We start from the raw sequence: 72,089 nt of genomic DNA, 5'->3' as shown, positions 1-72,089 counted from the left end.
GAATAATAGTGGTGAGAGTGGGCAACTTTGTGTTGTTCCTGATCTTAGAGGCAATGGTTTCAGGTTTTCACAATTAATAATGATATTGGCTGTGGGTTTGGCACTTATGGCCTTTACTATGTTGAGGTAAGCTCCCTCTATGCCTACTTTCCGGAGAGTTTTTTTTATCATAAACGGTGCTGATGTTTGTCAAAAGTTTTTCTGCATCTATTGAGATTATCATAGGTTTTTTCTCCTTCAGTTGGTTAATGTGGTTTATCACATTGATTGATTTGCAATATTGAAGAGTCCTTGCATTCCTGGGATAAACCCCACTTGATCATGGTATATGATCCTTTTAATGTGCTGTTGGATTCTGTTTGCTGGTATTTTGTTGAGGATTTTTGCATCCATGTTCATCAGTGATAATGACCTGTTGTTTTCTTTCTTGGTGACATTTTTTTTTTTTCTTTTTTTCTTTTTTTTTTTCTTGGTGACATTTTTGTCTGGTTTGGTAACAGGGTGGTGGTGGCCTCATAGAATGAGTTTGGCAGTGTTCCTCCCTCTGCTATATTTTGGAAGATTTTGAGAAGGATACATGTTAGCTTTTCTCTAAAAGTTTGATAGAATTTGCCTGTGAAGCCCTCTTGTCCTGGGCTTTTGTTTGTTGAAAACTTTTTAATCACAGTTTCAATTTCAGTGCTTGTGATTGGTCTGTTTATATTTTCTATTTTTTCCTGGCTCAGTCTAGGAAGGTTGTGCTTTTCTAAGAATTTGTCCATTTCCTCCAGGTTGTGCATTTTATTGGCATATAGTTGCTTGTAGTAATCTCTCATGATCCTTTGTATTTCTGCAGTGTCAGTTGTTACTTTTCCTTTTTCATTTCCAATTTTATTGATTTGTGTCTTCTCCCTTTTCTTTTGTGATGAGTCTGGCAGGTGGTTTATCTTTTTTTTTTTTATCTTCTCAAAGAGCCAGCTTTTAGTTTTATTGATCTTTGTATGCTGTCCTTCATTTCCTTTTCATTTATTTCTGATCTGATCTTTATGGTTTCTTTCCTTCTGCTAACTTTGTTTTTTTTTTTTTGTTGTTGTTGTTCTTTATCTAATTGCTTTAGGTGTAAGATTAGGTTGTTTATTTGCGATGTTTCTTGCTTCTTTAGGTAAGATTCTATGCTATAAACTTCCCTCTTAAAACTGCTTTTGCTGCATCCCATAGGTTTTGGGTTGTCCTGTTTCATTGTCATTTGTTTCTAGGTATATTTTGATTCCCTCTTTGATTTCATCAATTTTCTCTTGTTTATTTAGTAGTGTACTGTTTAACTTCAATGTATTTGCAATGTTTACAGATTTTTTTCTGTAACTGAGATCTAGTCTCATAGCATTGTGGTCAGAAAACATACTTAATATGATTCCAGTTTTCTTAAGTTTACCAGGGCTTGATCTACCCTGGACAATCTTCCATGAGCCCTTCAGAAGAAAGTGTAATCTGTTTTTTTTGGATGGCATGTCCTATAAATATAAATTAAGTACCTCTTCTTAATGTATCATTTAAAGCTTGTTTTCCATTATTTATTTTTATTTTGTTTGATCTGTCCATTGCTGAAAGTGGGGTGTTAAAATTCCCTACTATGATTGTGTTACCATCGATTTCCTCTTTTAGGATTATTAGCATTTGCCTTATGTATTGAGGTGCTTCTATGTTGGGTGCATAAATATTTACAATTGTTATATCTTCTTCTTGGATTGATACCTTAATCATTATGTAGTGTCCTTCTTTGTCTCATGCAATAGTCTTTATTTTAAAGTCTACTTTGTCTGATACCAGAATTGCTACTCCAGCTTTCTTTTGATTTCCATTTGCATGGAATATCTTTTTCCATTCTTTCCTTTTCAGTCTGTATGTGTCCCTTGATCGGAAGTGGGTCTCTTGTAGACAGCATATGAATGGGTCTTGTTTTTGTATCCATTCAGCCAATCTATGTCTTTTGGTTGGAGCATTTAATCCATTTACAATTAGGGTAGCTATCATTGTGTATATTCCTATTACCATTTTCTTAATTGTCTTGGGTTTGTTATTGTAGGTCTTTTCCTTCTCTTGTGTTTCCTGCCTAGAGAAGTTCTTTTAGCATTTGTTTTAGAGCTGGTTTGGTGGTGATGAATTCTCTTAGTTTTTGCTTGTCTGTAAAGGTTTTAATTTCTCTGTCAAATCTGAATGAGATCCTAGCTGGGTAGAGTAACCTTGGTTTTAAGTTTTTCCGTTTCATCGCTTTAAATATGTCCTGCCACTACCTTATAGCTTGCAGTGTTTCTGCTGAAACATTAGCTGTTAAGCTTATGGGGATTCCCTTGTATGTTAATTGTTGCTTTTCCCTTGCTGCTTTTAATATTTTTTCTTTGCATTTAATTTTTGATAGTTAGATTAACATGTGTCTTGGGATATTTCTCATTGGGTTTACCCTGTATGGGATTCCCTGTGCTTCCTGGACTTGATTGACTATTGCCTTACTCGTATTAGGAAAGTTTTCAACTATAATCTTTTCAAATATTTTCTCAGTCCCTTTTTTTGTTTCTTCTTCTTCTGGTACCCCTGTAATTCATATATTGGTGTGTTTAATGTTGTCCCAGAGGTCTCTGAGATTGTCCTCAATTCTTTTTATTCATTTTTCTTTATTCTGCTCTGCATTGGTTATTTCCAATATTTTATCTTCCAGGTTACTTATTCGTTCTTCTGCCTAAGTTATTCTGCTATTGATTCCTTCTGGAGTAGTTTTAATTTCATTTATTGTGTTGTTTGTCATTGTTTGTTTGCTCTTCTGTTCTTCTAGGTCCTCGTTAAATGTTTCTTGTATTTTCTCCATTCTATTTCCAAGATTTTGGATCATCTTTACTATCATTACTCTAAATTCTTTTTCAGGTAGATTCCCTATTTCCTCTTCATTTTTTTGGTCTGGTGAGTGTTTACCTTGCTCCTTCATCTGCTGTGTATTTCTCTGACTTCTCATTTTGCTTAACTTACTGTGTTTGTGCTCTCCTTTTTGCGGTCTGCAGGGTCATAGTTCCCGTTGTTTTTTGTGTCTGCTCCCGGCAGACACAAAATGTTGGCTCAGTGGGTTGTGTAAGCTTCCCGGTGGAGGGGACTTGTGCCTGTGTTCTGTTGGATCAGGCTGGATCTTGTCTTTCTGGTGGGCAGGACCACGTCCAGTGGTGTGTTTTGGGGTGTCTGTGAGCTTATTATAATTTTAGGCAGCTATCTGCTAATAGCTGGGGTTGTGTTCCTGTCTTCCTAATTGTTTGGCATACGGTGTCCAGCACTGTCGCTTGCTGGTTGTTGAGTGGAGTTAGGTCTTAGCATTGAGTTGGAGATCTCTGGGAGAGCTTTTGCCATTTGATATTATGTGGGGCCAGGAGGTCTCTGGTGGACCAATATCCTGAACTCTGTTCTCCCACCTCATAGGCTCAGGTCCAACACCTGACCAGAGCACCATGACCCTGTCAGCCACATGGCTCAGAATAAAAGGGAGGAAGAAAAGGAAGAAAGAAAGAAAGAAAGAAATGAAGGAAGAAAGAAAGAAAGAAAATAATATAAAGTTATTAAAATAGAAAAAAAATTAAAAATATAAAAGTAATAAGAAAAAGATAGAGAGAAAGAAAGAAGACAGCAACCAAACCAAAAAAAAACAATCCACCAATGATAACAAGTGCTAAAAAATATACTAAAATAAAAGAAGCATACACATACACACTCACAAAAAGAGAAAATTTATATATATATATATATATATGAAGAGAGCAACTGAGTCAATAATCAAATCTACCAGTGATAATTAGCTCTAAATACTAAACAAAGATAAGCATAAAACCAGAAACAATTTAGATGTAGAAAGCAAACTCCAAGTCTACAGTTGCTCCCAAAGTCCACTGTCTCAATTTTGGGATAATTCGTTGTCTATTCAGGTATTCCAGAGATGCAGGGTACTTCAAGTTGATTGTGAAGATTTAATCCGCTGCTTCCGAGGCTGCTGTGAGAAATTTCCATTTCTCTTCTTTGTTCACACAGCTCCTGGTGTTTAGCTTTGGATTTGGCTCCACCTCTGCATGTAGGTCACCTGAGGGCCTCTGTTTCCAACCCAGACAGGATGGTTTAACAGAGCAGCTGATTAGGGGGCTCTGGCTCCCTCAGGCCAGGGGAGCTAAGGGTACGGAATGCAGGGCAAGCCTGCAGTGGCAGAGGCTGGTGTGACGCTACACCAGCCTGAGGTGCGCTGTGTGTTCTCCCAGGGAATTTGTCCCTGGATCATGGGACCCTGGCAGTGTCTGGCTGCATAGGCTCCTGGTGTGTGTGTGTGTGTGTGTGTGTGTGTGTGTGTGTGGATAGTGACCTGTGCTTTCACACAGGGTTCTTGGTGGCTGCAGCAGCAACCTTAGCGTCTCTTGCCCGTCTCTGGTGTCTGCGCTGATAGCCACGGCTCGTGCCCCTCTCTGGAGTTCACTTAGGTGGTTCTATGAATCCCCTCTCCTCAAGCACCCCGAAACAATTGTCTCTTGCCTCTTAGGCAGTTTCAGACTTTTTCCCAGACTCCCTCCCAAATAGTTTTGGTGCACTAGCCCCCTTCAGGCTGTGTTCACGCAGCCAACTCCAGTCCTCTCCCTGGGGTCTGACCCCCGAAGCCGAAGCCTGAGCTCCCAGCCCCCACCTGCCCTAGCAGGTGAGCAGACAAGCCTCTCAGGCTGGTGAGTGCTGGTCGACACCAATCGTTTGTGCAGGAATCTCCACTTTGCCATCTGCACCCCTGTTGTTGCGGTCTCCAACGAGGCTCTGAAGCTTCCCCCACACCCCCACTCCCCCTGTCTCCACCAGTGAAGGGGCTTCCTAGTGTGTGGAAACGCTTCCTCCTTCACAGCTCCCTCCCAGAGGTGCAGGTCACGTCCCTATTCTTTTGTCTCTGTTTTTCCTTTTTTCTTTTACCCTACCCAGGTACGTGGGGAGTTTCTTGCCTTTTGGGAAGTCTGAGGTCTTCTGTCAGCATTCTGTAGGTGTTCTGTAGGAGTTGTTCCACATGTAAATGTATTTCTGATGTATTTGTGGGGAGGAAGGTGATCTCCATGTCTTACTCCTTCGCCATCTTGAAGGTGCCTCACAGTTCCCCTATTTTAGAACCTCAGTTTTCTCATTAACAAGCAATTTCCTTAGTTTAAGAGGAAACAGCCTGCTTAAAACAATTCCCACTAAAACAAACATCACTGTGTGTGTTTGCCTGTTTCGTTGGTTCTTTAAACCAGTCTAACACATCCAGACATGGGCTTTAGGGGTCTTATTGCAGTTTCTTTGTTACCCCCTCATTTGTTCCAAATCTGCTCTTTTTCTAATCGAACCTCCACTAAACTTTGAAATCCTGCTTCATGACCCACATTGCAATTCAGCTCGAGGCAGTGTAGACTTGGCGTTCCACGTTCTTAACTTTTGATTCTGAGGTTTCCACCTGTTGAGGCTGGGCTTGGTGAACTCCAACTCTCCTCACATCAAGAAAACTTTTCTCAAGATAGAAACATGTCCTCTGCTGTGGACAGGCCACATCTGATAACCTCCTACAGAGTGTAAGAGGTCAGGAGAGGGAGGACAGAGGACTAGATTCATAGAATTGCCTTTAACTCTCCTGTGCTTATTATATTTGGAAGAAGTACTTTGGATTAAAGGTCTAGAGATCTGACTTCTAATTCAAAAATTGTAATTATTTTCTGTGTCTTTGGGTAAGTCAGCCAATCTTTTTAGCTCAAGATATTGTACCAGAATTAGATATCTTAGACTTTGAAATTATTAGAGGTTATTTAATAAAAATGCTCACTCCATGCAGGAATTTGGAAGCCAGATCCAAGATAAATTCCTGTCCAGATGAGAGTGTGTATTAGCACTCAGAAACTTCATGGCTTCAATTTTCTTGACTTTCAAGACACTCAGTCAATTCCCTCTTTGACAGATTTCTAGGCTAAGTAGGCAGGTAGCTAATATTTAGGAAGCATCTATTATTGTTCGTTTACTTGTATATACTGTTTTACTTTACCTAAGTGTAATCTGCTACAATAGATGTTATTTGTAGTTGGTGAAGCTGAGGCAGAGACTTAAATAACTTGCCCATGAGACTACAGAAGTGTAGATGGAATGTTTGACTCCCAGGCTGTGAGTCTGATCTCCCTCCTCACTCAGATGTGCCATACCAACTCTGGAACTTCCCCCTCTTTGCAGTTATGGAGTCTACAAAGAAATCTACACATGTCTTTATTGATACTTATTTGACAGTGTCAGTCATGAATTAAAGAATCAGAATTCCAACATTGTAAAGTCCTTTCAGTGCTATTTGGTTCAGCTTCCTTAGCAGAGTTGCATGTTTGCTCTAGTTATTCTTGTCTTTAAAAATAAGGGATGTCCTGTTTATCAGGCCACCTAGCCAATGTGAAATGAAGAGCATGCTGCTATCACGTCCCACAAACTGACAAAGAACCTCCTGCAAAAGGCTGTAGATTCTTTTCTAAAATTAAAGAATCATTAGAGATGGAAATAACAACTGTTAAAGAATAAATAGTTCTGAAATAATTGTTTCTACTTCACTATGGAGATACGTGCATAGGAGTAAAGCCAAATTGTAAAACAAAAAAGTTTGAGTTTTCTGATTTCCACTGCCCTGTAATCAGGTAGCTATGATATTATGACTTCTTCAGCATTCAGTTAAACCAGAGTGGAGAGATGAGACCCCAGTTCACTGCACTTTGGTTGGCTAAAACTAGTTTTCCAAACTCTTCACATACTTCAGCTTTGGCTGTTTTGAGTCACACCCAGGTTTTGGATGGCCATTTTAGGAGTTAGATGGGAGTCTCCCAGGCTCACCTCCAGTGGAGGACCACCTGAGTGTGCTTGTAATGACATTGCCTTATTTCTCAAGCTCATCAAGAGATCTGGTATATACTCTTTTATTCAAGGCCCAATTTCTTCTATATATTCCTTTCTGACCACACCTACACAGGCTGCTATATCTTACTTGTGAAATCTTAGTTAGACTCACATAACACTTAATTGCATTGTGTTAGTTCTCTGTTCTCTTGTTTTCCTTTTAATATGATATTCAAGGACAGCATCTGTGTGATGTGAGGGTTTATTGCCAAGGAAAATGATAGAAGGTACTCAGTAAGTTGTTGCCAAATAAAGACCACACATTTCATTTACATCTCTGTTATCTCTGAATGAAACTCAAAGAAAAATCTAAAATGGGGAGGCAAATTTGAATTAGACCAGAAGTTCTAACCACAAACCCACCTGCTTTGTTCAATGTGAGTGTATGCTGCATTTAATGAAATCTAGAAAAGCATTGCCCTGGTCTTTCAAAGCCTTGGGTGCACATCTCACCAATAAATGCCCAGGTCACTGAGAGAAATGAATCCGAAGTATTTGAGTGGTATATTTCTTCCTGGATCAGGCTGTCTATTTAATCACTTTCCAACAGCCTCCTCTATTCACATGTCCACTTGATCTACATTAATTATTTTAACTGACATCCTTGTTAAATGAAATTGTTTTTCCTAGCCAGACTATAAATAGCCTCCACCTTGTTCATCATTTATCTCTTTGGAGATCACACTGGCTGCATTTATAAAGAAAGAAAGTCATGACTTGGCCAAGATACAGGAAGCAGCCCTCTCTAGGGGCAAAGGAATTTCACAGTTATTGGAGAGACACAGCTTATTTTTTTTCCTGACAACACACCCAGGACAAGGCATCGGCTTTCTTTTAAGTGTGAAAGATTGTTTTTTGAAGTGTTCTTTCTCTGCTGTCCAAGGAGGAGGTGAAGGAGAAACACCAGTAATAAGGGAAAACAGCAGGAAAAACTAAAATGAATAAAGCCTCATCTTCTGTCACCTCTCTTCATCCACACAACCATACACATACATTACAAAGAAAGGGTTCCAAGGTTAAATTTTATTTTATACGAGAAGAACAAGAAAGGAATAAGTTTTCTATGACTATATGTAAAATGGTTAAGATTAGTTAATTTCTAGATTTTTCTAGACCATTCAAAGAACTGACTACTGAAAAAGAGATAACATTCAGTGTAGAATGTATCTAAGATATTCCAGCTCATATTACTGCTTTTCTGCTGAGATATTAGGACCCCCATATATCATTCAGGGATTGATTAAATTACACTAACAAACGACCCCATAATTTAAATGGCTCATAAAATCAAAACTTTATTTCTTACTCATGCTATGTCTCCATCTACGGTCAGCAGGCTTTTCTGTTCCATGTCATCTTCAATCAGGCACCAGTGGAGACTTCATGATTTTGAACATTACTAGTCATCTGCAAGGGTACAAGTAGATAGCAAGTCACACATAGATTGTAAAGGCTTTTGCCTGGAAGTAACATGTAACTTCTGCTAATATTTTATTAGCCAATGTAAGGCACATGGCCTGGCCTGGCTTTAGGGGTACAGGAAAGTGCAGACTTGCCATGTTTCTAGAAGGAGGATAGCAGACATATTGGTTAGATAGCATGGATGACTTCCATGAATCACCTTTCTCAGTATTAAATATGAATTGATAAGTTTTTCCTGCAAGCTTTTCTCTGATCCAGCTCAAAGTCTAGAATCTCTTGGAGATGCAGAGTAGTCTCTATACTAGGTTTGGTTTTGCCTACTCTTGACTCAGACATCTACAAATTAAAAAAAAAAAGTCACTTTGTATGGGCATCATATTGACTATTCAGAGGCTGACCAGCAAAAAATCAATTAGATTGTCACTTTCTCTGTTCAAAACAATTCTGCTCTCATGTTGGTTATTTCACTGATCTTAATTAACAATTAAATTCCATGGGCCATTCTATAGTCTACTCGGTTGTGTGGCAGTTAAATACTATGACCATTGGGAAGATGCAGTAAACAAAATAAAGAAAGGCAAAAGCACTTTATTTTGACCAAAATGATATTACAGACAATACCTATGTATTGTTCCATATTATTCCAATTTTTCTTCTGTTTTATTTGTTTGTTTGTTTTACATTAGCTTTAATATTTAATTTTATTATTTGCAAAGTAGGGTGGGTGGAAAATTAATAATTTCTAATCATATTTAAATTTATGGTGTGAGTTTTAGAAATTTGGAGTCTGTAGCTAGAATTACTGATTTGCTACTGCTATTCATCTCTTATCTCATTCCCACTTCTCTCTTATTTTCTCAATACTTCCTATTCTCTCATTGTTTATTCTTCAGTTCTTTTTACCTCTCTCCTATTTATTGCATTTAACATTGCAAAGTGAGACAGATCCTGGAATTTTCCCAATTATAAAAGCTCAGATTAACTATAATTTTAAAGAAATGAACGGTTCCATATTAGTCAAAATTCATTCAGTAGCAAGGAAGAGATTACTGATTCAAACTAAGTTATATTTTTTAAAGCATATGTATTGAGCTATTGGTCTAACAAACTACCCCCAAAACTCAGTGGCTTGAAGTAACAATCATTTATTTTCTTTCAAGAGTTAGTTGGTGAGCTGATCTCAATTTAACAGCTCAGCTTTAAGGTGCTGATATAGCTAGGGCTGGATTCTTGCTATGGGTCGTGTCCATTCCATGAACATAAATTATGAAGCTCAGGCTGAAGACAAGTAGCGCTTTTCATGGAGATGAAAGGGGCACTAGAGGATAAGCTCAGTGGGACAAATACATTTTAAGCCTCTGTTTAACATCACATTTTTTAGCATCCCATTGGCAAAGCAAGTCGTGGGGAAGAACTCAACATCAAAGTAGAGGGGAGTATACACCTCCCATGGAGGTGGTAACAAGGGAAGGAGTAACTTGAACAGTAATCTCATCCTCTACAATGAGCATTATATTGGTTTATGTATCTGGGAAGTCCAAGGGCAGTAATTAAACTGTGTGCATAGTCAGATCCAAATCAGGTCATTGCTTTTCTCCTTCTCTCTTGCTCTCACTTCCTCCATCTCCATCCCTGATGTCTCATTATGTTCATTTTATTCTCAGGCAGGTTTCCCAACATGACTAAAAATACAGCCTCTGGTACTTTGAGGTTTACATTCTTATGTGTTATTATCCAGATGGAAAAGGGACTTTTCCTCCCTCAGAATCGATACATCAAACCTCAGATAAGCTTCTGATTAGATTAACTGATTAGTTTAATATACCTAAAATCAGAGGAATAGTCTACGTGATTGATAAACCTAGATGAACCCATGTGTTAAGAAAGTGGGGCATGATAATTGACAGTCTCAGTAGAATCCTGTGGACTTAGGGTAAGATGGCACCACAAAGGAAAACTGGGTGGTTGTTAAAAGCAAAGAAGTGATTAATGCTGAACAGGATAAAACAAAATATGTCCATTACAGCAATACTGTATAATTAATATGCATACATATTGTACAAAATAGTAATTATATGATCCCACAAAAATAAATAGATATGGAATGGAATTTAATGGAGTTTACCCATTTACAAAAGTTCAGGTTAACCTTTTATCTGAGTGTTCAGAAAGGGAAACCACTCCCTCAGTTCCAGATTGCAAAGGTATCTTTTCACTTGACTTACATAAAAAGTGATTATTGTCACTTTACCTTTAAATATATAGTAAATAATATCTATATTTAATTGAAATGTTTATAATGAGATTCTGATAAAAAATTCTTGAGTGGCCAGGGAGCTTAGAGGTCCTATAATATAGCACACTAATTTAAAGATAAGGAGATAGAGGCATCAAGATAACAAGTGATTCTGTCAAAGCCATAGCTAGATATTGACAGGACCCAGCTGGATCAGACTATGTACGTTAAAATAAACAAGGAAAAAGACTAATTTGGGATTAGATTCAGCCAGACCTGTTGCTTAAAAACATCAAATTAACAGAGAAATGGGGAGTCTCCTCTTCATTCCTTAATTTATAGAAGCAAACCATCCCTATCTAGACCACATTTCAATTAGAGAAGACTAAAAGGTCTAGTTATACCAATTTTTCACAATTCAGAGATTGACAGGGATGTTGAAATGCATCCCCTACTGTCCCACACCCAGACTTGTAAACAATTACATCTCTTTCCAGCTTTCCAAATTTCATCACTGATTTCTAGCCAAAGCCGTGCACTTGGTTGCCCCTTGACAAAGTGAAATTCCATCTTTAATTTCCTGGTTTTGTTCCTATAGGATATTTTGGGATAGTAAATGAATGAGATGTGCAAAATAGAGGGTCAGCATGAAGAATAAAGGAGTTCAGTTGAAGAAGTAGTATATGTGTTTATGAGTGAGGAAATCACATTGGCAGCCATTACAATGATGTCTGTTTCTTCTTTGGGAGGGCAGGCATAACACCATATGTGTAGTGTACGTTTGCCCACCTGACAACTTTTAGAGGAGAAGAGGGAAAACAAAGACTTTTAGTTCAGTTAGAGTGTGAGCTGAATTGTGTTCTATTCTTTCTCACTTTGGCCAGAGCCAATTTAAACAGATCTTCATTTTCTTTTCATGCTCCATTTCCACCAAATGTCTTTTCAGTTCAGATGAAACCTCTCTCAGCCAGACTTTACTTCTGTCTTGCACTGGCATAATTACAGAAAATTGCACTGTTTGCTCAATTTCTGCAAATTGAGCTAATGCAAAACTATGTAAATTATTTACCAAAAGGAGCAAAATCAAACAAGTAAATGGGTTTGTGCTGCACATTAAGGGATCAGAGTGGCACAGCCAGCATCTTGGTTACAGAGCCAGCTTGATTAACTCAACCCAGAGCTGTATAGTGGGACTGTCCTTTTTTGGCTCCAGTGAGCATTAGAAGGGGTGCCCCTCACCGTACCCCCAAAACCCTAATCAGTTTTTTTCCAAGTTCTGAGTCAGCTTGAGGATTTGGAGAGGTCAATATTTCATAGTCTGATTAAGGCTCTTCTACTGCTTCTCATCTTCGTCATTCTTTCCTTTCCCTTCTTTGTCATCCCTTTTAAATTTTCCCTTACTTCTCTCCTCCTCCTTCATCAAAAAGAAGTTGGTATTCTGGAGTAATGATTAACTAACAGTGCAACTATTAATTCCATGTTTTTTCCTCCTTTGTCCATCTTCTTCTGTAGCATGCTCACCCATACTTCCTTGAGAGTTTGCATTCTCTATATTTTTTCTCTCCCCAAACACTTTCCCCAGACAATCTCATTGACTGTAACATCTTGAACTGTTACCGTCAAGGAAACAACTAACAAATCTTAGAATTTTTTACAATTTGACTAACTTTCTGCATCCCATCCCCACCTTTCAGTCTTCTTTCTGAGTTGAATATTACTGTCCAAATGCCCGACCCTCTGCAAAATTTTAAATAAGATTGTTCTTGCAGATATTTGTCTTTCTGTTTTCCACCTTTTCTTAATAGAGCACCATTCTCTTAGTTACCTGGGCTCGAAGTCCCAGAATTATATTCTATTCTTCCTTCTCTTTTGTCAAGTTAAATCAATGCTATTTAAAAATCTTCTTTATAATGTTTTTTGTTCTTACCCAATATTATTTGCTTCCCTTGCTGTGCTCCTACTTCAAACTCTGAGTATCCCTGTCTGCTGTTGACTTTGATATTCACTGTTTTGTGCTCATTGCCCATTCTTCCCTTTCCCCTTTTAAGGGACATTTATCTAACGTGAGACTCCACCTAAACCCTTGACCAGTGCTGATGATGTAAGAGATCAAGGTGGCTATGGCTGTTAGAAAGTTTATAATCAAATTTGGGAACACCTCTAACCAATTTAAGGAAATTACATCATGTGTTATGGACTGACCTCACATTTACCTTCATTTTATCTTTCTACTTTTACTTTCTTGTTTACACTACTTTTATTTTAAAATTTTATTATGTTCTATGATTTTTTGAAAATTGCTATAAATAAAGATATTCCAGCCATTGAATACCTCGTAACAGACCATGCCAAGCATTGTGACATTAAACCAAATCAGTCATTCATTATTATCTCTAACAGTTTTAAGGGGTGGCTGACTGAGATCAGTTAGGTAGTTCTTGCTTAGGGCATCTTATGCAGTTGTAATCAGTGGCTGGGGCTGGAGTCATCTCCACATCTTCTTCACTCACATGTTTGGTATCTGATATGGGAAGATTCAGATGCCTGGCAGAGGAACAGCCTGGGAGCCTCTGGCATCTCTTCTTATTGCTATGTGGTCTCTATAGCATGACAGATTCAGGGTATCTGGATCTCTTAAAGAGTGGCTCAGGGATCCAAAAGTGCAAATCCTGAGAAAGAGCTGGGTAGGACTTCTATCCTCTCTTAGGCCCTAAGAGAAGTCATATTAGGAAGTCATATGCCCTAATTTGTGTGGAATCCTATTGCTTGAGACAGCCACAAAAGTTGACTCAGGTTCAAGGGGAAGAGATGTAGTCTCCACCTTTTGGTGGGGGAGTGGTAAAGTTCTGGAAGACCATGTGCAATGTAAGATGTTATTGCATCCATTGTTGGAAAATACAATCTGTCATCCTGGGTTAATATATAACATAAGCAAAAATATTAAAAATATAATTTATCTTGCCACCTCCAGTGTTTGTCACCTACTAACACAACTTGCTAAAGACTAATGTCTCTACAACATGAGCACTTATCCTATAACCCTCTTCCAATCAATAGACAACCATTCCCACTTTTTTGATGTTACTTTGTGTCCTGTGATAAAAAGGTTTCTGTGATCAAAAATTGTTAAAACATTTACATAAGTATCTACACTACAGGATTGTAAGCATGCGTCACAAATCTTTAAGAAGGTTGTAAGTCATATACAATATTCTCACAACAGTTTATAGAAGCCTTTTGTTCAGAGTCCCTATTAACATTTTTCAGTACTTGTATTCTGTTGGATGCACTATGGAAAGTATTGATCTACATAACACTGTCACAGCTCCTTATGTACAAGATAATCATATATTCTGCTATCAAAACCAGGTACTTTTGGGGACTTCCCTGGCAGTCCAGTGGTTAAGACCACACACTTCCACTTCAGGGGGAATGAGTTCGATCCCTGGTGAGGGAACTAAGATCCCACATGTCACAGGGCATGGACAGAAAAAAAAAAAAAAAGGTACTTTTGAGAGGCTGAAGGTTGCTATTAATAATCAGAGTTGTTAAGTATTCTGGACATCCCAGGATAAGGGTCATTCTATTAATGTAGCACTGTAGACTCTCCATTCTTGGTCCTAAACCAGTCTCACAACTTCATACTTGTGTATTTATCAGCATAGCCACAATTTCCTGCACTCATAGGAGTTTTGGACATGATGCATTCTTTCCACTCTCTATACCTGTATATTTTTTCACCTAGAAAATGCTCCAATTCCCATCAGAAAACTTTTAAAGTCCTCCAGTGAAATGTACCACCCCCTTGAATGAAGTACTTGCCCAAGGCAAACTGCTAGCCTATACAGGTATTCCCCACTCTTCAAGAGTTTGCTTTATGCCACTTCACTTTTACAAAAGACCTACATTAATATCTGTTTTCACTGACTGACAGAAATCTGAAGAAGATTTTCTCTTATGAAAAAAAGGCAAAACACAAAAATTATTCAGCGTTTGTTTTTCCACATTATAGAGATAGTGGACACCCAAAGAGCACAGCCAAGCTCCTTCCCTGGGAACCACACTCAGCATCTCTCATCACGCAGCCATAGCTTTGAACTATCTCTGGTAGCATATGTGCTTAATCTCGATTTATTTTTTGCCTCCGTTAGCAAGATCTATCCTGAGGTAATTGATTCTCCACTTTAGGACATTTTGGCTTATGAAAGATTTCATAAGAACTTTAATTTTGGATAGCAGGGAAAACCTGTTATACAGCCACCTACATCCATGCCTCCCCTTTCCTTTACACTGTGAGATGTGTGAGTGTTGGGTTAATAATTTATTTTGTTTGAATTGACAGACATCAAACCATATCATATCTTGACTACAGACAGATAGGTATAACTTCCATATTAAAATGTTAGAGTGGAAGTAATTTTTACTCAAATATTATTAATTAAAAATGGTTTGGAGGACTAATGTATTAGCCTTTTCTAGTGCTGAGTATCAAAGGAGAAAGAAGACATTACCCCAAATTTTGAAGAGGGGGAGGGATTCACACATGTCATATGGTGAGTTCAAATACATACAAAGGTTCAAAGCAAAAAAGTACAATAAAAATCTATTGATTTTATGACCATTGACAAAAAAAATCTATAATAATATGTTGGCATTATTATAGTCTTGGTTTATCAAAACGGTAAGGGGATGTGATTGACTAGAACTTTCAAAAGTGGTGTAAGGAGGAGAGGTTGGGCTTCCCTTAAATAGCACTTTTTAATTGTCTTAACTATACTGCCTTCCATACAAATCTTAGTTGTGAGCTGGTTTTCAAATTGGAAAGGGGAAAACAGGGGTGAAAGATACTCTACACTTAAGGTAAATTATAAGAAAACTGGAGGGCAGGAACATTTTATGTTCACCTATTTTTATGTATTCCCACAATGCATTGAACTAACTAATCACTTTAGTTTGCATATTGCTCACATGTTTATCTTCAGAGCCTTGGGTGTAACTCTCAACCCCTGGAGGAAGATCTCACCTTTAAAAAAGAGCAATGAAAATGGGGAGATATGAGTTGTAGGAATGCCCAATGGATAAGATGTGAGAAGATGCAAGGAAGTGACAGAAGCTAGAAAAAGAAAGAAAAGAATGACCTACATCAGCGGTCCCCAAACTCTGGGCCGCTAACCAGTACTGCTCCATGGCCTGTTGGGAACTGGGCAGCACAGTAGGACATGAGCGGTGGGGAGCAAGCAAAGCTTCATCTGCTACTCCCCATCCTTTGCCATCCCTTGCATTACTGCTGAACCATCCCCTCCCCCAACCATCCGAAGAAAAATTGTCTTCCACGAAACTGGTCCCTGGTGCCAAAAAGGTTGGGGACCGCTGAATCACATAATTAAGTTGATTTGAAGGCAGCAAAGATAGTGTGGTAGTGAGGGGCCTAGATATCTGAGGGTAACAAATACACACATGAGCAAAGCAGGAAAGAGCTTTGAAGCCAAAGAAAAGATATTTACATTTTAAAAAGATACTAAGGGTTTAGCTTGAGGGGAAGAATGACCTGATTATTGGATAGCAGGGAGAGTTACCTTCTCAGAAACATTCTGAATTAGATGAAAACAAAAACTATGGAGAAAATTTGTCACTGAAGTCTTCATGTTAGGGACATTGAGCAACATTATGAATGATATCTTTACTAGCACTATTTACTGGCACAAAAGGTGTAAAATTAACACATATAATTGGTTACTATTTTGATCTTCAGATAAAAGTCAAGAAGTAATTATCAAAGTGTCAATCTATATATCTATAGGTATACAGATATATCTATAGTAAGAATAAATGACTATAGCTACTCGAAAATATATGTTCTCAAATTCTCATGCATCTTTTATCCAGTTTCCCAGTTCTTCATCTAGTTCAGTTTTAGGCTATCCTAGAAATTGAATCATCAATTTATTGGTGAGCACTGTCATTCATGGTACAAAAAATTTTTCAAACTTTGAAAACTGAGTCCTCTTCCCACTTCTCTTATCACTCAAGACTCCCTGTCTCAACAAGTTTATTCACTCCTACTTCTTGGGTTACCAATTATAAGAAGATAACTCACAAATACACACATTCAGGTGAGATAGCTCTGAAATTCACATGTGTTTAGCCATCTGCTCACCTGACATCTCCTCCTAAATATTTCAAATACTTAAATCTCGATACGTTTAAAATTAAATTTGATGTTATCCTCTTACATGTTTCTTATCTTTGCACAAGGTCCTATCATATATCTAATTTATGCAATCTGGAAACTAGGAATCACCCTGACACTAACTATGCATGTTTAATTCCAAGTGTTTCTCATATCACTGTCTAAATATCTTTTTATCCCATCTGTTTCTTTTCATATCCACATCTACAACTTTTATCCAGGTTGTCATCTTTTCTTTCTAGAATTTTGATGATAGCCACTGTACTGGTCCATCTTTATCTCTTCTCATCTCTTTTCCATATTGTAGCCAGTGTTATTTTCAAAATGCAAGTTTGAATCATATTTTGTTTCAGCTTAAAATCATTCAAATCTCATTGTTCTTAAATTCTACTTCATATTTCTTAACTTGGCCTTCAAGGTCGGATATGATCTGACTCCTACCTACCTCTTCAGCTTTATCTTATTGTTTAATCTACCCCACTGTTTCTGTTTCAGTCATTCTAATCTCTTCTCTTTGTTCCTTTCAGAGTCTGTGGTCAAACCTCCCTTGCATTTTGATAGTGTGGAGCTTTCTCTGCCTCCAACTTGAAATGTTTTTCACTATCATTACTCTGATAGTTCAATAGCCATTTCTTCAGGAAGAGGTCCCTAACTTCCCAGGCTGAATCAAATCCTACCAGTCATGGAACAATGTACTTCAACTTTAGAGCACTATAGCTGTTACAGTTTTACATTGGTTTGTGTAGTTGATAATGTTTGTCTGCCTTATTACAATGTGTTCTATGATATCAAGTGTTGCATTTTTTTTTATTATTGTATTCCCAGGATCTTGGACTGTACCTTGCACATATTAAGCATTAAATGAAGACGTTAGATGGGTACATTAACAATCAATGAATCAAAAGGTAAATGATAGCCCAGATTAATATAAGTATCATATCTTTTTGCTCTCACTAGATATATAATAGAGACTTGACTCCATATGAAAGATAAAAGAACAGAAAGTTAATTAATTATTGAGTTTATTTTACAGTAAACTCCAAAGTAGTGCATTATTCCAGTGAGAGATCTTCTTGATGGCCAAGGTTTGTATGTCAAAGTGCTTGGACTGTTTTTAGGTTGGTGTGAAAACTTAGAGTGAGGAGCAATAAAAGAAAGAAGTACAGCAGGCTAAAGTCAGTTGGCAGTAATGAGGGAAGGAGTGATTGCCAACAACTGCACTTTTCAGTGAGACAAGAATGTGATCAAAGCAATTAAAACGTCAGGGATCACGTATCAAGTCAGTGTACTTGCCAGCCAGCAATCAAATCTACATCCAATGTACCAGAAAATGCACTGGCAGGAAACCAGAGCCAATTTGTATATTGTTATGAAGTGTCTTAGTTTTTATCTTTAGGAGTGTGATAATTCATCTGCCTATTGTCCTAGAAAGGTTGTTCAACAGGAGTTCCAAGCAAAAGGTTCAATCATCAGTCCTGAGATTATTAAGCCAGTTATATGGATCAGGGACTACAGATCACAGACACTACAGAATTCTCTCATATGTCCCAGTTTTGTTTTAGGCACTGAACTATGTTCTGGGGTGCATGTGTCTGTGTGTGTATTTGAAGGGGACATTAAAGTCTTTGTCTTCAAAGAACTTATTTTAATTTAGCATTCAACTGTCTCAGCTTCCCTCTATAACCTGAAGTTGACCAATAAATTTACAAAAGGCTTACTGTGCCCCATGCATTGTTGTAGCTATCTCATGTGCCTTACTTAATTTAACCTTCATGACAAATCCATGCTATGGATTTCTATTATGATCTCCTTTGAGAAGATTAGGAAACTGAGACATAGGTATGTTACAAAACATGTCTGAGATGGGGATTGAACATAGGCTGTGTTACTGTAAAACCTGTGTGTTAATCACTGCAGGGTTTAGCTTCCAACCTCTTTGCCAACTCCAAAATACGCTGTACTATTTGTTTAGTTGAACACTCGGGGGATATAATCTTAAAGCAGCAGTATCTCAATGTATTAATTCAATGACATGGCCACAGAGAAGAAGGAGTCTAAACATTTGAGTCTTATGGGATTTGTCTATGCCAATTTCCAGAAACACTGGTAAAACAAATGCAAACACCTTAGCTATCCATGATATTTTGCCAATAATGGGACCTTAGGTAAAATTATTCACATAATTTCCACTTGGCAAACATACATGCAGTTTGAGTCTGTCCCTGAAGAAGAAACTAAACTACAGTGTAGTTGATAAGCCATGACCAGGCATGCCAGGTTAATCCCTCTTGGGCTTTTGTGATTTGAAAGAAAAAGGCAGCATGTGCCCATATTCTGGTCACCTGAACACACAGTTATGATGGGATTGGACTAGATGCTAGCCATTATTATATAATCTATCATAATACAGCAATATGGAGAAAGAGGAATAATAATAATGAAATTAACCCAGATCAGGATTCTGGATATATGCTTTTCATCCAGAGAAATTTGGAAGATCTATTAGTTTGCTGTAATTTCTGGGGAATAAGGTTATGGTATCAAAAGTCTAGATCAGCTTATTGCCACTAGCCTCTGCATGTAGAGTCTCCTTTGAGGAACTAGAAGAGACCAGGAAAACCAAACACACCTAATCATCATCATCATCATCATCATCATCATCATCATTATCATCATCCTGCTTTATATAACTTATTATCCTTTGCTAAACATGTCCTTTGGCTCAGTTAAGTAAACTGTAACTTATATAATATCTGTAGGGCTTGATTGCATGCCTAGCAGTCTGTTTACTTCTTTTGGTTCCCTTCATTAACGGTGTTCATTTTCTCACAAGCCTTAAATGCCTAGCTAAATAATACAGACAGTGAATAATAGTGTGTGATAGTGAACCAACAGAAGTGTAACTTAGTGGCTGTAGGTATGAAATTTAAAAGAATATTTTTGTCTCTCCCCACCTCACCCCACTTTAGCTGTGCCATTCCCATAATGGTGCATAGCCCACACTGCATTTTTCTTTAAGAAACAGAAGTAACACCCATGATTTATACTGATATCTGTATAATGAGGATTTAAGTCAGCATGCATCCCTGCCTGCAATGTTTGCATCTTATCGTTATGTTTCAGTTTCAGTACAAATTTTCCAGACTGTTAAAGGAACATCAGACAACTGTGAGGGCATAGATAGATAGTGTGTGGGTGGAGGTGAGGGGTGTGGAGGGTAATGAACGGGCTTCCAGTGTCGCTGAAATCACACAGCAGAAAGACCTACTTGTCCGCCAATGAGAGACTAGCTGGCACTGTGGAGGGGGGGACAGGCAGACAGATAAAGTGGCTCTTACTCGATGTACTTGTACCTAAGCCTCCAAATGGCAGCCACAGCATCCTTTCCATATAGCAGTCTCCCTTGACATTAGAGAAAATATCACTGATACCAGCCTGCCATATGGGCTTCTCCAGGCAGGGCATCTGCTGTGTGCTGTTGAGGCACATGGTGGCAACGAGAAAGGTTTAACATTTTTCATTAGTGTATGCCATAGACAGTTGAACTCCATTATAATGTCTGCAGGAAGAATCTGATCCATTCCATTATCACAGTGACAAAGAGAAAAGATGACTTGTGATTTCAGAAAGGTCACAGTGAACCTGTGTTCAGCTGTAAGCACTCAAGGTATGATGATAATAATGGGAGAAAGGGTTTAAGATGAAGTTTACAGTCAGACAAAAATTAACATTTAAAAAGAAACACTTATCTATGAGATATTCCCATTCTTCTCTATTTCTGTCTCCTAGAAATTGCTGGTTGTTAGTGTATTTATATATAAATACGTTCTTTCTCCTTCAAGAATTCATATCTGCTGTCTGATTATTCCCATACTGAAGTGATAGAAAGAAATGCCAGTTACTATGGGAGTGACTGTGATGTCACAAACAGAAGACAATTGTTTCATTGTGCTATTAAACAAAAGAAGGAAATGAATTGGGAAGGGGAAAGCTGATGGTTTATCTGCATTTCAGGCTATAGACGGCTAATTATTATTAGTTCTGTTGGCAATCTTGGAAATAACGTTAATCATTAGGGAATTCCTAGTGCACAAACGTGTTTGAGGTGTGGCATGTAACTGCACTAGAATCCACATTTTATGGTGACATGTCTAAAATAGTGACAAAACTTAACTATTAAAACATCATCTGCAGAACTGCTAATAATATCAGGCAACTGGCTGCCCCCTCCCGAAAGCCTCTCTAATCTCTCTAATTAATAAAAACCTCTCTGATAGTTGTTTATCTCCTACCCATCCATTTCTTTACTTGATACAGTGTCTATTATGCCAAAAAAGGGGAAAAAATCATATAAATTCATTAATTGTAAATAACTCTCCTTCATTACATGGATTGTAGTCAGTAAATGTTCAGAATTACTGAGACCAATTTTTTCCCCTCTCTTCACTCTGTCTCCCCAGTCCCTGGCTTTTGTTGTTGTTGTTTTTCATTCTTTTTAATATTCAGTAAATACTATCTGAATTGAATCTAGTGTTAGGTATTCCAGACTCTGCAGCTTTAAGATGACTCATTTACATATTTGTATATTTCAGCTTCTTCCCAATTAAAATCAACAAATACATGTTAGCATTGTTTGTTGCAATCAAATTAATTCTTTTTTTTTTAACATCTTTATTGGAGTATAATTGCTTTACAATGGTGTGTTAGTTTCTGCTTTATAACAAAGTGAATGTTATACATATACATATGTTCCCATATCTCTTCCCTCTTGCGTCTCCCTCCCTCCCACGCTCCCTATCCCAGCCCTCTAGGTGGTCACAAACCACCAAGCTGATTTCCCTGTACTATGCGGCTGCTTCCCAATAGCTATCTATTTTACATTTGGTAGTGTATATATGTCAAATTAATTCTTATATTGAATATTCAAGCCTAAATCTAACTCCAGTATCAGTCCTAATGCTACCAGCCTATCTGACCGGACCAAGTTTATTCTAGTTCACCATGACCAAGGCTGGCTTGCTAGACATGAGGATCTGATAGGCATAAATCTACTCCATCTTTTTGACTTTTGCCTCATGCATCTAATAAATTCTGGATCTTACAGTTCTTGCCATCCACTCCTATAGCCAGATGACATCCCAAATTATCTAATGCTACTTTAGCTCAAATAATTGCCCAGTCCCCGGATATTTCTTAGTACTTACTTCTCTGAGACAGTATTTGTTATTGTGGACAATTTCTCCCTTTTCAGTTTTTTTTTTTTTCCCCAATCCCTTGGATTTTGCATGCCAGTCTCTCCTTTACATTTCTAACAATCCCTTCATGTATTCTCTTAGCATTATTGTATTCTACTCAGTCTCAAAATGTATGCATGATTTTAATTCCTTCCTTGGCCTTTTTCTCTTCTCACTCTAGACATTTTTACCTAGGAAATGAAATTTATAGGTTGAGTATCCATGATTGATTCCCACTACTATGTATTTTTTTAAATCATGTAGATACTGAAATCAATGTCTGAAGTTCAAATCTCTTAACTAAACTGACTTTATATTAACCATCATTCCTTGAATGTCTCATAGGCAGTTCCTATGCAATTTAATACAAATTAATTAATTGAGTAACACATTTACCCTCCCCATGTACAAAACTTCCTTGCCTTAGGAATTTCCTGTTTCAGTCCATGGCCAAATTATGCAAAGATTTCCAACATCCAATTAATTTCAGAACCTGTGGATTGTGCTTCAGAAATATTTCTGAAATCCCTCCCCCCTTTCTTGATTCTCATAGCAATACTTTAATTCAGACTCTCACCATTGTCATGCTGTTTGGTTTTCTAACTGGAATTCTTGTTTCTAGCCTCTTCTCCTCTCAAACATCAACAGCTGTTCACACAACTGTGAGCTTCTTCTTTCTCAAACACAAATATAATCATTTTATTCATTCTTCACAAATCACCGGAAGCTTGACCAAGTTAAGCAATTTAGTAATATGTGTTAAAAGCCTTAAAATTTGTTCTGCAATTACACTTTTAGAAACATTCCATTAGGAAAAGTTGGACAAATTAGCAATTATTTACATGAGAAAATGTAAACCAAATTATTGTTAAAAATATCAAAAATTACTCATAAATCAAGACTGCTAAATAATGTATGCCAACTCCATATAATGGAATACAGTAGAAATCATTATTTTTTTTTAACAAATCTATGGGTTTTTTTCTAAAATAACATTGAAAATATATCTTTAAAAAGTTACTTATAGAAAATTTAGCTCTGGCCAAGACAGAGGAACAGGGAACATACTTATTCTCTTACGTGAAACAACTAAAAATTCAGACAAAGGATATGAAATTATGATTCTTAAGATATTGAATATTAGTCAAAGGACATTTATCCATGGGAAACAGGAAGCAAAAGATGTGAACCCTACAACTGTCCCAGCTCAGCCTGTATAAGTTTTCCAGGCTTGGGCGTAAGGTAAGTGATCCAAGTTGGACCTTTGAAGTTTTCCTAAAGTAGATGATACAAAGCTGGGAGTGTGGTGAAGCCAAGAGAGGTATATTTTACAGGACAGGGTACTAGAAAGAAGAAATATGCACAAAGAAAACTTTGGAGTTCTGCAGAGGATCCTTATCATGTTTTCAGCTGAGTACTGAATACCTCATACATGTAAGGAAAGGAAAGTAGACTGAGGAAAGAGATGCACAAAAAGACTTTAGCAAACAGTACTCAGAACTTTCACAGGACTGGAAATAGCTCGTATCACCACCAGCAGTGTAGAGAAACCTCATAATTCATCAGACAATAGTGGTGTAAGAGAAGGGATTTGTCTCAGTAGTGGGGAGAAAATAAGATCTAGAAACTTAAAAGTGAGGCTTAAAGGATCAATTAAATTGCTTAAAATCAGTGATAAAGAGAAAATCTTAAAAACAGCCAGAAGAAATGACACCTTATATACAAAAGAATAAAGAATACAAAGATAACAAACTTCTCCTTGGAAGTGACTGGAGCCAAAAAATAGGAGAGCAACATTTCAAGAGTACTGAATGAAAACCTGTTAGCCTAGGATTTTATACCCAATAAAATGTTTTTCAAAATTGATAGTGAAAGAGAGACTATTTCAGACATGAGAATGTTAGAGAATTCATCAGCAGCAGACCTGCATTTCAAAAAAATATTAAAGAAATTCCCTCAGAGGGAAATAGTACTAGAAAGAAATCTAGATATACCAAAAATAATAGAGTATTAAATAGTAACTATGTGATTAATTTTTTTAATTGCCTATCTAAAACAAAAGTAAAAATGCATTGTGTAATCTATAGCATAAGTAGAAATAAAATGTATAACAATAAGAATCCAAAGACTGGAAAAGGAGAAATTGGTGTATACTGTCTTGTTTCTTAAACTATATATGAAGAGGTATAATATTACTTGAAAAAGATAGACTGTGACAAGTTAAAGGTATACACTATAAACCCTAAAGCAACTACAAAAATTTATAGTGAATGAGCTAATAAAGGATATAACATGGAATTCTAAAATTTCTCAATCTGAAAGAAGGCAGAAAAAAAGAAAAAGGGAAGCAAAGAAAAAATAGACTACAACAAAAGCATATGGCAAGAGGACTGTTTTAAATGAAACGGTATCAGTAATAACATTAAATATAAATGGCTTAAACATCTAAATTAAATGGCTTGGATTGTAATATTGGATGTAAAATTGTAGATTCAATTCCAGACTACCTAGAAGAAAGAAACTTTATGTAAAATAACTAAAAAGTAAAAGAATAGTAGTAGATGCATCATGATAAGAATAACTAAAGGGAATCTGGAGAGGCAATATTAATAATTTATATTATATTTTATCTATATTTTATAAATAATCTTTAATATTTATGTTTATTTTTAATAAAATAAAAGATTTGCCTCATTGACATTATGCTCTGCTGGTCTCGAGGTCTTAGTACCAAAGGAAAGAATGTTTTTATCAGTGCACACAACAAAGATTCTGTTGAACTGAAAGCTGAGATGGCCGCCTGGTCACTTTGGGTTCCTCATGCCTCTGAATCAATAGGCTAAGAACTGGGTTACTGTACTGGCAGAGGTACTTGATCCTAAGTGGGAGAAACTGGGTTGCCACTTCAAAATACAGGTAAGGAAGAGTATGTTTGGAATATAGAAGATTCCTTGGAATGTCTTTTACTATTATGATATCCTATGATTAAAGACATAGGAAAACTATGATAACTAAATTAAGGCAGGACTTCTAATGGCCCAGATCCTTCAGGAATGAAGGTTTGGGTAACCCCAACCAGCCTATAACCACCTGACATTTTGCAAAAATAAGAACTATAATGGTTATGGGTATTTCTTCTTTATTTTTCTATAAATGTGAGTATATGTATTAAGCAAAAATTTTCCTCTGATTTCCTTATCATCTAACATATGGTATGTTAATAATAGTTTACATCAGAGTATTTAAGTTATGGGATATTGTGGAGAATAAGGAATGTTGCTGAAGGATTTTGCATCCTTTTCTGGGAAAAGGGTTAGTGTGTTTTCAATACATGTAGGGTAGTTGCCTCATGTTAGACAGAAATATGACTTCATTATTGTCTTTATTTGGAGTTTAAGTACAGTTTAAAAAGATATGTGTCAGTACCAAGTTGACAAGAAGTGGACTTTGAATAGTTAGTTTTATGTATCAACTTGGATAGACTATAGTCCTCAGTTATTCAATTAAACACTAAACTAGGTGTTGCTGCGAAGTTATCCTGTAGGTATGATTAACATTTACAATCAGTTGACTTTAAAGGAGATTAACCTAAATAACCTGGGTGGGCCTTATGCACAGAAATGAGGTTTCTCTGAAGAAGAAGAAATTCCATCTGTGAATTGCAGCTTCAGCTCATGCCCTAGAGTTCAAGCCTACCCTTTCTAATGACCTACCATATGGATTTTGGACTTGCCTATCCAGGCCTCATATTTGCATAATCCAAATTCTTGTGATGAATATCTTAATATATATATATATATATATATATATATATATATATATATATATATATATATATATATCTCCTACTGGTTCTATTTCTCTGGTAGAACCCTCACTGATACTGATACGTATGAAAATTTTACTGTTAGTTTTTTCTTGATGATTCAATTTTCAGTAGTGCTTTTTTATCATTTTGAATAAAAATTGCAAAATAAATATCTGTTTATTTTTAAAATGAAGAAATGAATATTATCTTCTTTAAGTATTTTTTTAAATTCCCTACTTCAATATTCTCTACACTTTCTTTTTTTTCTTTTTTTTTTCTCTACACTTTTTTAACTTTGTGCTTGTGCTATTGTTGCTTTTTTCACTGTGCATTGCAATTATTTGTGCCTATTTTTTCTCTCCTACTATTTTGTTTGCTGTCATGTAAGGGTGTGTCTAAAATGAATATGGGTCAGTTACTTAATATTTTATTGAATTGAAATTTTAGTAATAATATTATTGTACATGGTCCCCATTCTGATACCTGAGCTCTTGTCTGGAGATGACCATGCAATCTTGCAGTCAGAGCTATCACTTATTTCTTGAGTACTATTTTTGTTTATGGGGTCTTAATGTGCATGAGGTCTTATCTGGTCTATTTCATGCATGATAATTAAAGAGAAAACATGTGCCCCATAGCAGACTAAGGGCTGGGGGAAAATCTTGAGAAAGAAAGTGAGAGGTAGATAGAGTAAGTCAGGTTCAATTTTTTTCATAACCTGCTATACCTCATTTAGGCATGACCCAAACAAAGGCAGATGCTCCATCTCACTTCTGGAATTGCTGTACATCCGTACTTTGATATCAGGATATTCATTATTTACTACAACAGACAGAAGCATTGAGGATTGAGGACAACAATTAGATGGGGTGTTGGGAATAAGCAGTTTAATTATTATAGTGTGAGATGGGGGAGCTTGAAATCATAGCAGCACCTTGATGTATAAGGTTGTTGCCTGAATATCTCAAAGTGCAGCATTTGCCTACACATGACCAAACTTTCAAAAAAAAAAAAATGTTGCTTGTACAGTAGTTTGCAAGGCTGGTTTGAAACACTTAACACTCACATCCACACATATGTAGGTGTGTGAAGACACATAGATGTATGTCACCTGGCATTTTCCAATATAAACTATTGGATATGAAGGTCCATCCTTTCTTTGGATTTAGTTGATTGATCTTTTTAGTCACATGAAAGATCTTCCTTTCAGCATAAAGATATTCATAGAAAATTAAGAATGAGGATTAACCTGGGTACAGTTAATTAACATTAGAATCATCTGGAGATTTGGAAAAACTAGCATTATCTGGGCTCCACATCTGGATATGAGATGTAGGATTGAGCATAAGCTATTCAGACTATAAACTGTATCTCCTGGTGCTTTGGTCCTGGTGCTAAGTTATGGTAGTTCTCAATCACTCCCTTCTAAGTCAGGATCTTGAGTTATGTTGAATACAAGGAAGAATTTGTTTTCTCATAGGTAAACTGGATGTTCCAGAGCTCTAAGCAACAAGAACAAAACCATACAAATAAGAATGAAAAGAAAAAAACAACATGGGACTTTTCCAGTGATTTTTCAATGGGAAAAATATCTGGGAAGAAAGGCTTGATGGCATGAGTCTTAGATAGAGCATGCAACAAAATATGGGTACATTACTTTCAAGAAAAACATGATTATTAAGAGAAGAGAGTTAGTAATGTGTATCAAGTAGATGTAGATAAGCATGGATATTCATGAGCTGGGAGGTAAAGATATTTGAAGTACAGGTACACAAGTAAAGTTAAAAAAGGAACAGACATGCTATTGTGGGAGTGTGGCTTTGGCTGCCCATGCAGACAGAAGAAATGATTTTTTTTTTCTCTTCATAACAATCTCAAATTTGGGATATAAAGTATGATTACAGAACATTAGTTCCTGGTTTCCTCTTCCAGTTAATAACTGGTCAGATAACTGCTTATATTTTCTGTCATGATTTTATCTCCTAGAATGTAGAAGATGAGTTTTAGAGCATTCCTATTGGGCCACACTAGATCCTGCCCTCTTTTATACCTGCCTTCTTCCCAACACCAAGGCTGATACTGACATGAGGTAGGATGTATTCAAGCCCTTTTACAATCCCTGAAGCCCATCCTGATGGTAGGATCCTATTTTTTGTTGACAAATCTCCTCTAATCCTGAGTCCCTTCTTGCTTGTATTTATTTGTTTCCCCATTTATGTGTTTCTCCCACTTTCTCCTCCAGCTTTTGCTGTGCCTGCCCCCCTTGGTCCAGTAGTTATTAAATCTTTGTGATAAAATGTGCCGTTATGATCTTCTCTGTTTATATCTTAAAATATCAGCAGTCTTTTTCCATCCATGCCTTTTATGTTACCCTGTGGTACACCATAGGTACTACCTGAGGAAGCCTTGGCTCCTTCCTCTTTACTGACAGGGCTAAACCAGAAACCAGATAAATTCTGGATTTAATCCTGAGAAGCAAGAGGAATCAGCTTTTGGAATGGATCTGCTTTTATCCTTTTGCATAGGTTAGGAGGTGAACAACCAGGATGTTGAAATAGTTCAGCATCAAATCAAATAGGAGTAATATAAAGAAGCATGTTTAGTGCTTAGTTTAAAAAAAGAAAATAAAGGAAATTCCATATCTCCCCCCAAAAGTTTTTGATTTTAAGAATGAAAATAAAAGAAGCATATTTGTCTCAATCCAAATACAGACACCAGAAAGACAAACTGGGACTATGCAATGAAGTAGTTTGCAAGATAATACACTGAAAATGTAATCATGCATAAATCATGAACAAAGTAGAAACCACAAATTCTGTATTTGGCAAGCCTTCAGTTCCTTTGCATAATTCTTTCATTTTCATCTTGCTGCTTCCATTCTCTTCTCATAGAAATAGCTACATAAAACAAAGACATAAACTGTGTGCAATTAAAATGGGAAAATAGCTGAAAGGAATGTATTGATAATTATGTTAAAATCTATACCGTAAGGATTCTTGCATTGTTAGGCATCTAATTTGTCATCTGTTGACATCAGCATCTCAGTTCTCCCCAACATCTGAAGCTTTGTTTTAGGCAACTTCTTTCAGAGTGAGCAAATTTATGTATCATTGAGTTGACAAAAATATAACTCTATCTTATAGAAAGAGACCGTTGAGTAACCTCTGGCAGTTATATGGACTTTCATGAAGACAGAACAATCTGTGAGAGGCAGAGCTAGGGGAGACAGTTTCCCTTGACTAAAACAAGTGCTAAAATTGTACCCTCAGTAGCAAGGCTGGCCGTGGTTGACTGGAAGGAGAAGGAAAAACATTGAGTCATTTTCTGTGTGCGGAGTCCTGTTTACCTTCATAACCCTGAGTGAAGTGAGTTTATTTGGGGAGATAGAGCGCACTGTCTTTACATATAGGGAGGGCACTAGTTATTTATAACAGGCTTAGGGACACTCATTATAGCCTGCCATATCTTTTCTCTTAATTATCATTGCCTGGTTCATGGAGCTCAGATATACATGATCTCTTCTTTCTGTCATGATTTATTAAAACATTAAAGCTCTAAATCTCATTTCCATTGGGGTTTAAATGTTGCATTGTAACTTAAGATAAAATCTGGCTCTGATGTTAAAAAATATTAAGGTGAGAAGCAGTATGATATAGTGCTAATGAGCAGAACTATGTAATTCTTCCTGAATGCAAATCAGTGATAGTCCAGGTTAAACAATCTTTTTGTCTCTCAATTTCCCCATTTGTAAAATTGTAATAATAACAGTACTAACCTATATGATTGCTTTGGGGATTAAATTAGATAATACATAAAAATAATTTAGTAAAGCATCTGACACTAACTACCATTTATTGAAATTTTATTGACAAAGAAGAATAAAGAAAAGAAAAAATAGAAAGAAAGAAGAAAATAAAGAAAGAATGGTAAGATCCAATAAGTCAAGGTACATGATAATGTAGGAAACAATTTTTTAGCTCGTACTATAGGCCAGAAGACACTGTGTTCAATGCTTTTAAAACTCATTACTGTTCTTTGACATGGATAATAATATCTATTTAAAAGGTGTGAAGGCTGGTGACTAACTTATCAAAAATCACACTTCTAGTAAATGACAGAATTTGAATGAGACAATGGAAGCTGAATTCTTAGTCTTTATATTGTTATATTTAAAAACAAATTTTAAGTTGTTCTTAAATATTAATAAATCAAATCAAAATAAATCAAATCAAAATCAACAGTCATTTCTTTGTTTTACTTATGCTGTGCTTTCCCTCCCCTTCCCCTAGTGGGATGTAGTGGGAAAACGTTTGGATGAGCAATTGGGATACTTGTGTTTTTGTCACTAATGCATCGCATCGAGAGATCTGTGTGTAACATGTGAAAGTGTTCTGAAAACATATGAAACACCATATAGACGAAAGACATAGCAAAACAGATTTCACAGGGACTGCGGGGAATTTGCTATACTGATGGTATCCAATCCCAGTTACACTGCATAAGGCTGCCGCCTGAATCTTACATTTCAAAAACTTGAGAAAATGCAACTAAGACTTATGACATATTTCAAGCTTTTCAAATATATTCGTTAAAAGAATATACTCTTTCCTCTCCTCATTAACTAGTTTCTGACCTCACAGTGTTCCCTAGTTGATGAGACTTTCATCTTCACACCCAGCTCTATTGTCACATTTTCTCCAGGATTTGCAACACCCAGAAGAGTATGAGCACCAATGGAGACAAAAAATCTAGTCCAAGGAACCCGGCATATAATTGTTGGTAAATTCATTACAGTGGCAATGGAGAGAAATAGAGCATTCATAATTTAGTTAAGGAGAAACAAACATCAAAGTGGACTGCTGTGGTGTAAAGCAGTGTCAAAATGAGGCAGTTCATTCTGCTCTGGAATGACTCGTGCACCAATAACAAGCCCTTATTTACAACTGCATGCAGCATGGCCAGGGCAGAAAGTGGTAATTCGATCAAAGTTTGGCCACATAGGGAGAAATTAGGGTGGTGAATTAGGAAGTAGACATGGTTTCCTAGAATCCATTTCCTGTCCTTTGTTTCCCTCCCAGTGCTATTTCCCACACTTCTCAAACCAGTGTCTCACATTGACTTCACAACCCAAAATTCTCCACCAGTCAGTTTTAAAACCTTGCAGTAGCATCTACATTTTGCCTTTATTGTTTACCCTGCATTGTGTCATATACTGTCATTAAAGTTAGCAGGGTCCCCTCAATGCAGGGGAGGTGGACCTCTTCTCTTCTGTATTAGCTCTTATTCATTAAGCACTGGTATATATGTATCAGTATAGTGTTATGATTTATTGATCATATATTACAAACAAGAAAAGTGAGGTTGATATAAATGGAGTGACCTGCCTGAAATAACATAACTAATAAAAATCAGGATTCAAAACGACATCTAAATCCAAAATGCAAGCTTTTTTTCCTAACCCAAAGTTTCCTTGGTATAAATATGCTCTGTAGAAAAGAGACAATAGTGTTTTCTTTCTCCAAACATTTGATGAACTGTTTATAATTCTGTTCTGTTAATGGATGTAGCTCAGTTTCTGGAATTCAGCATCGACATAAGCAAAAACCAAACAAACAAAAACAAAAGGGAAAGAAGGAAGAAACAAATAATTACAGAAGAACCTAATTTACATCTTTCACATCTTTTAAATAATTAGAGCTTGTATATATACCAGGTTATGTTTTTTTTTTGGTCATTTCCAAAGTAATGTCTCTCCACTGAATCACAATATTTATTTCCAATTACACAAGCTCAGTAAATATCTATTCTATCCCACATAAAATCATGGGTTAATATGGTAAAAGACTCTTACAAGTACTCTGTTCTTTCTTACTGATGCTCCTTCCCTTTATGCTGGCATGTTTCACTAATTTATCCTCTGAATTTCTTGAAATATTATTTCAAATCCCTCCTGAAACTTTGAAAATTATGCATCGATTTGAAACTTACAATTGTTTAGCTAATTCTTCCTTAAAATCAGGAACAGTTTTGAGACAAAGATGGTTCTATCAAAAGAGGTTGCCTGCCTCTCCTGATCCCCTTTCTCCAGAAGACATGTGCAGTAAGGATGCATGCTTAAGCTTTGAGAAGACATCACCATTGGCAGAAGACCACACAGGGTTTAGATACAGAGTGTAGCAGAGTTAAGTGCCTCCCTTTACTGTACCAACGTTACAAACAAAGAATGGAATTATCTTATGATGCATCAAAATTGAACTTCTAAGGGAAGTAACTTTTAGAAAAAGCACAGAACTTTTGAAGTTTTGCTGCATTTTTATTGGGAAAAAATCTAGTTTAATATTGAAATAATTTCTCCACAATCAACTGGAAGATTTTTTTAAAGAATGTTTATGCTAGGAGTTTTACTGTGCTAGCAAAACAATATCTGTTTCATGGCTTATCGCAGTAGAACAAGGAAAATCCTACCTAGCAAAATGCTTCCACATGCCAAGTGACAAAGTCTAAGGAGCTTTCAGGAAACCAAGAAATCTGATCACTGCTGGGGGCATTTTAATACATTAAATTCAAAAATTATTTAAATTTGCTTTCTTACTACTGATTCTCTACTAGAACGAGAGCTCAAAGAGTGTTTTAATGCTCATTTTTTTCTCAACCCATATCAGCACTCAAAGAATCTTTGCTAATAAAGCAGTATCTCAATAAATATTTATAAACTCTTCTTCTGTACAAAGCTCTTAGCAGGATATTAGAGGGTATACATAAACATAAGCATATTTGTCTTCTAGAATTGTGTGGATCAACAAGGTATACGTAATACTGTTTTAAAAACTAAAGCAATAAACAGAGTGTCCAGAAATTGATCCAGGGAAGGCATGCTATAGGAGTGCAGCCCAGGATGGGTACATATTTCCTGTCTCCCAAACTGGACCCTACAACAAAGAAACCTGGTGAGCTTGGAACAAGAAATATTTTCGGTGGTCTTATTTGGATTACATACATAGGATAATGTTTGCAGGGATATGTTTTAAAAATCATTTTGCTTCAGTTCTCATAGCCTAAGAGATGGAATAGTTTGCTCAAGCTCACGAACAGGATTAGAGACCAGGTCTTCTGACCCTGAGCTCTTTGCATTTGTAGCAATTCAGGGTTTACTTTTCTTCAATTAGCCAGCAGTACTCAAAGAAGGGGGACTTAGGCTGATGCCCAGCAAGGAGAATATTAACAGCCTAAGCTTCAGAATCAGTCAAACTTCCATTTTGGATTTTAGCTCCAAAGTAGAACTGCTATGAACACCTGAAGTTGAAGCGGGGAGAACACTCATCCTACCAGGCACAGGAAAGGACAATGGAAAATGTCTAGTGCAAACCTTGACATGAGCTTACTATTAACTTATCTTTTTTTTTTATTATATGAGCTAAAATAAATTTATCTGTTTTAATGAGATTGACTGTCTAGGTGAAGAGAAGTGGAAGAATAGCTTAGGTCTGAAAATATCTGTTCTCTCAGAACACAAGAAAATGATAAAAAGAGAGTAGTTAGAGGATACTGATGCTGTGATGGGGTTGCTATTTATTTATACAACATGGATTGGGTGAATGCTTATTCTGGGGTAATCACTGGGGATATAGAAGTGTATGAGATAACAAGGTCTTTATACATACTCTGCTCAAAAGTGTGTTAAAGTTAATAATGTGAATATGAAAAGAGAAACACCTGTACTCCATAAACACACAAAATAGGTAGCTGTTCCAGAAATGAAGCCACTTGGGAGAATCAGGAAAGGCCCTTTTTTTCTGGGAAAAGAGCCTTTAAATTTGAAACCTGAAGAAGGTAAATCAGAGGAGTTGGAAAAGCAAACAGTGTTGCAGGCAGAGGGAACCATACACATAAATGCCTAGAGAACAAAACAGCATGTTTATTGAAGGAATAGGAAGTCCTTTAGAATGTCACCAGGTAGTGTGAAGTAAATAGTGACAAATAACCGGGTTGGAGACACAAAAATATGACCTTATACCAAGCTGGGTCATATAAGAGCCTCTGTGAAGTTTTGGGTTTATTATTATTATTTATTTTATTTTATTTATTTTTATTTTTTGTTTATTTATTTTTTTGTTTGCAGTACACGTGCCTCTCACCATTGCGGCCTCTCCCGCTGCGGAGCACAGGCTCTGGACGCGCAGGCTCAGCAGCCATGGCTCACGGGCCCAGCAGCTCCGCGGCATGTGGGATCCTGCTGGCGGGGCACGAACCCGTGTCCCCTGCATCAGCAGGCCGACTCTCAACCACTGCGCCACCAGGGAAGCCCTATTATTATTATTATCCTTAGACTTTGGAAAACCACTGACAGGTTCTAGAAAGATTTTGGATTTTCCTGGTTACAGTGAGGAAAATAAGACTGGAGATGGGTAGTTGGAAGGTAAGGCAACCAATTAAAGGCATTGGAAGAATCCAGGCATTGGTGATGATACTGGAGATGAACTGGTACTGAACTGGATGGTGGTCATTGGGATGACACAAAGTGAAAAGACTTTTAGCAGTTAGGATTGACAGGACTTGGTAACAGATTAGATGTGAGTTGCTGAGAGTTAAGAAGTGATAGGCAGTATAGTGAGTTCTGGTTTAAATTATTGGATAAAAGTCCGTGATTAAGGAAACGAGTAATGTGGCCAAGTGAACAGAAGTAGGGAAAGGTCAGGGAGGATGACCGTTTCGATTTGATACCCAATCTGCAATTAGCATGCCAATTTACCTAAACTTTTATTCATTAGGCATTGCACAAGTCAAGAGCCAAACATGAGTGAACTGCTTCTGGCACTTTCCAGAAGAGCTGGTGTGTACTGAACCGTATGTCATAGAGAGTAGGGCGAAGAATAGCTTTTATTATATAAAAATTTAAAGTGCTAATTGAGTTTAAAATAGTGAGTAAAATAATAATTTAAGACTTATGAATAACAATGTATTCCCTGCTCCCTCCTTAATCAAAATAAAGAAAAAAAGCAAATAAAAATGGTAGAAAAATGCCATTTTTCTATTTGTATCAATTGTCCTTAGAAGGGAGAGTAAGCAGGTAGATTTGCTCTGCTTATCTGCACAGTTTTCTTCCTGTTTGCTTTCAAAATCATGAGACTTCTTTCAAGTTTTCACCTTTATGAATTGCTAGCCATGCCTCCCAACACTGAGCAAAATTTATAAAGATTCATTTTTCCATCATCCATCAAGTTATCTACTATAACATGGTTGTATCTGTCCTGGAAGGGACATCAAAGAATGCTGTTCCTGAGTGTTACCAAGGGGAAAAGCGGATGGGTGAGACCAAGGGCACTGGGGCCATCTCAGAAGTCCTCATGAGGAAATTGATGCCTCCAGAACTCTTTGCTATGTAGTCTCTCTTTCTCTCATATTTGAGGTTTTACTAGGAGTCTTGGGAAGTGGCTAGTAAGTGTACACAAGGTCTTTCTGTTGGAGAAATGTGGGTCATAGACATAAGAAATGAGGAGATGATCTGTGGGCTCCACACAGATCAGGGGCCATTATTCTGCCCTCTTCAGAATCTCTATCCCAGGTCCTTTCTTGCCAAAACCAAAGTGTGACTACAGTAGAGAAAGAGGTCAGAAGCCAAGGCTTGATTATCTCTGTGCCCCTTGCCTTTAAACATGCTCAGTTTTAATTCAGCAATGTGCAGTCCCACTTCCTGTCCCTCAAGCTAAATGGAGCCCAAGGTTTGTGTCTGGGAACCCATGGAGGAGAGGGTCTCTATTTATTAGTATCAGTTTCTGCTATTTACACCAGATAGTTAAATGTTAGCTTTTGTATTTGACCTTTCACCTCCCCTCCAAAACCATGTGGCTTGACTTTATTTTTTAGCATGTTGCCCAGAAGAAGAATTGGCTATCTTTACCACCTGCCACTCAAACACAAGGGTGGAGGGTACATTTAAACATATAAATAAAGTGTGATTGCAGGAATATGGCATGCATCAGCCAGAGGTAATATCCCCTCACAGATGACTGGTGATGCTGGTCTCATACCTGGTCTTCAGAATGCTGCCATCAAAGGGAAACTGGAGAATGGTCTTGATGAGGAAAGAACCAACTCCAGTCAGTAGTTGGTTATCTTATCTTCTGAAAAACTAGGGACTGTGCCCTGAAGTATTTGTTCCTTCTCACTGGGAAGCCCGCCACAAGACAGCAAAAGGAGAAGAGTGGAGAAGTCAATTGCTGCTGGCCTCTGGGTTGTAGGGCAAATTGTAGTCTTGCCTTACTAGCATCACAGAGAGCTAGGAGCGGATAAGGTGGTTGAGATGATGTGTATCATCCCACAACAGACCATCCAAGTAATTACAACATCACAGTTCTTTATTTTCTGCTCAGAAGTTACCCTGGACCCATTCTGTTGTTTCTTTGGTGAGAATGAAGTCAGCTTTGATGGTGACTGAGCTTCCCTTATTGGAACAAAGGACAGGAAGTTCAATCACTCTAGCATTCAAAAGGGCTAGCCATAACGTCTGTGTGTAAGTTTTTGTACAACTGTGGTATGTGAGATGTTTGATTCAAACCTTATGGATAACAGTAGAATGTTTAGAAAAGAGCCCGTTTCATGATCTGGATTGATCCACATCATGACTAAGAGACTGAATTGTACTCAAACTGTCTCAACATCTCAGATGTATTATGCTTGCCCCAAACCTAGGAATAGCTCGCAGGGGCATTTCCCACATGATATACATAGGTGGATAAGAAAGACAACAAATAGCATTAATCACACTAATACGGGCAGAAGAAAAAAAAATTAATGCCAAATACACAAAAAACAAATCAAAATCTGCCTAACTCAACAACTCTGCTTTCTGTATGTGTGATTAATTTACTCCATGTACATTGTACAGTTAGCTTTACCACAGTTGCTGGATTCATGTTTAAAATAATGGCAGTATTTAAGGACAAAAAATACACACTGATTATCACATTCCCCTTCATAAAGGTTACTTACTGATTGGAGCGGCACATGGACCTGTAAGACCCATTTTATGTGGCAAACCTTAATTATTCTACTCCCTCAAAGATACTGCTAGTATTTAAAACGTATTATTTTAGAATAAAGGTTTCACTTTGCCTAAGCATTGAGACTTAAAAAAACATTTAACTTTGACATTTCATTTATAGGAATTTTAATTATCTGGATGGTTTCCTTTAAATGTTAGATGTAGGCAGAGAAAATTTGTACGTATATAGAAGAAAGTGCTCCCAGGACTCCCTAATTTTCATGTGTTATGAATTTTAATGCCTTATATGGGTCAGGTTTTCATAGCCATGAAGAGGGAATACATTGACCTTAAACTATTGTACAGCTGTAACAGTATTTTTAGTCTCTGTTATGGGCAGAGAGGAAATATATTTTGTTTCTGTTTTCTTTTTCAAAAGTTCTTACAGCAGAAGGAAGAGAGCCCCAGGCATCTAAGAAAGATCTCGCATTTTCTTTTCTTTCTTTTTTTTTTAAAAGGAACATTTATTTATTTATTTATTTATTTATTGGCTGCCTTGGGTCTTTGTTGCTACGCGTGGGCTTTCTCTAGTTGTGGCGAGCGGGGATTACTCTTCATTGCAGTGCTCAGGCTTCTCATTGCAGTGGCTTCTCATTGCAGAGCGTGGGGTCTAGGTGCACGGACTTCAGTAGTATGGCATGTGGGCTCAGTAGTTGTGTCTTGCGGGCCTAGTTGCTCCACGGCATGTGAGATCTTCCTGCACCAGGGATCAAACCCACGTCCCCTGTGCCGGCAGGTGGATTCTTAACCACTGCACCATCAGGGTAGTCCCAGATCTCATGTTTTCCCTATTTCCTTTTTACTTAAAAATTTTTTTTTAGACAATGAGGTAGCAATAAAACAGACTGTATCTGCACAGTTTAAAATCATGGGATATTACCTCACAGACAAAGGTGACGAAACTAGCAGCAGGCCCTCCCTGCAGATAGGATCAGTCATCCATTACAGTGCAAGGCTGATAATATTGCCTATCAGAGCACCCACCACCACCCGATTCCACTGTCTGTCCCCAACCCCTGACAAGACACTTTCACTCAGGTGTCCAGAGTCTCGATTGCTTCTCAGTGCTCTGGAATTTTACCTGGCTGCCCGCCATCTCTCATTGTACCAATCCTAGCTACATATTTCTTGTACTTTCTTCTATCATATCAAAATCTTCCCAACCTCTCTACTATCTCTATCCTGGGTCTTGACTTGCAATGTGATCAACAGATTTAGAGTAAGCTATTAGCAGTAGACACTATCTCAACTACTCTGTGGGTTATTGATGATAAGACAGCGAATGTGAGGACAGATGAAAAAGAAGATGCCAAAACATCACTTAATTTGTCATCGTTTCCAGACAATATATGTTCTTCAAGTTTTAGCTACCTGGAGGCATAATAGTTTGGCTATAATAAGTGGTGTATTCTGCAGCTCATAACAAGTAGATGTGGGATAACATCTGTGCAGGTAAACAAATGTTCTTAAAATAAAGGTGTGGCTACAGCATGTTGACAATAAGGCAATTTGGTTACTTAGACAACGGAAACCACATTTGTGATTTTGCATAATTTAAATAATGGGGAACTCTTTTTTTTTTTTTTTTCAGTATTGATAACCAGTATGTTTTCTTTTCTGAACTTCCAGAGTACACATATCCTATACCAACAATTTAATTCCTGATGAACAACTGAGATTTACTGCTCTCCAGTAGTTTATACATGTAAATATTGTCTCTTCCACATGATCTTTTAAATAGCATCTTTTGAATTCCCCACAAGTGTCCAGTGCAAGCCTAAGAAAGTGACAAACAATTAATATGGACTCATTATAAATACTCTTGGAATTCCCTTGTGTTTTAAAGTCCGTGTGTATTGGGTAGACCACTGCCAAAAAGCCTAACATGGTCCTGTAATTGCACACTTGCCTCATCCCAGGGAATCAATTTAAGTGAACTCTTCTGCATCTTAAAATAGAACTGTGCCTGTTTTTTTCATGATGTAGTTAAGCCATAGCCCACAAACTTCAATAAAATGGAATATTTTCAAGGTCAGAAAAATCTAGGAAAGCTCCATCCCCCACCTCCTGAACTCCCTCCCTGACTTGGAATAGCCATCTGTTGCTCTGGCAGATTTACAGTTCATTCACACTGTGAGTGATAGGAGGAGGAAGTGAGCAGAGTTAATCAGAGCTAAGTAGTTAACGAGCAGAGGGCTAACGAGCTGGTGAGTTAACGAGCTAAGCAGAGAGCTAATGAGCTGCTGTTTCCCACTACATGGGAGCAAATATATCTTTCAGGTGATTGTTTACCTTTAGCATTCTTAGCAGATGTCCACAATGATAGAACTAAGTCTGTGACCACTCCCCAAACATCTCAATCTAAAGAGAATTCAGCCATTCCTTCAGTCTTAAGTATATGTGCTACCATTGTGACCTTGAAATGAAATCACCTTATTTTTTAACATAGGCTAGTGGCCACTCCAACATGTTATTTTTCATAAATATTATACTCATTTACATAAAATTAATAAAGATTACCTTCTGGGCACCTATTCCATACTAATTAATAGATATAGTACTAATGATGCGGGAGAATAACAAAATTTAAAAACTAGTGTCTATCCCTCAAGAGTTGGCCATTTAATTGGGAGGAGACCAGCCAGACAGTTAAAGGAATAGAGAAAATAAGTATTAGGTGTCAGTAACAATTGTCACTAGGAAATCAGAGAGCGGGGATACCATTGTGTAGTGGAGCACAGAATGGGTCTGTGTGGTCAGGGGAGGTTGTGCTTTATCCAGCCTTGAGACTGAGGTCATGAATTAAGTGATATATTGTATAGATAATATTTTAAAAGAAAGAAAGAGTAAAAACTTGGCCTGAATCAAAATTGGCTAATTATGCCACACTTAGCCCAGATCCAAGCTGCATCAGTTTTATGTGAAGTATTCCTTGCTCCCTGCTGAGTCCAGTTAACAGAGTTACTGGAAGATCTGGGGCTCAATGGAGACCATGGGATAGCAGACTAACTTAGATGGGGTCTCTCTAAGGTGAGGTAAGTGAGTCAGCCTACCATGAGTTTGAAAAGACATCACATTTCACTAGAAAATCAGTTGATCTAGGCCACTAGGCTACAGGTAGCTCTTCTCTGTAAGACTCTCCTCCACTCCTGAGATCAATGGGCTATCCCAAAGATAAAATAACAAGAGTCAGTTACCAATGTGAATTGGCAATGTAGAAAAAAAATCACAAGATGCCATTCATCTATGTAATTAATGAATAATAAACTATTACTTTTAGATGTAACAGTTACAGATTATTGCAAGAGACTCCTAAATAGCCTTTCTGTTTTCTCATCATTTTTATTAGATGGAGTTTAATCAGTCTTTGTGTCCATGGAGCTTATTTTCTGGACAAATGGGTCTGAGCTCATAAAATGATCCCCATGGACAGACAACAAGTCTCCAAGGAGGTTTTCTTAGTTTGAAACTGAATCAAGGTCATTACTAGGGGTCATCATGCATAGAGTCAAGTCCTCTAGGAAAAGAAGACTGGCTGGAGTTCAGACTTCACTGTGGGGAACTGGAACACTCTCAAAGATCCCAAGCAGCATGAGCCTGAGACCTACTGGGCATGTATATCTATAGAGGTGGGGGAATGTAGCAGCAATGTGGGTATTTAGGCCCCAAGCTGGACCTAAGGAAGTCAGATTAATGTATACATCCTACCTCCTGCTAGGAGTGAATCTCCCATTCTGATAAGCATTTTTATAGGGAAGAAAATGTGTTGAAATGGCCCTGGTTTTTTGTGTGATAAAGGATGGAAGGTAGCACAGGGTAGTGGTCTAACACAAGGATTCCAGTGGTAGCTAGATTTCATTTTCATTGCTTACTAATTGTTAGATGTGGAGCTATTTAGTTAAACCTCTTAAACCTCAATTATCTCTTGTGTACAGTATTCCTGCTTCATAGGTAAATTGCATGTGTATGTCACACATATGTGTATTTGACTGTTTATGCATGTGACAGAGAATGACATAAGATGATGCATTTAAGACTTTTAGTATAATGTCTAACACATAGGAACAGTAGAAATTGGCAGTCATTCTTATTCCATTTTAGTAGCCACAATTAATAATAGAAGCACAACCAGAATATAACAGGGTTGTTTTGAAGCAGTGGGTGATAAGAAAGATGGGAAAGATGTGTGAGGGAGGAAAGATGAAGAAGGATGGGAGATTCCAGAAATATACAATCTCATTTTCCTGACTGAGCAAGTGAAGGTGTATAAACCCTGTGTTATGACATAGAATTTCATTCACAAAAATATGGAAAAAGACTGAGTCCCCCAGGAGAGGTGTAACCTGGATATTGATTTGCACATGATTGATTAAACCAACTGAATTTCAATTTTCTTATTGTACAATGAAGATAATATTAATGTTTTTCCCATAAGAATATCTTGTGCATCAATAAAGTCATGAGTGTAAGGGTACCTGCCCCAATGCTTAATTCATGCTAAGTGCTCAAAAAATATTTATTCATCCAAGACTGTTTGGAGTTGGATTAAAAAAAAAATTAAGAAGCATCATTTCCTGACATGAAGTATCTGCAGTAGTTAGCTTTATGTGTCAAATTAGCTGTACCATGGTGCTCAGAATAATTAATCAAACATTATTCTGGATGTTTCAATGAAAGTCTTTTTTTTGGATAAGGATAACACTGAAATGAGTAGACTCTGAGCAAAACAGATTACTCTCCATAATGTTAGTGGACCTCATCCAATCAGGTGAAAGGACTTCATAGAACAAAAACTGACCTGTCCAGAGCAAGAAGGAATTCTGTAAGTAGACTGCCTTGGGCCTCTAACTGCGACATTTCCTGAGTTTCCGGCCTGAGGGCCTCACCAAGCTATCAGATGGGACTCGCCAAGCCTCCACAATGAGGTGAGCCAATGCCTTAAATTCTTAAAATTCCTTAAAATTATATCTACATCTATATTTATACCTATATCTATATCTATCTAGTTTCTCTGGAGAAACCTGACTAATAAAATAGCTGCACTTTTTTCTATCAGGATTGAACTTTGAGTATTGCAGCCAGAGAGACTGAGAACTCCCAGCAGCCTTTCCGGGTGGGATATGTTAGTAAAGTGTGTAGTTCTGGGATGTAGCAATGTGGCAGAAGACTGACAAAAGCACAAGCAAATACTAACCAGTACTGGGGTAACAAATGATTTCTGCTTAAAATAAAGATTCCCTGAAGAGGTGTTGGCAGATAGCACCCTGCAAGATCCCACTGTAATAAAAGCTGTATATTATTGGAAACATGCTGAACATTTTTTGTTACTAATAGTGAAACATTTTTCCACTTCATAGTCAAGCTTAGCTTTTCTTAATTAATTAAAGCTCAGAGTTAAGGAAACTGTTTCAAATATATATTTAAAATTAAAATATCTTAGTTGGGTGGATCTCAGTGGCACTTTAAAACAATTGCATTGCTATTTTAAAAAAAAAATTACAGCAATTGTTATGAATTGAATGTTTACGTCCCCCTAAGATATATGTGATGAAGCCCTAGCACATAATGTAATGGTATTTGGAAAGTCTTTTGGAAGTAACTAGGATTAGATATAGCCATGAGGACAGGGCCCTAATGAGGACATTAGTGATGCCAGGGAGCCCTTTCTCTCCCTGCGATGCAAGAGCATAGCGAGAAGGCAGATTTCTGCAAGTCAGGGAGAGTGCTCTCATCAGAACCCAACCATGCTGGCCCTCTGTACTCAGACTTCCAGACCCTAGAATGTGTGTTTTTAAGCCTCTGAGTCTATTGCACTTTGTTATGGCACCCTGAGGTGACTAAGACAAGTATTTTACCATTAAAAATAACATTTTAAATTAGAGCAACAAAAAATTCTTATACAATCACTTTTTTATCCTTTTATATTATAGTACAGTATTTGTCTATATGTATGGATATTTTTCACATAGCCACTGATCTTAAAAATGCCTACATTTAAGTCATTATTCTTGTGCTAGCACTGGTAAATTAAGTAAGTGCATGGCTTACAACTGCACCAAGCTCCTTTTAAACAGAATTTTATGAACATGTGGGACCCAAAAGATATATGTTAGGGCTTCCCTGGTGATGCAGTGGTTGAGAGTCCGCCTGCTGACGCAGGGTACACGGGTTCGTGCCCTGGTCCGGGAAGATCCCACATGCCGTGGAGCGGCTGGGCCCGTGAGCCATGGCCACTGAGCCTGCGCTTCCGGAGCCTGTGCTTCGCAACGGGAGAGGCCGCAACAGTAAGAGGCCCGCGTACAGAAAAAAAAAAAAAAAGATATATGTTAACCTATAAACTTAATTTATATCTTAACCCAGTAAAATTTTATGATCACAGACAATGATATGATGAATTAAAAAAAAAAGTATATATGCCCTGGATGGCATCATACTAATATTTGCATAAATAGTGTATGTTAGTTCCATTTACATAAATGGTTTAAATTGTGGCTATTACTATCATTAGGTGTATTAATAGTGAGTCTTGTGGCAATTTTAATGGAGTCTGTTTGCAGTCGGTGGCCCTCAAATTAAGACTCTTACTACTCTTCTCTCAAAACAGGTTTATGTATCTCTCTACCCTTAAAACAGGACCCTGCTGACACAATAAATTTCAAAACACTTTTCAAAATATGTATTATTAGAAACTCTCCTTTGATGGCAGAGGCATGTAATCAGAAAATGTAGCATCTCACTTCCCTCAGGTTCTAGGTAAGTAAGGAATAGCATGGCTCTTGGGAAGTCTTTGTTAACCAACCCAGCTGAGAACTCCTCCCTAAGTTACTACTGCCATGCCCAACCAAGATTAGGTTGCCAGGGGTATGCTGCAATTAGGTGTGGGCTGGTCTCTCATTAAGCTTGGCTAAGGGTCAGACTGCTTGTTCTACCTTTAACTTTCAACCAAGGTCATCAATTCCCTATTATTTCCATATTTGCATAATAAATGAAATACTCATTGATAATAAACCTGAGAATGTGAAACACAGAGTTGCACAGGGAACATTTACTCTTGTAAATATTACATCTTATTGTTAAAAGGGCTAGGGATTGGTGTTTGTGAAAGATTCCAGGAGGAAATGTGTTTGATATAGAACTTAGTCATCAAATTAAAGAGCTGGAACAGTATTTCTTTGTGTAGTAGCTTAAGTGAATGTGTGTGTGTATGTGTGTGTATGTGAAAGACAGAGAGGACAATAAAGTATTTTTTTAATTTATTCTAATTATCTGTTTCTGGATAGGAAGACAACAGCAGATCATGGATAGTGAATAGATATTTATCTATTATGTCTCCCAAGAAAATATCACAGTTTTTCTATTTGATGCATACCTTATATTTTTCTCCAACTGACCTCATGCATTTTGACAACTTCAAACAATCAGTAAGACTCTTGACTATAAATTGTCATGTTTTCTGAATTCATTATGAAGCTACCCAGCATTGGAGGACATCCAGAAATCCAGACTAGAATTTTTGGGGGGAGTAGCTTCTACTTCACCCTACTTTATCCAGACAAGTGTGGAACGTTTTCTATTATACTCTTTTACCTGTTACATATTCTTCTTAGTTTCTAGTTTTAAAAATATTAATGGCGAGTACCCTCTGAACACTCTGTATTGCCAAGTGCAAAAGGAGCCACATAAATGAGGAAGTTAAAAAAAAATATGGCTCTCGCAGAGGTAGGAAAGGATATATATATATATATACACACATACATGTACATACATATATATCATATATATTGTATAAATATATGTATAAGTAAAATGTTTAGGGAACACAATAAAGGACAATTCACCCTTGCCTTATGAAGCAAGAAATTTTAGAGAATTATTCTGGAAGAGGTTGATAATTGTACAGTGCAGACTATACGAGTAAGAGGGAGTGAAGGAATAAATTCAGTATAGGGAAGCTTCAGGTTCAGTGTGATTTCATTTATTCCAAAATTGGCTGTAGCAATAATAATAGTTCCTTGCATCTCTATAGTGTTTTAGAGCTTTTTTAAAATTTTATTTTATTTTATTATTTTTTTAATGTCTTTGTTGGAGTATAATTGCTTTACAATGGTGTGTTAGTTTCTGCTTTATAACAAAGTGAACCAGCTATATATATACATATATTCCTATATCTCCTCCCTCTTGTGTCTCCCTCCCACCCTCCATATCCCACCACTCTATATGGACACAAAGCCCTGAGCTGATCTCCCTGTGCTATGAGGCTGCTTCCCACTAACTATCTATTTTACATTTGGTAGTATATATAAGTCCATGCCACTCTCTTACTTCGTCCCAGCTTACCTTTCCCTCTCCCCATGCCCTCAAGTCCATTCTTTAAGTAGAGAATGGACTTGTTTTAGAGCTTTTTAAAGCTTTCTTGCACATCATTCGACTTGGTTATTTTAACTAAACTGTAATGTAGGTAAAACAGGTTCTATATTTTATCTGTTTATTTATTTATATGACAGATGAAGACATTGATTCTCAGGACAGTTTGGTGATCTCTATCAGATGTATGAGTAACCAGGGGATAGAACTGGAATAAAAGTCATCTTGGTAAACCAAGTCCTTCTTATTCCTACTATTGCTCTATGTAATCCAACTGGAAGTGACCAAACCTGTCTGACTGGCTCACATTATTCCATCTGTGGGAAGAGGTTAGCTTTGGTGGTTTATATCTAAATATGGAATTTGCTTTATGAGATTAGTTAAATTATTTTCTGGATTAGATAATTCTACAATTTCAGAGGTATGTTTCTTTTGAGAATCACATGACATTTGATTATTCAATGTTACAGTACCATTAGTGAAAGACTAAATAAAGGGAATTAAAAAAAAACATTAAGGAGTACAGTGATGGTAATAAATATTAATTACATAGAGAACATGAATGTGTGTGTATGTGTGTATATATATATATATATACACACACACACATTGTCTATTAATTTTAGAAAGCTGGTATTTTTTTTTCTCCCTCTGTATATGCTGTTTTTCTCCCAGTTCCCGATTGAATACTTTATTTTTAAAGATTTCCAAATAATTGCTGGAGCTTTCTCCTGACTTGAAGGATGAAGTCGGCAACACTTACTGAAACACCTGTTCAGAACACATCCAGGTTTTGAGTCACTCTCCTGGGAAGTGATTTCAGGCTGTGCTTCTCAGTGGGAGGTTTCCTGCTGAGAACTCTGAAAAATTTCTGACATTCAATTGCAAGGCACTTGTTCTTTGATGAGGTTGTTGTTATTGTTTTCTGTTTTAATAACATCTTCCTCCATTAGTGTTTCATAAAGTCAAACAAGGATTCATACCTAGATGCCCATACCTTCAATTCAACCCAACTGAGGTGGCTTCAAGTCATTCCCAAGACTCTGAAACTGCTTAGGAAGAAAAGACAAAGGATGTATGGACATTTTCATTCTCCTTTACCTTCATAAGGGAAAAATATTCTTCTTTTCAAGAGATAAAAATTTAACTAAGTAATACTCAGAAGTTAGTTTACTCTTCATGTGTTTTTCTCAAAGCAGTCACCTCCTATCCCAGCCTCAGTTGAGCTGTGTTCATCTCTCATCTACAGGGTGCCCAGAGTCTGTCCTGCGCCATTCTTCTTGTCCTTTAATTCTGAGGCTATTATTACAGATCCTCCTTAGTCTTTAATGGATAAAAAAGCTTATCCCATTTTTTCAAAATCCCTTATGAAAATATTGCAAAAAATAATTTCTTGTCTCCCTGGATGATGACGATGATGATGATTATATTTCTAATACATCAGTAGTATGTAACAGGCACTCAATTGAAAAATTTATAAATATTGCCACACTTCATTTATGACAACCTCATGAAATTGATGTTATTGTGACCATATTATTGGTGAGGAAACTAAAGGTTAGAGAATCAATTACCCACGATCACCCAGCCAATAGTGGCAGAAATAGGCATTCAAAACCAAATCTGTCTTGAATAGTGTTCTTCATATTTACATTATTTCAGATAGGAAAGCCTGCTCCATCAAGGAAGATTTTTGAATGCTCACCAGATGAGTAGGGACAATCTAAGCTCTACTTATCATAGTCACTCAAGGACCCAGACTGACAGAGGCTCCTTACATGTGTGATTTTTCATGGACAAGATAGGAAACAGGGAAGTGGTAAGATGTACACTGCCTCTGAGAGCTGCTGCCTAGACATGCCTCATTTTACTATACTTTTGGGCTGAGTCAAGTCCCGTGACCACCCCGATCTTTAGGAGCATGGGAAATTGTAATTTGACATGGACCTGGAGACACAAGTGAGCTGGAATATTTCTAAAAAACCCTTATAATACCCACCATGTTTTAAGCGTTTTATCAAAATAGAACTTGTTTCTGAAACTCTCACAAGGGTTGTCTAAAAGTTATCTTATCTTATTCAGTAAGTTCCTAATGTTTATTCAATTTAGGAAATCTTTTCAGACTAATTAGAAAGTGGAGGTTGGATTTGGATTTCTCTATTAGTTGGTGTGTAGGTTCCTAACCTATAATACACACAGCCCTAATAATTTCCTCATTTGAATAATGGTAACCCTAGGACGTAACTTAGCTAGAAGATGAGAATAAAATCATCTGAGAAATATAAAAGTGGCTAAAGTGGGGCCTGGAACATGGTAAATATAAAAATATATCTCTACTTCTGCTCTTCTTTTCCTTCTTTCAATTCTATATCATATCTTGAAAAATGTCTGTATGAGGACTTTTATTGAATTCTGATTTGATGACTTCTACTACATGAACTTCACTTTCTAAAGTCCCTTCTTGCTTAACATTTTTATGAATTTAAGAAAATTTGCATCACTAAGAAAAATAGCTACATTGTGATCTTTATTAAAGCCTTTTCAACTGCAATGATTCTCTATAGAAATGAAAACATAACATTATAAAGCACAATCTAATCTGGGTCTTCTATTTACTGACTTGTCACCTCTTCTTGGACAAGCCATCAAGCCCCAGTAACATCAGTTTTCCCATCCTATGAGGCATGAAGAAGTAGATAAAAGTTTCATACTAGTGGTAAAAAATCAATTAGCTGTCTTCAATTTCTGGGAAATAAAGTGTGAAATTAGGGCTTGGGCATGTGTTTGAGCAACCAAATACTCACACCCACTAAAGACACATTCTCTCACATACTCCTTCATCCAGGATTTTCCTATTTCACTTTTTTTTTTTCTTTAAACATCTTTATTGGAGTATAATTGCTTTACAATGGTGTGTTAGTTTCTGCTTTATAACAAAGTGAATCAGTTATACATATACATATGTTCCCATATCTCTTCCCTCTTGTGTCTCCCTCCCTCCCACCCTCCCTATCCCACCCCTCTAGGTGGTCACAAAGCACCAAGCTGATCTCCCTGTGCTATGGAGCTGCTTCCCACTGGCTATCTATTTTATGTTTGGTAGTGTATATATGCCCATGCCACTCTCTCACTTTGTCACAGCTTACCCTTCCCCCTCCCCATATCCTCAAGTCCATTCTCTAGTAGGTCTTACCCCTACGTTCTTCATGACCTTTTTTTTTCTTAGATTCCATATATATGTGTTAACATATGGTATTTGTTTTTCTCTTTCTGACTTACTTCACTCTGTATGACAGAATCTAGGTCCATCCACCTCACTACAAATATCTCAATTTCATTTCTTTTTATGGCTGAGTAATATTCCATTGTATATATGTGCCACATCTTCTTTATCCATTCATCCAATGATGGACACTTGGGCTGCTTCCATCTCCTGGCTATTGTAAATAGAGCTGCAATGAACAATTTGGTACATAATTCTTTTTGAATTATGGTTTTCTAAGGGTATATGCCCAGTAGTGGGATTGCTGGGTGGTATGGTAGTTCTATTTTTAGTTTTTTAAGGAACCTCCATACTGTTCTCCATAGTGGCTGTATCAATTTACATTCCCACCAACAGTGCAAGAGGGTTTCCTTTTCTCCACACCCTCTCCTATTTCACTTTTGTACAAAAGTTTCCATGTCATCCACATTTATGTCAGAAAATAGGGTGAAATATAACATGAGCATGATAAAAATTTTACTGTGGGTAGAAAGATGTCTCCACATAACTGCTATTTGCACAGCCTATTTATTTAAAAGTCTGACTCATTCTAACTACATTTTGTAACTTTGCAAGTGGTTATTATTAGAAAGTCGTTCTTTTACAATAGAAGATTCAGGACTCTTTGCAGTTGAGCATTTCAATTAATAGGTCTAAAACTCGAAAAATAGAAAAGTCTGAATTTGTTAAATAATCAGTGAATTAACCAATGCCTTGATTATTGCTTCGAGAGCACCTACTAAGTACCAAATACTGAGTTAATAACTATAGGAGACTGTCTCATTGAAATTATAAAGAGGATACATGGAGGAAAAAACCTAATAGTGTATTTTTCAAGTGACAAAAATTTTTAAATAATGGTATATTTTCAAGTGACAGGAAAATGAATATTTCCAACAATATAAACTGTACCATACAGAGAAACAGGGGAGCACTTGGTGGTTTGAACACCAAAAGGAGTTAACGACATATGAACCAGGTTTTTGAGGACGTGGATCGTGGAGGGAAATGTGAGAGACTGGCCTAAGAAAGATGTCAGTAGCCATAATAGTGTCAATTAGTTCTCCCTAAGGCAACATTGGGATTTTGTTTTAGTTCAGCTAAGTCAAGTTAAAAATATTTTTAGAAGTTACTTTTACTAAGTTATATAAAGGGGTGAGTAAAATAAAAGTAATATAAAAGTCTAGAAAGCAGCTGTCAATGACAAAGATTGCTGGCTTTAGTTTCCCGCAATACCTCATAGAAGCCCCTGTGAGCTCTGCCACTCAGGAATCAGGCCTTCTTCAGTTCCATTTGTACTAAGATACTGAGCTGGGTTCATGTGAATTGGTTCCATTGCCAGGATGCATGCCAGAATCCTTTGTTCTTCCTGGATGCTGTTTAGGCTCTGGCTCAGGATGTGAGTCATTCTTTCTGTATTTGGTCTCCAGTTTGGTCTGCATTTTTGTTCTTTCTGACATACATTGGTCCACACCTGGCCTCAGGACACAATTTGTTGACTCTCAGTCACTCTCAACCTGAATGTCTTGGATATGCTTTTCAGGAGTTTTGTTTGTTTTGTTTTATGTGTTCCTATCAGCACGTCCTTAAGGGTCATCACCCTCTTCACCAGAGCATCTAAGCCTCCATTTGCCTTTTTCTCTCCTTTTGGCAAAATATGTTGTTGTTTCTCTAACTCATGCAAATTTTGTTCTTTAAAGGCATTTATAGTACCTGATGCATAGTCTGTGCTTAATCAATTTTTTGGTGAATAATTGATAAGAAAATACTTAACTGATATGTTTTGACTCCAGGAATGATCCAGTCTTCTGTCCTACAAGTAACCAGTCCTGCTCCTTGTTTTGGTGAGTTATTATTCAGATTCTTCCCATGAGAGCATTTTTATTCAGAATATTGTCACTGCCATTTCAAGTTTATCAAAAATACATGTAAAATATAGGAAATATAGCAAAAGCAATTTCTACAAGGGAGAGGAGATAAATAGCATAGTAAATAAAGGCTTGCCAATCTTCCAAACTAAATTGCATTGGTAGATGCAGATCTACCAGAGTACAGAATCACTTTCTGCAACTCTACTGGAGGAGATAACAGTTTTCCCAACTATAGTTTATAAGTCAATAAATTCAGACCCACTATTTGTAAACTTCTAAAGGTAGGGGTTATATCACCTTTTTCTTCTGACATACTTAGGAGTGCATTACAAAGGATAATAAATGTAATATAAAAGGCTAGAAATACAAGATAAACAAGATTATTATTACATAATAACTTATTACACATGATTTTTAAAATTTATCTTCAACAGGCAAGTTAGGGGAGAAGGAAGATACTTTCAATGTAACTCCTATATACCCCTCCACCCTCAACAGCCTCCTCTTTATCTTTCTCTCCTTTTGTTCAGTCACCAAGAAAACAAGCTCATCAATGCTGGGTAAGTCAGTGGTTATGCTATTGATTCTATATTTGTTTCTCATAAACCACTGGTGCCACACTATAGCACTGTGATGGAAATGTATATAAACATATAGTAGGAAAAAGAATCATCTCTAAAAACTAAAATGTATAAATAGTTATTTAATATATTCTGATCTATTTAATGGCACTTTCTTTAGTTTTCTTCTTCCCCCTTTTGGATTAACAACAAATATTTTAGGAAACCCAAACACTCAAATGTCAAAATTTTCCAAATGGCTGTTCACTCATATCTGGGTACAGGAAGATACTATAGTGTAAAAAAATACAACTCCCTTGTACTTATTAGAAAATGAAAAAGGGAATTATGTGATATCCAGGATATGAGAGATTCCCAGAGAGATGTCCCTGCCCTTAATGAGAAATCACAGAGAAAGCTGCCATCGCTTGCCTGGGTGCCTGGGCTTATCAGCAGGTCTCAGAGTTTAGGCCTCTGCGATATTGAGTGAAGATTATAAGCCAGATGGGCCACAAATTCTGTCAAGCCTTCCTGGCAGCTGCTCTCATTACAAAAGCCAGCCAGCCTTTTCCAAAAATAAGAATGTGAAGCAAATTGGGCTTATAGACCCTTATAATGCAATTGCACGCAGAGATAGGGGCCTGAGCGGGCAGGCAGAAATATTATTGATGGCTGGTGAAAACAGGGAATAAGATGTTATTAAGGCAACTCAGAGATAGATATCGATAGCTAATATAAAGCCTTTATTGGTTTACAGGCTCTAGGAAAAAGGTTCACAGCTTCGACCCTTTACTTTGCTTTTAATTTCACTGACGGTACAAAGTTTATGAATAAAACATATCTTCACTCATGATTCTGATATTAGTCACTACTTTCTCTGTCCCTTGTCCACCAGAAGCAAGAAACAGACACTAACAACATGAACATTAAAGGCTTTTACTGAGGAAGATAATTTTGTGTGTGTGTTGGAATGAGAGAGGACCATTTTATACAAACACTAAAATTGAAGGAAAATAATAAATTGCATTTAAAATAAAATTTCCAGAACAAAATACTAAGGTATAACATAACATTCAAAATAGCCCATGTGATAAAAGAGAAAGTATCTTGCATGATACAGTAAATCAAATTGGAAAGGACAGTTAGGATCACCAAAGGTCCCAATGAGTCAGACTTGTAATGCTTAAGGAAACATGGTTTTGAAATGATATTTACTTGAGAGTAAGAGATCAGATGGAAGAATTAATTATTACTTTCTTCAGACTTTGCATATTACAACTGAGACTCATTCTCAGTTCCCATCTGCCAGGCATCACCACAAAGGTGACAGCTTTGCTCAGTTTCTTCCATTCTAGTAGAAATAATAGCTAAACTGCCTGAACTAATCAACCACTCATTTGATGAACTATTATGCAATCACTGCACTTTGTTCAAAGTATTTATAAAATCAAGGGTGATGCAGCCCAGTTTGTATTACAATTAGTTTAGAAATAGAACTCAATTTGTACTACTCCTCTCTCCCCTTCCCTCTTCCACCCCTCAAAAAATGTAGAAAGCACAAGGAAGGCATGCATCTCTTATGTCTCTAACCAACTCACTGGATGGGAATCTATGTAATCTGAAAGGGCATTTTTATCTGGTGTATGCATCTCATTCGGTCACGAATAGATTTTTAAATAAAAAGACAATTGCTCCTTCCACAGACCACACAACAAATGGTGGGGTACACTACAATGGTGTCCTTGTGGACATTCTTTAAGTTTAAATCTTTACCTTGATAATAAGCACACACATCACATATCAACTGTAAGAATATCTATACTGTGTTAACTTATCTGAAGAAAATATGAGAACTTTAAGAAATTAAGTAAAAATAGGCACTGAATTGACTGTACCAACAGAATTGAAACCAATTACTGTAACAGGTCATCTTTTTAACGTTTCATCTAAGTCATTAGACTGAACTAAGCAGAATTTGTGATATCTGAATAACTCGTTGCTTTTCAAAGAATATCCCTATAATCTTGGGTTATTGTGGTTATAGGGTCCACATTCCTGGACCATTTAGAAACCTTGGGTTTTCTGATTATATAACAATGGTCATTTAAAGCTGTCAGAAAATAGTCAAATGCAATGTGTATGTTAATGTCAAGCTCACATCAATAGTAATTTCATTTATAACTGTATAATTGAGAATCAAATAATTCTATTTAATTACCCAATATTGTCTGTGATTATTTTTGTGAATTTTAATTTCCAGTATTTTGATGGGTTGCAAGCACATTGAAGAGTTATGATGTTACAGTTTTAAAATTAAAAAAAAATAAATATCTGTCTTTTTATCATGAAACATTTGGTGCTATTCCATATACTTAACAAGTACAGTATACTTGTTAGAAGGTTTGCTCATTATCATATGCATTTCCTTAATGGAAACCTTTACTTGAATATTTTTGGATACAGGCCTTAAACCCATGTGGTTTCATCCAGCATAAGAGGGGACATGCATTTCTTCTTCTCCCATCTATCTACTGGTCCTTCTTACCCAGACTCAGCCTGGGTGAAACAAGTCTACGAAAATAATTGTAACTTAGAAAGTATCTTCTATAAGGGGGCAGGGTTGTAGTAGAAGGAAGGGAGGATGTTAGATAAAAAAAGTAGATCACGTATACTATGAGAACAGAGTTAAACATGTTTTTTTCCTTTGCAATTTTGAAATAGCATACAATTATAATCAAAATTGCCATGCCATCATATGTAAGCTGATAGAGAAGAAACTTTGGTTGACAGTTGCTTTATTTCGACTCCTACGGGCTCCAAAGACACTAAAATACTGTCTCGTTCTATGGCCTCATTTCTACATCTTATAGTGTCTATGTCCACAGGACCACTCAGCCACATAGGATTATTCTGGTGCCTTTCTGCTCTGTGCTGTCAGGTCTCCTTAGCATCAGCCTCACGGTGTCGCTGAATTGGCAATTGACATACAGAAGTGGGAGCTCAGAGGTTTGTAGCAGACAGATTACTGAAGTACTAAGTATAAGAGAAGAAACAGGAAATGTACTTTTGTGCTCCCTATTCTTGCTGGTGTTGCAGAATTCTTTAATCACATTGAAGTCTAATCAGGTATCCTAGGACAGTTATCACCTAATTTTCGCATTTTTCATTTTTCCCCCCAAGGGCATACTTGGGCCAAGCTTCACTGAATAGAGAAGGGGACTAACTTGTCTTGGTCAAATACTATAAATTAGACACTACTCTAGGTACTTTTAATATATAATAGCTTAATAAGTATAAACTGAATTTCTTAAACTACACGTCTAGTCTAACCGTTTATTTTCAAACTGAGTATCGGAGTATTCTCACAAATACTTGAAGTCTCCATTTTTCTCGTTCAGAGGAGATCACTGAATTTGAATACAATATAACAGATCTGAGGTTCTCTTAACTTACTACTAAAACTGAAAACTGAAAAAAAGAAAACTTTTTTACATTCTACTAAAATGGAAATTACCTTTTCCACTGTACAAAATCAAGTTGTTTTTTTCAGTTTCTTTAAAAATATCTTAATAATGAAAATAAGAATCTGTAAAAAAAATGAAAGAATATGAGAGAAATAGACATTCTAAGTAGTTTTAGATACAAAATAATTTAAAAAGAAAAAAAAAACCTCTAAAATACTCAAATATTTTCTCATTAGCTATTGCAAAATGCATGGGAAGCTCAAGTGAATGGCTTTATATTCCCGGATAAAAATGAATGAAGGAGAACATAGGTTTACTTATGAATGTTGATCCAGAGAAGACTTTTCTGGCTGTTTCCAAAAATATTGTACTTAGAGTTCTGACTTGATTTGGGCAGTGTAAGAATGCATCTGCTCCCTCCTTTTCTGCTTCCCCAAACCAAATGAAAACCACAGAAAAAAAACAAACATTTTTGTAATGCATCTAGGAGTGATTTGTAAATCCAAATCAGTGTAAGAGAAATGACCATCATTAGCTTAGTGATGGCTGGGTTGGGGTGGGGAAAGATGCTATGAGAAGATATCTCTGACTGTATCACAGAGAGAGCTGAAAAGCAGGGCATTCAATGCAAAAACTGCACAATGGATTGACTGGAACAAAAGTTCTATATTTGAAATAAGAGGTTTTGGGATACATAAGCTGACTGCTAAAGCTTCTTGGGGACTTGCTTGACACTATGGAATATCTGAGGAAAAAACACACAGTGCACCTGTGTGATAATGTTGAAAACTGTGGCTGTCCTTTCAGCAGGGTTTAAGAGAAGTTGGGTTTTGTGAACACCCTCCCAGCTGCCACACTATGTTATTGAGGAAAAGTGAAAAACCAGCTCTCTTTTTCTGCCTCTCTCTGTCTCTATCAGTCTCCACAGGTTTCCATCTCATTCCAAGCTTCTCAAATATGCAGTCAGACATTGTGCATGGAGAGACCTGGGTCTGAGGCTCACTGTTCCCTCTGTGGACACCTGGCCCAGGAAGAATGACCTTCACGCCAAGATTTGTAATATTCACATGATTTCTATGAATATAAAGAAGGAGAGGAATTCCACCCATTGAAAACAAATGAGAACAAGCATTAAAGACATTTTCCACAGGATAGATACATTTAAGAAATATTTTGGACAAATCAAAAGATTTTAATAAAACAAATACCCTCTATGAAACAAGCTCTCAAAGGAGATATAAATATTTTAAGAACAAAATACTAAGATAACAGAAATAGACTTAATAATGTGGAAAAGATATGGAAAACATAAATAAAATGAAGAACTTGTGAGAAACTATTGAATACAAGACAGGAGAATGAACACTATTGAAAGCACAGCCAAGAACATAAGAATAAGCCTGAAAGGAGGATTAAAATTAAATTTAAAAAATAGTTGAAAAGGATTGGAGATATAAAGCTAGATATGAAAATAGGCAAAGTAAAGGGATATAAGCATAATCAGTATCCCGGTAGAAGGGCAACCAACAAATGAGAAAAAAAGATTTAATTCAAGAAAATTTCCAGAAGAGATGTAAAGACTAAAATATACTAGTTGAATTCCCTGGTGGTCCAGTGGTTAGGGGTCTGCGCTTCCACTCCAGGGGGCACAGGTTCTATCCCTGGTCAGGAAACTAAGATCCCACAGGTGCAAAAAAAATACACACAAACACACACACACACACACACACACACACACATTCACAAGTTGATAGGGAAAATTATATCCTAGAGAAAACTGATATACGTCACTCTGGAGATACATCCTGGTAATATTACTGGACTCCAGAGGTAAAGAAAGAATTTTAGAGACTTCCCTCGTGGTACAGTGGTCAAGAATTCACCTGCCAATGCAGGAGACATGGGTTAGATCCCTGGTCTAGGAAGATCCCACATGCCGCAGAGCAACTAAGCCTGTGCGTTACAACTACTGAGCCTGCACTCTAGAGCCCAAGAGCCACAACTACTGAGCTTGCACGCCACAACTGACCCCATGAACTGCAACTACTGAAGTCCGTGGGGTCAAGGGTCTGCGTGCTGCAATCACTGACCCTGCATGCTGCAACTACTGAAGCCCACATGCCTAGAACCCATGCTTTGCAGCAAGAGAAGCCACCGCAATGAGAAGCCCACACACCAGAGCAAAGAGTAACGCCTGCTCACCACAACTATAGAAAGTCCTGTGCAGCAAAGAAGACCCAACACACCCAAAATATAAATAAATAAAAATTATATAAATAAATAAATTAAAAACTACTGCTTCTTAAAAAAAAAAGAAAGAAAGAATTTTAAGGGTATATAAGCCAAATTCTTTTTAAAAGAAATCAAGTCACCTGTAAAGGCAGAAATAGTAGACTGACTTCAAACCTCTCCAAAGACACATTCAAAGTTAGAGACAGTGTTGTTTATAGCTTCTTCTCAGAAAATGCATTACTTATATTTTCTTTGCAGCCCAAACTGTCATATGGGTTCAAAGTCAGTTGATAGATATTTTCAAACTATAAAGAGTTTAGTCAGTGAACCCTTATTAAAGAACAACTAAAAATGTAATGTTTATCCAAGAAAGAAGTAAATGGAGAAACATCTAAAAGGCTAGATGTTGAGCACAGAGTTCATTTAAAAGTAACAGGGACTTCTCTGGTGGTCCAGTGGTTAAGACTTCATGCTTCCACTGCAGGGGGAGCGGGTTCGATCCCTGGTTGGGGAATTTCCACATGCTGTGCTGTGCAGCAAAAAAAATATAATAATAAATAAACATGACTTTCTCATTTCAAAAATAAAATAAAAGTAACAGGAACACTGAACCAACTCTCTGAAGCTTATGAGCCTCAGACTCAGGCTCCCTCACATAAACACGCACTTTTCAAGGCTGGAAATGTGTATTTTGGGATCAGGGCTTCTCAGTATTATGTTCACTTGTGGTCATAGATTCGAAAATTTGCAAACAAAAGATACTTTAACGCTATGGGTTAGGGCTTCCATCCCTAGTTTCCCTTTCTGTTATCTATCTCCTTCTGTTGGAAAATACACAGGCATTTTTGGGAATTAGCTAAGAGAAACTGTCTTAGGAATATTTTTAGATGGAGTTTAATGTGATAAATTCATGTGATTCACTATCATTTCCTTGGACAATGGTAGGACTGTCTAATTCCCACCACCCAATGTAGCCCCTGTCAAGTTACAATGTAAATTCAAAGGTTTTCTGTCATCCTAAGTGCATAAGCACCAGAAATGTGTGAGTAGAAAAAGAGAACAAGATTTGAAAAGGATGGAGCTAGACTTGGTTCCTGGAAAATCTTTTTGATTATCAATATTTTGTCACCATCACCTAGTCAAAAGTACATGTTTCCTCATATTAATATAGTGTATAAATTTAGAAACTCAGTTTTCCTTTTTAACATTTTTGTTGAGAATGATATGAAATAGAAATGCTGTGCTTGCAGAGCATTAATCTATATCAGTACTAAAATCAGTAAATCTATTTGTGTGGGATGTCATACCTTGAATTGTACCTTAGTGTACACTGTGACCTACCTTGCCCTGATTGTCTGAGGGGTGCAGATGAAACTGAATGAAAAATGATCACTGGAACAGCAAGTAAAACACAGAAAACAAATTAATACGTGATTTTATTATTTAAAAGTGTTTAATCATGGTGCAAGAAAATTGAACTGTTCTGAAATCATATAGCTTGCTGTGAAAAATATCATGTTAAAGATTATCCTAAATTTGATAAGTAAGATATAAAGTTGTATACTATTACCAACAAAAAATTATGGAACTGCAAGAAATTTTTCTGTCTATAAAAAGGTCAATTGACCATTCTAGAAAACAGATGAATAATTTTGTAAAAATAATTTTGTAAAATCATTGATCATATGAGAGTGTATAGCCAAATAGAGAAACAAACATATTATATATGTGTGTCTGACTGCTAATAAAAATATGCAATTTCATGAGATTTGGGGAAACACATTTATTTACTTTTTGACATTTCTAATTTGTTGTGATTTCTGTCAAAAGAAATAATAGGCTTTTTTAACTTCTTTTTCAATTATAGTTTTGTGTTATTTTAATTAAAGAGGGCCAAATCGCTCATGCTTTGGGACCTGTCAAACCCAGATCCAACCTTGAGTTAGAAAAAAACCAAAATCTTACATAATATAAATCATGGCAAAGTAGAAATAAAAATATAATTAATGAAAGAGGAGAAAGATGCAAGAAGGTCAGGCTGTGTGTAAATAGGTTGATTCCTTTGTTATTTTGGATGAGTTAGGGTAATAGATATTTTTTTAAAACTAGAATAACACTCAAGTAACAGGAGTATATTATATAAATATAACAACTAAAGTATCTAAGAAAAATATATAAGTACAATATTAGATGAAAATAAAGAGCTCTAAAGATTAAAAGGACAGTTCATTTTCTTCTCTTTCATGATATGAGGTTTCAATATTTACTGATAAAGCTGAAAAAAAGACAGAGGCATAAGAATATTTTCTAAAGGTACATTTTTAAATTTTAAAAATTATTTTCATATAAATTCATTAAATTTCATGTAATTTATGACAATATTAATTTTGTACGGTAAAAGGGAGAATGTGGTAATTCATTGTCATTCACGTGGCAGTGCTAATAAATACTCCTTGGGGAAAAGAGATATTAAAATTATAAATGGAAAGGAATACAACTGATTGAAAATATACAAATATCAAAGAAATAAGAGAAAACATATATGTTATAGTGACATTTATGTAGTAAGAAACACTAAATACTGAAACTATAATACAATTTTAAATAAAAATTCCATGGAATTCCTCTAGAAAGTAAGTTAAGAATCCAATTTATTTGGGACCTTTCTTAATCTATTTGTAAAACTCTAAGTTTTCACAAGTAATAGATGAGCTCTTTCCAAATTTATATGATGGATCTGGCAAAATAATCCCTGAGAAGGATCACATTTTACGAATCCCTTTATAAATTTAAATTTTAGAAAATCCCCTAAAATTAGTACAGTGTGTGCATATTTTGTGTGTATCACAAAAATAAATTCTTTTCTGAAGAAAGATGCTTTTTTTGCCAGCTTTCTAAGGGCAAAATAAATACATAATTACAACTATGTGGACATCTGTCTATTGAGTAAGGCAGAATGAGCCCTTACCATAGTTGGGGTTTCAGTTCTAGGCCTGATTGCATAACCATTTTGGAACCTCCACCAACAGCTGGGCAGAAATGTGATTAGATTTGGGTGTGGAGGGAAGTAGAAGGATGAATATATGACCCCTCTCCCATCTGAGCCTCAAAAAACACTCATTTTTGCACCCATGACATACCCACATGGTGACTGTCCTATCACACCCGCTTTGAAAAATCCACATCAAAGTCAATGCAAACAGACAGAAACATTCACCTTCAAAATTCTTGAACTAAATCACAATCTGCAGGGTGATGTGTGGGGGCAGTCATCTATTTACTTCCAATTACCTGAGAATAGCAAGAAAAATTTGCTTCCAATATTCTTGCACCCCAGCTGGTCGTCAGCTTTCTGGGACATGATATGGAGGGTCATTAATGCCAAAGCACTTGTTTTCCAGGAGGACTGATGAAATGTTTCACTGTGCTGGCTGTTGTTAGCTCAGCTGCTACTTGCTCTGGTTGCACTTCAATTTCTCTTTTCATTTTGATTTTGGTCTCCCTTTTTTCTATTTTACTGAGTAATATATGACTCAGAATGATGTGTATTATGGGAAACTGATGTTAGGTATGTACTTTATTGACACAGCTGCCAAGAAAACGGCTTAGCCTACAACTCTAAGTGGCACAATTTATTGTTCTCTATCCCCCACTCACCCATATATAATGAGAAAGGAGAGAAGAGATTGAAGAATTGTAATTTCAACTTTCTCTCCATATACTTAAAAGGAACCCAATTACCAATCATTAAACTTGAAGCAGGCTTTTCCTTCTCGTGGGACTTTGTGTCCTGAGATACATGTTCCACTGCAACACAACTGTCTACTGGCTTTAGGGGCCCCTACTCACCTAACAGGAGGGTAACTGGAGGCTCAGTTATCATCATTGCATTATCCAAAGCTAGAGGCTCGGAGAACAGCTCCACCCCCTTTACTAAGCAAGTAGAGTGATCCCTTGCTCCTTCTACTTAACGTAGAAACTTCTACGCATTCCAAATTGGCCTATGGTGATGGTGAGACTCTGGGGGAAGAAATCCTTCAGTCTAATGTTAGAGGAAATTGTAATTTTGTGCTTTCAGTTTGCCATTATTTGATGGTTGATATATATTAACTGGCTAATACCCATCAGTATCCCTGTGGTACAGGGCATACGAACTTCTATTTTCCAATTAATTCTATTTTATATAAATAATGCTTTGTTATATGCTTAAATATTTGAGTAAGAATAGTCAATTAACTTATTTAATAAAAATACGTGTATTGCAACAATTCAAAATGTTTGATAAACAAAAATGTAAGTGCAGGCAATTTTTAAACATTTTGCCAGAGATCAAAAAAATTGTATTTGTGTGTATATCAGAGAAATGGAAGAGGAGGTTCTAAGAGTTTTAATGAGGGCAAGAACCATCAATAAGAGAAAAAAATATTCATGCAGACTAGACTATCAACATACCACTATTGTTGGCTACTGATAGATTATATATACTTTATCTAAGACTGTGTATGTGTTTATGAGTGTGTGTATGTACATGTGTATTGTTTTACATGCAAACATATTTATACAAGAATGTGTATTTTGAAGTGTTGGAATGAGAACACATTATTCTTTGCAAAAAGTTTAATCAGAAAAATATTCTTGGAAATGAGATAATAGGATTGAAACAACTATGCAAACTGTAACATATTCCACATATGCTAATAATTGCTTTTGAATTGTATTTGTTATTGTAATTAATGCAAAGTAAAATATTCACTTTCTAGTGGAACAGCGAGGCACTTTAAGAAGTTTGCTCAAGTTATGAATTGTTCTACATTGGATTGTGACATTTTAGACTATGAGTATATGGCTCCAATGTAGTACCTCAAATCTTTAACTGCAGAAATTAAATTTTTCTGGTACAATGTGTTCTTCCCCAAACTATCTTGGCTATTTCCTAGTAGATTTTGTTTTAGGTAAATATGGATAAATACTTTTATCTGTATTTTTTTTTGGCCTTCTCAGTTACACCACATAATTGGAGGCACCAATGCATAATCAAGATAGAAATTGATCCCCTTCTATAAGTCACAATTATCTGAATGGAGAATCCATTTATTCCAGTATATAACCAAAATGCAGATTCCTCTATGTTAATGCATTTATTCAATGAATATTTATCTTGAGTTAATACTCTGTGCCAGGCACTCTGTCTTCTAATATTGCTAACATAGCCATGACAAATACCCATAGTCTGTCTGCCTGGTACATTGGGTCCAATTGAACGTCCTTATACATTGGGTCCAGGGGAGAAAATTAAGTAACCCCAAAATATTTAAACTCTTATCATTACAAGTTATCCTACGGAAGATTAAAAGGTTGGAAGATGGGCTTCCCTGGTGGCTCAGTGGTTGAGAGTCCGCCTGCCGATGCAGGGGATGCGGGTTCGTGCCCCAGTCCAGGAAGATACCACATGCCACGGAGCAGCTGGGCCCGTGAGCCATGGCCACTGAGCCTGCATGTCTGGAGACTGTGCTCCACAACAGGAGAGGCCAGAACACTGAGAGGTCCGCACCACAAAAAAAAAAAAAAAAAAAAAAAAGTTGGAAGATTAAAAACTCATTCTATGAGGCCAGCATCACCCTGATAAAAAAACAGACAAAGATGTCACAAAGAAAGAAAACTACAGGCCAATATCACTGATGAACATAGATGCAAAAATCCTCAACAAAATACTAGCAAACAGAATCCAACAGCACATTAAAATAATCATACACCATGATCAAGTGGGGTTTATTCCAGGAATGCAAGGATTCTTCAATATATGCAAATCAATCAACGTGATACACCATATTAACAAATTGAAGGAGAAAAACCATATGATCATGTCAATAGATGCAGAGAAAGCTGTCGACAAAATTCAACACCCATTTATGATAAAAACCCTGCTGAAAGTAGGCATAGAGGGAACTTTCCTCAACATAATAAAGACCATATATGACAAACCCACAGCCAACATCATTCTCAATGGTGAATAACTGAAACTATTTCCACTAAGATCAGGAACAAGACAAGGTTGCCCACTCTCACAACACTTATTCAACATAGATTTGAAAGTTTTAGCCACAGAAATCAGAGAATAAAAGGAAATAAAAGGAATCCAAATCAGAAAAGAAGAAGTAAAGCTGTCACTGTTTGCAGATGACATGATACTATACATAGAGAATCCTAAAGATGCTACCAGAAAACTACTAGAGCTAATCAATGAATTTGGTAAAGTAGCAGGATACAAAATTAGTGCACAGAAATCTCTTGCATTCCTATACACTAAGGATGAAAAATCTGAAAGTGAAATCAAGAAAACACTCCCATTTACCACTGCAACAAAAAGAATAAAATATCTAGGAATACACCAACCTAAGGAGACAAAAGACCTGTATGCAGAAAATTATAAGACACTGATGAAAGAAATTAAAGATGATACAAATAGATGGAGAGATATACCATGTTCTTGGATTGGAAGAATCAACATTGTGAAAATGACTCTACTACCCAAAGCAATCTATAGATTCAATGCAATCCCTATCAAACTACCATACCACTGGCATTTTTCACAGAAATAAAACAAAAAATTTCACAATTTGTATGGAAACACAAAAGACCCCGAATAGCCAAAGTCATCTTAAGAATAAAAAACAAAGCTGGAGGAATCAAGCTCCCTGACTTCAGACTATACTACAAAGCTACAGTAATCAAGACAGTATGGTACTGGCACAAAAACAAATATATAGATCAAGGAATAGGATAGAAAGCCCAGAGATAAACCCACACACATAAGGTCACCTTATCTTTGATAAAGGAGGCAAGAATATACAGTGGAGAAAAGACAGCCTCTTCCATAAGTGGTGCTGGGAAAACTGGACAGCTACATATAAAAGTATGAAATTAGAACACCCCCTAACACCATACACAAAAATAAGCTCAAAATGGATTAAAGACCTAAATGTAAGGCCAGAAACTATCAAACTCTTAGAGGAAAACATAGGCAGAACACTCTATGACATAAATCACAGCAAGATCCTTTTTGACCCACCTCCTAGAGAAATGGAAATAAAAACAAAAATAATCAAATGGGACCTAATGAAACTTCAAAGCTTTTGCACAGCAAAGGAAACCATAAACAAGACCAAAAGAAAACCCTCAGAATAGGAGAAAATATTTGCAAATGAAGCAACTGACAAAGGGTTAATCTCCGTAGTTTACAAGCAGCTTATGCAGCTCAATAACAAAAAAACAAACAACCCAATCCAAAAATGGGCAGAAGACCTAAATAGACATTTCTCAAACGAAGGTATACAAATTGCCAACAAACACATGAAAGAATGCTCAACATCATTAATCATTAGAGAAATGCAAATCAAAACTACAATGAGATATCATCTCACACCAGTCAGAATGGCCATCATCAAAAAATATCTAGAAACAATAAATGCTGGAGAGGGTGTGGAGAAAAGAGAACACTCTTGCACTACTGGTGGGAATGTAAATTGATACAGCCACTATGGAGAACAGTATGGAGGTTCCTTAAAAACTACAAATAGAACTACCTTATGACCCAGCAACCCTACTACTGGGAATATACCCTGAGAAAACCATAATTCAAAAAGAGTCATGTACCAAAATGTTCATTGCAGCTCTATTTACAATAGCCAGGAGACAGAAGCAACCTAAGTGTCCATCATCAGATGAATGGATAAAAAAGAAGTGGCACTTATATACAATGGAATATTACTCAGCCATAAAAAGAAACGAAATTGAGTTATTTGTAGTGAAGTGGATGGACCTAGAGTCTGTCATACAGAGTGAAGTAAGTCAGAAAGAGAAAAACAAATACTGTATGCTAACACATATATATGGAATCTAAAAAAAAAAAAAAAAAAAAGAAGGTCATGAAGAACTTAAGGTTAAGAGGGGAATAAAGACACAGACCTACTAGAGAATGGATTTGAGGATATGGAGAGTGGGAAGGGTAAGATGTAATAAAATGGGAGAGTGGCATGGACATATTTACACTACCAAACGTAAAATAGATAGGTAGTGGGAAGCAGCCGCATAGCACAAGGAAATCAGCTTGGTTCTTTGTGACCACCTAGAGCGTTGGGAAAGGGAGGGTGGGAGGGAGCAAGACACAAGAGGGAAGAGATATGGGAACATATATATATGTATAACTGATTCACTTTGTTATAAAGCAGAAACTAACACACCATTGTAAAGCAATTATACTCCAATAAAGATGTTAAAAAAATAAATAAATAAAATAAAGCCACACACACAAAAAGTTGGGTGAGACAAGACCGCCTGGATGTCTGGTAAAATTAGAGCAGGAGGGAGAGACTTGGTCATAAAAGACTTATCTGACAAAGAGAAATTTCAGAATCAAATTTTCAGTTTAGAAAGGATGCTCTGTGTCACAGGGAGTGTTGGAGGTGGGGAGTCAGACTCAAAGTCAAGAGCAGAAGTCTAGGCAAGAGATGTGAATGCTTGGACAATGCTGGTGGTGGTGATTGGCTCAGAACCAGGATTGAAACTCACCTCTGTCTGTCATCAAAGCCAAGGAGCTCACCCCACACTCTGATAGGCAGCAAGGTCAGAGTGTGTGCTCTCCTTGTAGCCTGGTATAGCAACTCAGAGCCTGCATTTCTGAGCTGGCCTGTCTGTGTTCAAGTCCAGCCTCCATGCTTTCCTCATTGTGTACACCCTAGAAACTATCTACCACTCATTGCCTCAGTTTCCTATGTTGTAAAATGAAGATGATAATAATAACACCTAACTCATGTGGATGATATAAAGATTGAATAAGTTAACATTTATAAATCTTTACCTCCAAGTAAACATAACACATAGGCAGAAAGATATAGATATCCATTAAATAAAATACAATTTTTAATGTGTACTGGATATTGAAACCACCTGTGCAAATGTTATTTTGATGTACTTCATTCAGATATCCTATTTTCAAATGAACGTGAGAAAATAATTGTTCACTTGACTGTGTCCTTTCATTGTTTTTTTGGTGTAAACTTTAACTTCAGTTGCTTAATTACTTAACTGCCTCCCAAAATGCAAAATACTCAGCACTAGTCTACAAAATAGCTATTATCTTGAAAGTTAGACAAACACATTTGTTTTTACTTTAACTGCATACAGGTGAGGGGAAACAGCTCTTACACCCTGGATAATTCTGACATGTAACTAACATACATGTAACTAACATTTTATTTTATTCCCTCTGTTGGTAGATACTACGTCACTTTTCTCAAAAATGGTCTTGTAAAAACAAGATCTAGGGCTTCCCTGGTGGCGCAGTGGTTGAGAGTCTGCCTGCCGATGCAGGGGACGTGGGTTCGTGCCCCAGTCCGGGAAGATCCCACATGCCGCGGAGTGGCTGGGCCCGTGAGCCATGGCCGCTAAGCCTGCGCGTCCGGAGCCTGTGCTCCACAACGGGAGAGGCCACAACAGTGAGAGATCCATGTACCGTAAAAAAAAAAACAAGATCTAGAGAAAAAATAAGTGTAAGAGAAACAAACTTGCTTCATTGCTTGGTTTTACTTTCAACAAACAGCAAAAGAAGTCATCCCTTCTTTGGCTGAAGTAGTTTTAGTTGAGCCCTGAAAATTGCATTTTAACGCTGGCTATTGCCACTATTGTAAAGTTCATCTTAGTTTTTCTCATATGCCAGGAACAATGTATTTGCTAAACCAATCATGAATCCAATAAAAGCACCTGGAACAGGTACACAAGACTACCACAAGACTACCTGAGGCAGTCCACAAGCAGAGGTTGGGTCAAAGCCAGGCAATCTGAATAGGACAGAATTTCAAAGCACTCAGCTTCATTGTGATGACTCATGATCTTATCAGTTACTTGGATCTGTTACTGGGTAGGATGTTAGACAGTTATCATCACCAAAATTACAAGTGCCCAATAAAACAGAAAGTTTCTCTAAAGACCCAGCAGGATTCTTACTCCCAATCAGGCTGCCTATTTGCAGAGCCATGCCTCCCTGTGGCTGGGGGATGGTGGGAGTTATGGCTGAGAATCCTTTTAGAGATATCTTCATGCTGTCATGGTCTTGAATCATTCTCTATTCCTTGCCTGCCTCTACTGGTATCATTTTTGTCTTGGATTATTGTTACCATGGTGACAGCCATGCAAATAAAAACACTGAAAATAAATTTAAACTTTGCTAACTTCACAGGGAAAGAAGATGGAGAAATAAAATAGATGTGATAACTTGGACATTTCCTGGTGTTTTACCATTGAGAACTAGAGCCCAAAGCTCAGAAAAAAAGTATTTTCAAGCAGACTAGGCAGGGGCATTCTAGCTTGAAAAGACTTTAGTGCAAGATGGAAATGTTTTAAACATGCTTATATAGCAAGATTTTGTTTTCCCCTGCATGCCATGACTAGATGAGATTGACATTGAAAGGAAAGGGGATATAGTAGAGAGAGGGCAGGTTTGAAGGTGAGAAAGTCATGAAGATATATGGTCTTAAGTAAAGTGGCATGTTCAAAGTGGAAGATACACATGGTTTAGTTCTTTTCTCTGCTAGAATCCAAGGAGACTCCAAGGCACTTCTCCTACAAAACGGTGATCATGCTGTGTACTTTATGAAAGCATCCCTTGGTGACAGACTTGAGAGCTGCCCCTGTGCCTAACTGAACAGAGGGAAGAATTGGAAAGAAATGGCAGGTCCAGGTGGGGAGTGGGCTTCAAGAATGAGAAATTTTCACCGAGGCAAGTGTATACTTGAAAAGGTATTCAGAATTCAACCATATCCTATATAAAGAGACTGCCCCTTTGTTGAAGGGACCTCAGCAGCAGAATAGGCTGAGGACTATCAGAGCCATACCATACATTTGTCTCCTCTATTCTTTGCAGTCAGTTCCCCAGCTCAAAACTGTACTAGAGAGAGGGAAGGAAATGGGATGTAAAGTGAGTTTAAAGTTTTTAAATGGCTTGAGTTTTTATAGCTAGATCAACCGGAAAGTTATGGTTTCTGCCCAATATGTCATTAAAGTACAGGAAAGGGAGATTTAGCAGAGCAACACTGAACCCAGTGGTTGGGGAAAAGATTCATATTTATACCCTACTGCATAATTTATAATCATCAATAAAATGGTGCTATATAACATGTATAATATATATGTAGCAAAAATGAATGATAAATCATCTTGTTTATTTGAGTGTTTACTTGTTTATTTTCTCTCTTCTTACACTAGATTATAAGCTCCATTAAAATCCCAACAAAAATAAGTGAATTTTATAGTTATGCTGCATTAAATCATAAACCTAAAAATTGTAAAATATAAAAAGCAAATTTTCTCAATCCATCAATGTTTATTATAGGACATTTAAATTTTCAAGGATCTCTGAGTCCTTTGCTGTCCTGAGACTCAATATTTCAATTGCTTATTTCCCCATTAATTCACTCAATAAATATGTATTCAACTGCATGCACGTTGCAGTATGGTAGGGAGTGTGAGGACTGTAAACATACTTAAGAAACAGCTTCTTCCAAAGAACATAAAATCTGAGCTGGATAGACAGGGTGAAATTCAATTAATTAGTTGAGAAGCAGGTATAAATTAGAGAATGAAGATGTATTTACAGATACCAGTAGCTTTTCAGAACACTGCCACGGGTTGGTGAGGTATGTGATTCTCAGGGAAGGAGTCACAGAGGTATAGAATGTGTGGAGGCTATTGACAGTTGTTGAATGTATTCGTTGGAATAAGTGAGGATGTGGAAGAAGTAAATTGGGACCATTAATGAGATGTGGGGCCCTCTGCCAGGATATCATTAGGCATTTGTAGGGTCTAATGGGGGAGAGCCTAGAATACAGTGCTGAAGAGTTTGACGTAACCTAATAGGAAACCATACCATACCACCTTTCTAAAGAAAGCCATAAAAGACAGGATTGGGGTAGGGAGAATAGGCAGAAACAACCAGCAGCCAGACTAGGTATGTTTAAGACCAGGGTTGGGTCTAGAGATTGGGATGAGTCTCAGGATTCCAGTGGAGTCAAACTGTAGAGAGTGAAAATATATAGAGGCAGAGTAACAGGAATTGTGTTCTTCTTCCTACCAATCACTATTATAAATCTAAATTTATAATCCTAGATGTAATATTTTCATGTGGTTAACCTGATTTTAGAAATGTACTGGAGCTAATAAATGGAGAACAGTGATTCTAACCCAAACTTCCTTAGCTAACTGGATTGAACTGAGAAATTTAGAGAACTATGGAGAGCAGTTTTTCTCCCCATGGTGTAATCCAGGAAATGTATTAACATAAGATTATTACATCTGATGTAAACAGTAGGGGCCAGTATTCCTGAAGCTAGATACTTGTATGGTCTTGTGACTCAGCCACTGGAACATCCACAATGTGAACAAACTGAATTTATGTTCTCTTCATGTTGCTTTCATCCTTAAGAAAAGCCCTATAACTGCTGATCAATATGCTGTGCAGAGCCTCTTCCTGAAACTGCTGGATAATTTTTACTGTAGTTATAATTATAACATTTACTCATATTTTGGCGTAATTACTGATGCTCACAGTAGCTTCACTTGAATATTTCAAAATCATTTGAATATTAATTTAAAATATATTTCTTCTGTTTATTCTTCTTTTATTTTTAGCTGCTGCAGTTGCTGACTTTCTAAGAGAAGCCAAAAGGGATGTCACTTCCCTGAAGCCTGCCCTGAACTTTGCCACCAAGTAATGAAGTCAGAGCACATGTATCCTGCACTGTTCATTTGTCATTAATTATGACATGTGAAAATCTCTTATATTTTTTAACTCTTTCATTAGTTTTAACTCTTTATATGCTTGGAAATTAAGCTAACTTTTAAGTTCTTTGAGAGAAAGTGTGGTGGATCGAAAATAACTGTAGTCATGAAGCAAGGTTGTTATTTCTTCTTAATAACTATTATATCTGAATGCAATAAAATATGATCAAATTTGCTTGAATCATTTCCAATTGTCTTTTAGAGCCAGAAATGGCTGAGTAATATTCCAATGCATTTATGTGCCACATCTTTCAATTCATCTGTCAATGGGCATTTAGGTTATTTCCATGACCTGGCTATTGTAAATAGCACTGCAATGAACATTGGTGTGCATGTGTCTTTCTGAATTATGGTTTTCTCTGGGTATATGCCCAGTAGTGGGATTGCTGGGTTATATGGCAATTCTATTTTTAGTTTTTAAAGTAACCTCCATACTGTTCTTCATAGTGGCTCTATCAATTTACATTCCCACCAACAGTGCAAGAGCATTCCCTTTTCTCCACACCCTCTCCAGCATTTGTTGCTTGTAGATTTTGTGATGATGCCCATTCTAACTGGTGTGAGGTGATACCTCATTGTGGTTTTGATTTGCATTTCTCTAATAATTAGTGATGTTGAGCAGTTTTTTATGTGCCTCTTGGCCATCTGTATATCTTCTTTGGGGAAATATCTATTTAGGTCTTCTGCCCAATTTTTGATTGGGTTGTTCATTTTTTTAATATTGAACTACATGAGTTGTTTATATATTTTAGAGATTAATCCTTTGTCCACTGATTCATCTGCAAATATTTTCTCCCATTCTGAGGGTTGTCATTTTGTCTTGTTTATAGTTTCCTTTGCTGTGCAAAAGCTTTTAAGTTTCATTAGGTTCCATTTGTTTATTTTTGTTTTTATTTCCATTACTCTAGGAGGTGGATCAAAAACATTCTTGCTGTGATTTATGTCAAAGAGTGTTCTTCCTATGTTTTCCTCTAAGAGATTTATAGTGTCTCATCTTACATTTAGGTCTTTAATCCATTTTGAGTTTATTTTTGTGTATGGTGTTAGGGAGTGTTCTAATTTCTTTCTTTTACATGTAGCTGTCCAGTTTTTCCACCATGACTTATTGAAGAGACTGTCTTTTCTCCATTGTATATCCTTTCCTCCTATGTCACAGATTAATTGACCATAGGTGCATGAGTTTATCTCTGGGCTTTCTATCCTGTTCCTTTGATCTATATATCTGTTTTTGTGTCAGTACCATATTGTGTTGATTACTGTAGCTTTGTAGTGTAGTCTGAAGTCAGGGAGCTCAATTCCTCCAGCTCCATTTTTCTTTCAAACGTTGCTTTGGCTAGTCAGATTCTTCTGTGTTTCCATACAATTTTAAGATTATTTTTTTTTATATTTCTGTAAAAAATGCCATTGATAGTTTGATAGGGATTGCATTGTAGAGACATGAATGGACCTAGAGACTGTCATGCAGAGTGAAGTGAGAAAGAGAAAAACAAATATCATATAGTGGAATCTAGAAAAATGGTACAGATGAACCAGTTTGCAAGGCATAGATAGAGACACAGATGTAGAGAACAAACATATGGACCCCACAGGGAGAAAGTGAGAGTGGGGGTGTGGTGGTGGAATGAATTGGGAGGTTGGGATTGACATACATACACTAATATGTATAAATAGATAACTAAGAAAAAAAAAGAAATGGGTTGGCAATTTTCTTTTTGTACCTCAAATGCCTCATACAATCTGAATTGTCGATTACCTTGCTCTCTATTTCCCACAAAATTTCCATCACCTATCAGTATCTTCATGAATCCTTTCTCAGACCCTTTCATTCTCTTTCACCTTACACTCTGTCTGAAAACAGAGAAACTGGTTTGTGCAAATATATTAAGTAAGTGGTCATCTTTTCTAGGTAATATAGTGACTTAGCCACTCAAAGAAGTAATGGTAGGAATTTTTAAAAGCTTCTCTTTTATTAGGACACCTTTTGTTATGACAGAAGTCCAGCTGGATGGAGAACTGTCTATCCTGCAAACTGGGCAGATGAAACTTTCGGTGATCCTAGAAAACTTTTGTTTTTAGAGTGTTCATACAAAACTCTTTGGACTGATTTTTTAGTTCTTTTTGAGATAATTGTACTTTCTTTGCACAGATTCTTCTTCTGATGAACAGAGAAGAATGTACTATTGTAAAGAGATGCCCCAAAAGGAATTGTTGAACTCCAAACTGCATTATGGTAGTCACATTAAGAAGACTTCTAGGGCTTCCCTGGTGGTACAGTGGTTGAGAGTCCGCCTGCCAATGCAGGGGACATGGGTTTGTGCCCTGGTCCGGGAAGATCCCACATATCGTGGAGTGGCTAGGCCCATGAGCCGTGGCCGCTGAGCCTGCGTGTCCGGAGCCTGTGCTCTGCAACAGGAGAGGCCACAACAGTGAAGGTCCTGTATACCACAAAAAGAAAAAAAAAAAAAAAAGAATTCTAGAAAGTTTTTCAAACTTTTCTGTGACATCCAAGGGCCTTTCTCAACCATAGATTAATCCAAGTAGACCTCATATAACTTGGTATTTTGACAGTCAATCAATACTTTGTGATGTAGCCAAACAGCTGTTCACATTTCTCGATGGTTTTAAGAGCTTCCAAGTTTTGGCAATTAAG

At 36.8% G+C, this 72,089-nt stretch overlaps 1 long non-coding RNA gene across 1 annotated transcript; it reads left to right on the top strand.

Moving 5' to 3' along the window:
• Positions 1-50,272: 50,272 nt before the first annotated feature.
• Positions 50,273-69,550, top strand: LOC141276264 (uncharacterized). The gene is made up of 3 exons (XR_012325533.1): positions 50,273-50,325; positions 50,883-50,912; positions 69,290-69,550. It is a non-coding gene; the product is annotated as an uncharacterized lncRNA (long non-coding RNA).
• Positions 69,551-72,089: the final 2,539 nt, after the last annotated feature.

Source organism: Tursiops truncatus, chromosome 13 (assembly GCF_011762595.2).
Source record: "Tursiops truncatus isolate mTurTru1 chromosome 13, mTurTru1.mat.Y, whole genome shotgun sequence".
NCBI lineage: Eukaryota > Metazoa > Chordata > Mammalia > Artiodactyla > Delphinidae > Tursiops > Tursiops truncatus.
The sequence above is the reverse complement of the archived record's forward strand: the minus strand, read 5'-3'. Positions and strand labels throughout refer to the sequence as shown.